Source organism: Coregonus lavaretus (assembly GCF_964263955.1).
Source record: "Coregonus lavaretus genome assembly, chromosome: 26".
NCBI lineage: Eukaryota > Metazoa > Chordata > Actinopteri > Salmoniformes > Salmonidae > Coregonus > Coregonus lavaretus.
The window spans coordinates 27,807,073-27,868,020 of NC_140013.1; the positions used below are offsets into that span (position 1 = coordinate 27,807,073).

General features: G+C 45.6%; 1 protein-coding gene across 1 annotated transcript; it reads right to left on the reverse strand.

Annotated features, from left to right (window-relative positions):
- Positions 1–24,727: 24,727 nt before the first annotated feature.
- On the reverse strand, positions 24,728–51,122 carry LOC311102279 (protein c-ets-1-B). Its single transcript, XM_084143570.1, has 8 exons — positions 50,699–51,122; positions 35,462–35,581; positions 34,606–34,806; positions 33,983–34,060; positions 33,398–33,643; positions 31,769–32,029; positions 26,402–26,520; positions 24,728–26,113 (listed from the first exon to the last, which is right to left on the reverse strand). Exons 1-8 carry the CDS (start codon positions 50,763–50,765, stop codon positions 25,898–25,900), a joined length of 1,308 nt encoding a protein of 435 aa, XP_083999696.1. The 5' UTR covers positions 50,766–51,122; the 3' UTR covers positions 24,728–25,897.
- Between the last annotated feature and the right edge of the window lie 9,826 nt (positions 51,123–60,948).

Below are 60,948 nucleotides of genomic sequence, written 5' to 3' on the forward strand. Positions count from 1 at the left end.
GCTGTCTGACAATGGATCAAAATGAGACCCCAGACAATGGACCCCCAAGTCACTGACAACATTCCCGGCCTTGTCCAGATCCAGATGCTGGGCTGGCCGGACGGAGTGAGAAAACGTGTGTGGTTTGATTACTTGGACCTTGTGTTTGTTTGAGCCAAGGTTACGGCCCACCTGGATGTATATACGCCCAGTCAGACAGACGGGGGGTTAAACTTTCACTCTGCTGTTATCTCACACAGACATCTGTTGCTTTGAGTCTCCCAGATGTTTCCTTCCCGGCTGGGCTGCTGGTGTATGGTAGTGGTGGTACTGGAGCACTGGGCCGAAGTCTGCTCACTCTCCTGTACTCCTGGCCCAGAGTGGGAACTAGACCTGTAGGTCCAATCAAATGTGTTTATTTAAGGCCTTTCATGCTGATAGTAACTTGGCATCTTGACCAAACAATTCCAAAATATCATCATGCGTTGTAGGACGTTGTTATTTTTGTAGTCAATATGACCAGCATGTCGGCTCTTCCATGAGGACAAACAGGAGTGATGTCATTTTTCATTGTGAAGCGTTCTTATCCAGATACATTATGTAATTGTACTAGGAACCAGCGTGTCAAGTTGTCAAACACACCGCAAAGGTTTAGCTAAAATAAGATTAATCAAGAATTAGGATTGTTAATCTGGCAGGTACTGTGTATCAGTGTATACCTACGTGACAACCTCCACACCGCTCTCTCCTTTATGAAGGCCTTTGTTTTGTTTCATGGACATAACTTGGAGAAGCGCCAAAGTCACCTTTGCTCTAAGTACCCTTCCAGACTGGAAGGTAAGCGATCATTCAGCCATTATATTTAATATGCTCAGACAGAGATGACTATCTGCTCTTCAACCTGTGGTATTAACAGGAGTTTAGACACGTACACACTACCATTATTAGAATTAGTCATTATGTCATAAAATGTGTTTTTATTCAACTTACCTTGGGTACATTTATAGAAAAGTAGGTGTGGACATTCCTCCACCCATCCTCCCAGCCACTGATAATGCTACTGCAATAGAAATTATAGTTATTATTATTATTATTATTATTATTATTATTATTATTATTATTATTATTATTATTATTATTATTATTGTTATTATTGTTATTATCATTTATTTATTTATTTATTTATTTATTTATTATTATAGACATTTATGTATTTGAGGTTTAACATGTTTTTATGTGGCTTGATTGTAGTTTCATTTTTATAATCTAATGAATATGGAAATCATGTTTTCTAATGAATTCATCTAATGAACTAATTAATTAGTTCTGCTCTCATCCTTTTCTTTCACTGTGCACACCAACACTTTATCCAGCCTGGTGGGTAGCTGTCATTCAGGCTAAATTATATAGGTACAGTCTTTGGATAACTGGTCCAGGGCTTTGAACGTTGAAGTCATTTCCACAACTGTTAAGCAAATTGTCTCCTTCTGAAGTGAGTGTAGACTTTACAGTTACCACAGTCTGATAGTAGGAGACAGTGCTCTTACGACAGGGAGAGTCACTCTATCATCTGTGTCAGGCCTGGAGCCTGCCTGCCTCCCTCCTCTCTAGTCTCTCCCCAGTCTGGGGGGCTGGATGAGGGGGAGCTATCTATGATGGAGGGGGACAGATAACAGTGTCTGGAGCCCAGAGGGAGCCATGATTCCATACAGTACACAGTGGCTAGAACCACATGAATCCCCAGAGAGGTTCAGACACATGGGACTTGTCACAGTGAGTCTTTGGTGTGCCTCTCTGGCAATGTCTAACTATAGCCTACATACCCCAAATCCTGCCAGTATTGTTCGATGGTTGTACATTTATTTCAGGCTGTAACAACCTGGTTGTATATAGCTGTGTGGGTCATGTACCCGTATATAGATCTTGTTTATATACATCTCTACAGTTTGATAATCCCATCCATTAATGTACAAACAACCTCAACGTGTGGTTTGATCGCATTTCCATTGCTAATGGTTATTTGGCTAATGGTTTCTTTGTATGTTAAACACCATCCACTTGTTTGCTCGTAGTGGAAATGAACATGTGGCTGAGTGCACAGAGCAGCGTGAGGTGCCTGTCATGCTAGTCTGCAACCTGCGGGCACCATGCATGATGACATCATCAGATGGTTTCTGAGGGGTTCTATATCTATACAGATATCAGAGAGAGACATAGTGATACATCTTGCTGTTTTTTTTTTTTTTTTGCTTGCAGATTATGTAGAAACGTAGCCGACATCTCTCCTCTCCTCGCCCACACGTTAAAAAAAATAGAACTCACAGGCTCCCATAGTCTGGATTTTCATTGGTTCATTTTCATTTTTGGTGTAGACAGGTTTCTGAAGAATGACTGTTATGAATGTGACTCTGAGGTTGTTAACCTGTTCTGATGTTGGCAGACAGCCATGATAGATTTAGATGCGGTTGTTGACTCTAAAGTTTGATGTTCTATAGGGGTTTTGTGCCTGTATCACCCCAGGCTCAATATCATTTATAGCTTGAATTTCACTCACCACATCACATTTTTTCAGGTAGCTCAAATATGCATTGCTTGATTACACTTATTTGCATATGAGATCTGAAATAAATAATCAAATGATCAGCCAAATGTTCCTGCACTTTGATGGCAATGCGTCAAGTTTGGTAGATGACGGTTGACAAGACAATGGCTGACATACTGGCCCAGTGTGCATGCTTTCAGGCTTCTACAGTGTCACTAGTTCAGCCAGGGCATTTTCTGAACCGTTTTTTAATTGTACTGGCTTGGAGGAACTGAAGACTGTTTGAGGTGCTGCTAGATGTGAATCAGTGATGGATTCAGAGAGAGATATTTCCAGTGAGCATTAATTTCTAGTGAGGAACTGTACCTACTGGCTATGATAAACAGGGGCTTTCAGGCAATGGGATCTATTTAATATCCTCCTACGTTTCATTTGAGTTAGAAGGATAACAGGATATTTATAGTACTGCCAAGATGTGTGATTATTTCCAGACTGCTTGGCTGGGCTTTGGGGAGTGGCCAGGCCCAGCAGATGGTTCTTTTATCCACCTTCTTCTCTCTCTTCTTTTTTTTCTCTCTCTCCCTCTATGTACTTTTTCATGAAAATAATCAGGTGAGTCTTTTGGAGAAGGAGATGAAATCCATCCGATCCGCAGCACAGCACCCAACCCCAGTGCCATAAATTCTGGATGCTTCAAAGTAGCAGGAAGTGGAGGCCTAATAAGGTGTATCCTCCAGGCTTCCTGTTAGGCTAACCCTGGAACCCTGGGCCCAGGGTACTTTAGACCTGCCACTGGATCCTCACGTTTGACCCCCACACTTAAACTGGGCACATTATGTGGTCATGATTTAATTCCCATGATCCTCTGCTCTCTGGGGACTGCAGCCTAGTGATGAAGGGGTTAACTTAGTCCGTCAGCAGGAGACCCCGCCCACCCCAGGGGAGGAGATCAGGTGCCCATCTGGATCCAATCCCACCTGGACCCATGCAGATAAAAATAGAGGCTGCAGGGTGATGGGCCATAGCTAAGACACACCAGCCGCACATCAAAGCCCTTGAGACTAGGTACAGAGCTGGGGCGATGGACGAGGGCTGGGGTTGGTTGGGGCGGCAGTAGGCTGCCGTGTGCATCAACGCTCATCTCAGCTGGGCTGGAGTGTCTGCATGGTCTCATCTCCAAATTGAGCTTGGCTTTGAACCATGGTGATCAGCCTCTCCTTGCCCGTTTCAAAGATAAGATGCGTAGATTAGACATGTTGAAAGGATATGTTTCCAATTTGACTCATGCCACCCTCCTTCTCCCCCACCTCTCCTCCTGTCTCCCCTATTTCCCTTCTCCTCCCTTCCTCCCTCTGTCTGCCTCCCTGTCTGCCTGGGCCACGTGTCTGACAGCTAATACATTCTTATGTGGAGAGGGGGAGCCAAACGGTGGATCGATAAATCATTTCTATATGCATCCGCAGGTAAATAAAAAAATATGTCCCTGGTTAAAAATACATGGATCCTCTGTCTGACGTGCCACAGATGCTCCAAATTAATGTCTTCCTGGCCTTCCTCGAAGTAGTTCTGTAATTTATAAACTGTTTTTACATACAGACGTGTTTTATCTCCACAATAGCACAGAGCTCTGCAGACCATTAAACCAATGCAATGTTCAACAACAGCAAAATGTCTCACACAACAAAGCTAGTGTGTGTGTGTGTGTGTGTGTGTGTGTGTGTGTGTGTGTGTGTGTGTGTGTGTGTGTGTGTGTGTGTGTGTGTGTGTGTGTGTGTGTGTGTGTGTGTGTGTGAGCACAGGTGTGGGTACTGTATGCACATCTGTTACAGCAGAGTTGCAACTATAGAAGCTATTCAGATTGACCCCAGTGGGCTAGTGAGTTGATAGTACACAGAAATAGTTTTAGTCAATGAAAAGATCCTGTATTGAATTTTTTTAAAGTAGGTGTTTCTTTCTGATAAACTGCTTCTATAAGCCTTGCTAGTAACTATACTTCATAAACGATCCAGCCCTGGTTGGGTAAATCCAACACTTGGTGTGGGTTGTAATGAATGTGTTTTTGTGTGAGTCCCTTTCAGGCATTCCTAATTACTTATTTAACCAGGTCTGAAATATTCAACAATCCAAGAGAGCTGTATTAAGTCAGTTCATTGAAATGCCCAAGTGGGTTTTGAATATTTTTCTTATGAGCAAGGCATGCTGTTTAGTACCCCACCTGCACACACTCTTTGACCTTCCAGATGTTCTCTCTAAGCAATGCAGTGTTGGGAGATATGGATCTCTGGCTCTGGTCTGGTAGCAAGCTGACAGTCATCAATTACAGTATAGTAATTACAACACACTCTTGTCTCATTGGAGCTCCTCAAGCCCCAGAGTTTACTTTCAAAGCAGCTGCCATTGTTGGAGAGAGTTTGTGCTATAAACTAATGTCTTTAGGGTGAGAACAGTTTGGGTTGAGACAATGTGTTTACACAACCAATGTACCATGCTGGTGTTAGTCAGGGTGAGTTTTCAAATTATATGAGATTTAGTTATGAGATGCAGATGGGTGTCTGTAAATTAATTTGTGTGTAAGACACTTTTGTTTACAGTTGCATTGTCACGTTTGTTGTGTAAAGGATCGGACCAAGGTGCAGCGTGATATGGTGTGGGAGGCCCCGACCCTGGAGAGAGGTTGACGTCTGATTCTGGCTCTGCAGTCCTCCCGCGATGCACCAAGTCCTGTCTGGACCCTGGTGTGGGAGCGTAGACGACCGGACCCAGACTGGACACCGGTGGAGCGGACTGCTCTGGCTCTGGACTGGAGCAGCTGACCGGGACTAGGCACCGGTGGAGCGGACTGCTCTGGCATTGGACTGGAGCAGCTAACCGGAGCTGGACTGGGCACCGGTGGAGCGGACTGCTCTGACCCTGGACTGGACCATACTGGGCTGGGGACACGCACCACTAGTCTGGTGCAAGGAGCAGACACGGGCCATACCGGGCTGGGGACAAGCACCACTGGTTTGGTGCGAGGAGTAGGTACGGGGCGCACCGGGCTGGCGACACGCACCACTGGTTTGGTGCGAGGAGCAGGCATGGGCTGTGCCGGACTGGAAACACGCACCACTGGTTTGGTGCGATGTGCAGGCACGGGCCGTGCCGGACTGGAGACATGCACCACTGGTTTGGTGCGAGGAGCAGGCACGGGCCATGCCGGACTGGAGACACGCACCACTGGTTTGGTGTGAGGAGCAGGCACGGGCCGTGCCGGACTGGAGACACGCACCACTGGAGACACGCACCAGTGTGTAAAGCCGGCGCATAGCTGGTGCCTGTATGGTCACACGCTCCTCAAAGCGAGTGCGGGAGTTGGCTCTGCTAAACCTGGCTCCGCCAGCCTCTGCTCTAAGGACTGAGTTCTCTGCTGCTGGAGGGTTATCTCCACTCTCAGCTACTCCAGTTGTCTGGCCAGCTCCTTTCTCCGTGCAACCACTGACTCCCTCTCTCTGAGGGCCTCCTGCAGCGTCTCCTTCTGAAGGGAGATCTCCTGCTCCTTCTTCGCTATCAGCCCCTGTAAGGTGGTTGTCTCTTCTGTCAGAGGGCTAATCTGCAGGTCTTTCCGGGCTTGCTGCTGCTTAGCCAACCTCCCCGTGTTCCCCCCCCAAAAAAATTATTAGGGTTGCCTCTCGGGCTTCCTTCGCGGTCTCGAACTCCGATTTCGCCGTTGATACTCTCCTGCCTGGGCTTCTTCCTTCACCCAGTGTCCTTTTCCAGCCAATATCTCCTCCCATGTCCAAAATGTCTTCCCCACCTGTGTCCAGGGTGTCTGCTCCTCCTGTTCACGCTGCTTGGTCCGTTGGTGGTGGGATCTTCTGTCACGTTCGTTGTGTAAAGGATCGGACCAAGGTGCAGCATGATATGCATACATAGTAGTTTATTATATAAACACCGACAAAATAACAAATCCAACAGTACGTGAAGTTCAAAAGGCTAAACATCCAACAAGCCAAACAGAAACAAGATCCCACAACTAAAGGTAGGCAAAATGGCTGCCTAAGTATGATCCCCAATCAGAGACAACGATAAACAGCTGCCTCTGATTGGGAACCACACCCGGCCAACATAGAACTAGATAAACTAGAATCTACACATAGATATTCACACCCTGACCAAACCAACTAGAGATCTCTATGTCAGGGCGTGACATGCATTAAGATTTCTTGAAGCTTCTTACGGTCCAAAAATACTTAAGATTAGCATTGGGTTGCAGGTCCCAGAGAGTGGTGTTATTTTAGTTCAAACCCAGTGATAGCACAGCGTTCTGTGTTGTGGTGAGCTGCAGAGATGTCTTCTGGGGTGTTGTCGCGCTGCGATGTGTGCCTGATAAAGGTGGTTTCCTGTCACTGCTCCACTTAGCTGGGAAAGATAGTGAAAAGTGCAATCACTGCTGAAAGGGAAGATCCAGTGTGTGTGTGTGTGTGTGTGTGTGTGTGTGTGTGTGTGTGTGTGTACCTGCATGTGCATGTGTGTATGTGTGCTTGTGTGTGTGTGTGTGTGTGTGTGTGTGTGTGTGTGTGTGCATGCGTGTGTGTGTGCGTGCTTGTGTGTGTGTGTGTGTGTGTGTGTGTGTGCGTGCGTGCGTGCGTGCATGCGTGTGTGTGTGTGTGTGTGTGTGTGTGTGTGTGTGTGTGTGTGTGTGTGTGTGTGTGTGTGTGTGTGTGTGTGTGTGTGTGTGTGTGTGTGTGTGTGTGTGTGTGTGTGTGCGTGCTTGTGTGTGTGTCTGATCAGCGGAGCACATCCTCTGGCCAGCCCAGGGAAGGAGTGTCGATTCTAACAGCCCCTGTTTACAGCTCCACAACACACTAATGGCTGCCAGATCAATTACCCAAAAACAGACCTTTTCTCTCTTGTCCCTCCCTCCCTCCCTTTCTCCCCCCTTATCTACTGTGCAGTGTGGGGGGGGAAGGGGGGAAGGGGTGTTCGTGCTAGAGTAGCACTCTTTTTGGGTGCACGTCTGTCCTTTGTCAGTGTTTTGTCAGTGCAGTGTCTTAGTTTGGAAAGTTGACGTATTTGTAGTTTGCAGAGTATAGAATTGCACGTATTAATCAGCATGAACATTTCGGGAGGAGTTTGTTCTTGTCCATGCAAGCCTCTGTAACAAGAGAAAACTTCTCTCACTAGTCTGTATGCTGCGGTCAGTGACTGTCCTGTTGTATGTCAGTCTCCGTTTCACCTAACACTACTCACACCCCTGCTGCATTGGTTGGCTTCCCTGCCTCTCTCCTCTGCACTGGGGCTGGAGGCTGGAGCACTGGCCAAGTCCCCAAGCACACATCTGCCTCTGGGCTGCTCCGAGCCTCCTTGCTGTGCTGCAGGGGGAGAATGTGAGAACGGTGGGCCCTGGCCTTTCCCAGCCAACAGCCACGGCCCAGGAGATTGCCATGGAGCGAGTCCGCCTTGCCTCGCCTTGCTCAACCCTGTGATGTGGGAATGGGAATCGTCTGGGAGGGAGGGAGGGAGGTTGTGGTCCCACAGAGTGGACTGAGTCACCCGGCCCGGACAGTTAAAGCTAGTTAGCTCCGTGTGTGTTTTCTTTTCTGTTGTTTCGCCTTGCCTCAGAGACCAAACAACAGTGGTCGGGACTGGAGTCTCCGCGGCCGAGTGGCTCCAGGGGTTATGACCTCTTTGTGACTTCATTTAAGAGCAGTGTGTAAACGTGTTTGCATTGTTGCAGAAAATGGTCACACCAGGGTTACTAATTAATGCTATTCCCCCTTGTGTTCCTCAGTTGTTTTTCTAGCTTATTAAACTTTCTGCCCTTTGTCCTTTTTCAACTTGTTGCTATAGTTTCTCTTTATTCAGCTATCACCGCTCTTGTTCTTACTACAAACAACTGTCAGAATTATTACTAGTATCAAAAACACTTACATTGTGTTATGACTCAGATCCAGCTAACTCAACAGACTGTTAGTGTGTGTTATGACTCAGATCCAGCTACCTCAACAGACTGTTAGTATGTGTTATATATTACACAACAACTATCATAACTGAAGAGACTACAGGGTGGTTTGGTGAGTAATCTCTAGTCTAGCCCCACCATGTTACACTGATAAAGAGCAGGAGTGTCTTCTCTGGTTCAGACCTGAGAACCAGACCCCCCTTTCTCCCCTCTTCCCCTCCCAACACCTCTCTGCTACACACCACACCCCCACAGAGAACACTGGGGGCAACCTAAGGGCCAAACTTAGACCCGCAACCTTCATCTGGGCTTAGTGAGGGGTTTCAACATCCCTGTTCAGTCTATAGTATGTATCCATGCTATGATAATCAGGAGGACTCCCTCCGTTGACTACACCTCCTTTGTCATAAAGTTGTCATTCCTAGAAGCATACCAGTTCTGACTGGAAAATAACAGCTTTTTGGCAGTCACACACAATCACACACACATACAGTGGCTTGCAAAATTATTCACCCCCCTTGGCATTTTTCCTATTTTGTTGCCTTACAACCTGGAATTAAAATTGATTTTTGGGGGGTTTGTATCATTTGATTTACACAACATGCCTACCACTTTGAAGATGCAAAATATTTTTCGGGGTGAAAAAAGACAAGAAATAACACAAAAAAACTGAAAACTTGAGCGTGCATAACTATTCACCCCCCCAAAGTCAATACTTTGTAGAGCCACCTTTTGCAAGTGTCTTGGGGAATGTCTCTATAAGCTTGGCACATCTAGCCACTGGGATTTTTGCCCACTCTTCAAGGCAAAACTGTTCCAGCTCCTTCAAGTTGGATGGGTTCCGCTGGTGTACAGCAATCTTTAAGTCATACCACAGATTCTCAATTGGATTGAGGTCTGGGCTTTGACTAGGCCATTCCAAGACATTTAAATGTTTCCCCTTACACCACTCGAGTGTTGCTTTAGCAGTATGCTTAGGGTCATTGTCCTGCTGGAAGGTGAACCTCCGTCCCAGTCTCAAATCTCTGGAAGGCTGAAACAGGTTTCCCTCAAGAATTTCCCTGTATTTAGCGCCATCCATCATTCCTTCAATTCTGACCAGTTTCCCAGTCCCTGCCGATGAAAAACATCCCCACAGCATGATGCTGCCACCACCATGCTTCACTGTGGGGATGGTGTTCTCGCGGTGATGAGAGGTGTTGGGTTTGCGCCAGACATAGCGTTTTCCTTGATGGCCAAAAAGCTAAATTTTAGTCTCATCTGAACAGAGTACCTTCTTCCATACAGTGAGGGAAAAAAGTATTTGATCCCCTGCTGATGTTGTACGTTTGCCCACTGACAAAGAAATGATCAGTCTATAATTTTAATGGTAGGTTTATTTGAACAGTGAGAGACAGAATAACAACAAAAACATCCAGAAAAACGCATGTCAAAAATGTTATAAATTAATTTGCATTTTAATGAGGGAAATAAGTATTTGACCCCCTCTCAATAAGAAAGATTTCTGGCTCCCAGGTGTCTTTTATACAGGTAATGAGCTGAGATTAGGAGCACACTCTTAAAGGGAGTGCTCCTAATCTCAGCTTGTTACCTGTATAAAAGACACCTGTCCACAGAAGCAATCAATCAATCAGATTCCAAACTCTCCACCATGGCCAAGACCAAAGAGCTCTCCAAGGATGTCAGGGACAAGATTGTAGACCTACAAAGCTGGAATGGGCTACAAGAACATCGCCAAGCAGCTTGGTGAGAAGGTGACAACAGTTGGTGCGATTATTCGCAAATGGAAGAAACACAAAAGAACTGTCAATCTCCCTCGGCCTGGGGCTCCATGCAAGATCTCACCTCGTGGAGTTGCAATGATCATGAGAACAGTGAGGAATCAGTCCAGAACTACATGGGAGGATCTTGTCAATGATCTCAAGGCAGCTGGGACCATAGTCACCAAGAAAACAATTGATAACACACCACGCCGTGAAGGACTGAAATCCTGCAGTGCCCGCAAGGTCCCCCTGCTCAAGAAAGCACATATACATGCCCGTCTGAAGTTTGCCAATGAACATCTGAATGATTCAGAGGAGAACTGGGTGAAAGTGTTGTAGTCAGATGAGACCAAAATGGAGCTCTTTGGCATCAACTCGACTCTCCTTGTTTGGAGGAGGAGGAATGCTGCCTATGACCCCAAGAACACCATCCCCACCGTCAAACATGGAGGTGGAAACATTATTCTTTGGGGGTGTTTTTCTGCTAAGGGGACAGTACAACTTCACCGCATCAAAGGGACGATGGACGTCAAATCTTGGGTGAGAACCTCCTTCCCTCAGCCAAGGCATTGAAAATGGGTCGTGGATGGGTATTCCAGCATGACAATGACCCAAAACACATGGCCAAGGCAACAAAGGAGTGGCTCAAGAAGAAGCACATTAAGGTCCTGGAGTGGCCTAGCCAGTCTCCAGACCTTAATCCCATAGAAAATCTGTGGAGGGAGCTGTAGGTTCGAGTTGCCAAACGTCAGCCTTGAAACCTTAATGATTTGGAGAAGATCTGCAAAGAAGAGTGGGACAAAATCCCTCCTGAGATGTGTGCAAACCTGGTGGCCAACTACAAGAAACGTCTGACCTCTGTGATTGCCAACAAGGGTTTTGCCACCAAGTACTAAGTCATGTTTTGCAGAGGGGTCAAATAGTTATTTCCCTCATTAAAATGCAAATCAATTTCTAACATTTTTGACATGCGTTTTTCTGGATTTTTTTGTTGTTATTCTGTCTCTCACTGTTCAAATAAACCTACCATTAAAATTATAGACTGATAATTTCTTTGTCAGTGGGCAAATGTACAAAATCAGCAGGGGATCAAATACTTTTTTCCCTCACTGTATGTTTGGGGAGTTTCCCACATGCCTTTTGGTGAACACCAAATGTGTTTGCTTGTTTTTTATCTTTAAGCAATGGCTTTTTGCTGGCCACTCTGCCGTAAAGCCCAGCTCTGTGGAGTGTACGGCTTAAAGTGGTCATATGGACAGATACTCCAATCTCCGCTGTGGAGCTTTGTAGCTCATTCAGGGTTATCTTTGGTCTCTTTGTTGCCTCTCTGATTAATGCCCTCCTTGCCTGGTCCGTGAGTTTTGGTGGGCGGCCCTCTCTTGGCAGGTTTGTTGTGGTGCCATATTCTTTCAATTTTTTAATAATGGATTCAATGGTGCTCCGTGGGATGTTCAAAGTTTCTGATATTTTTTTATAACCCAACCCAACTCTGTACTTCTCCACAACTTTGTCCCTGACCTGTTTGGTGAGCTCCTTGGTCTTCATGGTGCCGCTTGCTTGGTGGTGCCCCTTGCTTGGTGGTGTTGCAGACTCTGGGGCTTTTCAGAACAGGTGTATATATACTGAGATCATGTGACAGATGATGTGACACTTAGATTGCACAAAGGTGGACTTTATTTAACTAATTATGTGACTTCTGAAGAATATTGGTTGCACCAGATCTTATTTAGGGGCTTCATAGCAAAGGGGGTGAATACATATGCACGCACCACTTTTCCGTTATTTATTTTTTAGAATTATTTGAAACAAGTTAATTTTTTCATTTCACTTCACCAATTTGGACTATTTTGTGTATGTCCATTACATGAAATCCAAATAAAAATCCATTTAAATTACAGGTTGTAATGCAATAAAATAGGAAAAAACGGCAAGGGGGATTAATACTTTTGCAAGGCACTGTACACACACACAGACACACACAGACACACACACAGACACACAGGCATAATACACACACCCACACACATATACACAGACACACATGCACTCACACAAAGTTATGGGAAGTTCTGTTCTTCCAACACTAACTCGATGTCCATATGTTACTGGGATCCTTGTATCGGAAAGTCGGTGACCTGAGGAGAGTTTGTTTGCTACGCAGCGTGTGAAAAACTGTTTTCCTCCCTCCCCCTCACGTTCCCTCACTATTGATGGTATGTGTTAAATTGTATCTTCTCTCTTGTCTTTTAAAGTTTAATTGACTCAGTGGGGTGGTACCCAGCTGGCACAGACAGACGCCTGACTGTTGTTTATAGTAAGCCTTAGTCACTTGGAGGGCCCTGTTTATATTGCTGCCTGAGTCTGGGCAATGCATGCTTGGGAAGCAGGCCCAGGGAACTTTTCCTCACTCTTTTTTTGGCTTTCTCTCACTGGCTTTTGTGAGATACACGCAATGTAGGCCTAAGTGCCTTGGGGGTGTATGGGGGGGAGGGATCTGGCAGCAGCTGCTAGGTCGTAGGAGGGAGTTTGGACAGTGTCATCTTGGACAGTGTCTTGTGACGTCACACTCTATCACACAGTGAGAGAAGGCTGATGTGTCTACTTAGTCATACAGAAAAATTGTGTGGAAAAATACTACTGGCAACATGGCTCAGTTGATTGCATGATTTCAGCTTCCATGGAGAGAAGCAGTGGTACTTACCAAGCTAAATTATAGGTATTGTACACTGTGGGTGTGTGGAATGTTGCCATCCACTGAAAATAACCAGGGGAGAAGATTAATTTGTTGTGTGGTCGTGAACAAGCAAAGATATGCCACTGACTAACTTTAGAGCGACTCCAGGAATGACTTCAAGAAACTTCTGTTTCCAAATATAGATAGTGTTAACCTTTGAACTACAGTGAAAAGAGAACATGTTTCCATGTTCTTGCCAAATCGAAACCTTATCTAGCCATAATCACCTGTCTAGCAACTCCTTCAGATGTTTCCATATTACAACAGTAAGGTTGTGACATTTTAAACACAGAAAACGAATAAATGAAAACGTAAGGGTGACTATGATTTTTGATCTTTAGGAGCTCTTGACAGTTTCCTTGAAGAACATTGCATTTCCATTAGCAACTGCAGCACCAAAGAGCATTGATATGCAACTCAACCTGTGACCAACTTCTGCCAGTAGAGGGCTCATAGACGTTCGTCTAGATGCCCACTCATGGGTAGAAAACCACTCAGAGGACCCCCCAAGTCCCATTGGCCTTCTCCCCTTGCGCCCTGGCTGCTCTGACCACTGGCAAAGCCACCAGCCAGCAGAGCGATCAATTCAGGAATGTTTTCTTGTGTAGGTTTTCGCCCGCCTAGTTTATGGCTCAAGGCAGACGGGAGGTATTTGAATGTGTTATTGCAAGAAAATGAGTTAATTCATGTTGTGTGAGTTAATTCATGTTGTGTATGTCTATGTTCACACAAACTCTAAACGCTCTTGTCCTTTCCCACAAACCTTTAACCTCTGAGATGCCAAAGTTGTCACAGATTACTTTACTCAGTGTGGCCATTGGAAGAGAGAGGGAGGGTTGAATTCCTCACGAGGACAGTATCTGCTGTAACTCTCTAGTGTTTTCAATCAAAGTAAGACTTTGTGAACATTCTGCGTTTTTCTTCTAAACTGCTTATAGTTTAAAGTGTCACCCAGTTTGGTTGGACTGAAGTCTTTTAGCTTCAGTTGACAAACCATTTGTATGGCAGCTGTAGAGGTGTATTATAAGTTGACAACATAATTAATCAGCCTTAAAAATATAGAAAAATACTTAGGGCTCTGTTCAATCCCTATCGCTGAAGCATTAGAGATTTCGCGATAGAAATGTAAAGGTAATTTCCGATTGAGCCAACTGAATATAGCCCTTTCTGTGAAGCGAGACAAGAAGCAGGTCACCAATTCCCCATGAGTCACAAAGGAGTGTGGGATAGCAGGTGCTGAATATCACTTTCATTTATTTTTCCCCTCTTCTGCTTAGTTAGTACAGGCTGCAGTCACACACATTCAGCCATGTTTATTCTGTGTCCATGTTTTTATTTTTATTTATGGCAGCGCTTGCACTCTGGCGTCCTGGTCAGCCACCACTGAGAGGCTGGTGGAGGGTGAGAGTAGGCTGGTGGAGTGGTGAGAGGTGGAGGGGTGAGAAACCACTGTAACCACTGACCATAGACCAAAAAACGACCTGGCAGTCTACTGTCTCCTCAGCTCTGCTCTCTGCCAAGCGAAGGAGACCCCAATTCCCACAGTCAGAGGTAACCTAAGGGACACTCAACTCTTCTACTTTCAGAAGTGCCTGTGCAGCAAATACAAACAAGAAGACGGTCAATTAAAATACTTTATGTCGTAATGTTTTACTTACATTCAGTCCAGGTCGGATCAATGCGATTGACCAGAAAATGTCTTAGGCAAAGGCTACAACCTAAGAACCCTGTAGGCAGTTTGACCCTAGCTCCCTAGACAGAGATAGTAGATTTAATGCCAGGCCAGGCCCGGGATTACCCAGGAAGAGCAGTCAGCACTACTGGGCACTAAATCACAACAGCTTCAGCAGGAGCTTCAGCAGGAGCAGGCCAGAGAGCCAATGATGTTAAGGGTCAAAGGTCAATTGGAAGGAAGCTCAAGCACAGTCTTTATCTACGTCTGAGGTTACTCTCTGTTACTCACTAGAAAACCATGACATGTGTTTGTGCCTTAGAGCTAACATATCAGTGGCTGTTCAGCAAATGATGGTAGTGTGTGGTCCACTCCTGGCATCACAGCTACAGTGTTCGTTGTCCTTGATTTATTGATGTTGTACAGCACATGTTACAAGTTGTACAGCACATGTTAGTGGGAGTTGGAAAAATCCTTAACCTTTCTCTGACTAAAATTTCTCTCCAGGAAACTTGTTTTCCATGTTTAGCCTTGAAGCCTCAGAGTGGTTATCTGGCAGAAATAATAGATTAAGACAGCCTCCTGCCGAACGCTGCTGAGAACTCCAGTAAGAGCTCCTTAGCTTATGTGTTTTTGTTCGCCTACAGTGATTCGCCATGCTTATTTCTGAATATGTATGGAAAGTACCTGCTATTATAAGCAGGGTTTTCACTGTTTATTGATTCGATTTGCATGGTTGAAAGTCACGCAAGAAGAGCTACAACTAACCACACATGAGGCTGAAGTAATTGAATTAACGGGGAAAGGCCAAGCTACATAAGAAGAAAGAGAAAAGAGAGAGAGAAGAAGCCAAGGGGCTTTGGTGAAGAGGGTTGACCCTGTTTTCTCAGGGAGAGGGTGGGAGTGGGGTGCTGAGAGCAGCAGTTCCAGGATCGAGCTGTGTGTGTGTGTGTGTGTGTGTGTGTGTGTTCACTTCACTTCATACCTTCATTTAAGACATTCACATTTGATCCACTCTCTCTTTACCCACCCACAACTCTCACACCCACAAAGGAAAACATCTCAACTCTCAAGCCAGTTATATTTCTAACCAAGGGAATTAGAGAATAATATTGTTTTGATTTATTGTAATAATGACTTTATAACATTTAATGAAATCAACTTAATTTGCTGACAGACTCAATGTCCCTCAGACAAAGTTAGACCATTAACCCTTCCCTTATTTGTTGAAGTTTGTTTAAAAGGATTCAAATCAAAATCATGGAAAAAATCCTACTCCTCATGAATGTAATGCAAGGAGTCGTTACAAGTGAGGAGGGAATAGAGAGGGAGAGGGAATGGAGGTTAGCGGAGAGAGAGAGGACTGTGGGCCTTTGAGGGGTGGGCAGCAGTGGCAGGAGTTGAGGGGGTGGCCTGCATGGGACTGGTGTGTGTGTGAATAAACCAGACGGGGGGAGGGAGAGAAGGGGGCCTGCTCTCTGACTGTGATTGGAAGCAGATGTTGGAGAGAGCCAAGGCAGAGAAGAAAACATTTCTGAAAATTCTCAGGCCTTCCCTTTCTGGGCCCTGGCTCCAGAGGCCAATCACAGCACGGCACACGCTGGTCTGAGGGGCATTCAAAGCCGTCTGATTGGCCAAGGGCTCTAACGTGGGCGCTCTGAGCAGATGTCCTGGGAAAGTTGCTGAATCCCAGCCGACCCGCAGTAAAAGAGAAGTGAAAACATTAGGTCCTGCAACTGGACAGTGACCAAAACCTGTTCTAATCCAGCTGCACACACACACACACACACACACACACACACACACACACACACACACACACACACACACACACACACACACACACACACACACACACACACACACACACACACACACACACACACACACACAAACACAAACACACATGCATGCTCACACACACACACAATCCACTTGTACAAACAGAGGAACACATGCATGGAATCACATTCCTATTTCCAACTGAAACGCTTCTAGACCTATAAATACGCAGACGACACACAATTAATTTTCTCCTTTCCCCCTTCTGATAACCAGGTGGCGAATCGCATCTCTGCATGTCTGGCAGACATATCAGTGTGGATGCCGGATCACCACCTCAAGCTGAACCTCGGCAAGACGGAGCTGTACTTCCTCCCGGGGAAGGACTGCCCGCTCCATGATCTCGCCATCACGGTTGACAACTCCATTGTGTCCTCCTCCCAGAGTGCAAAGAACCTTGGCGTGACCCTGGACAACACCCTGTCGTTCTCCGCTAACATCAAAGCAGTAACCCGATCCTGCAGGTTCATGCTCTACAACATTCGCAGAGTACGACCCTACTTACACAGAAAGCGGCACAGGTCCTAATCCAGGCACTTGTCATCTCCCGTCTGGATTACTGCAACGCGCTGTTGGCTAGGCTCCCTGCCTGTGCCATTAAACCCCTACAACTTATCCAGAACGCTGCAGCCCGTCTGGTGTTCGACCTTCCCAAGTTCTCTCATGTCACCCCGCTCCTCCGCACACTCCACTGGCTTCCAGTTGAGGCTCGCATCTACTACAAGACCATGGTGCTTGCCTACGGAGCTGTGAGGGGAACGGCACCTCCTTACCTTCAGGCTCTGATCAGATCCTACACCAAAACGAGGGCACTACGTTCATCCACCTCTGGCCTGCTAGCTCCCCTACCTCTACGGAAGCACAGTTCCCGCTCAGCCCAGTCAAAACTGTTCGCTGCTCTGGCACCCCAATGGTGGAACAAGCTCCCTCACAACGCCAGGACAGCGGAGTCACTGACCACCTTCCGGAGACACTTGAAACCCTACCTCTTTAAGGAATACCTGGAATAGTATAAAGCAATCCTTCTACCCCCCCCCCCCCATAAAAAGAAAAACAAAAGGTGGTTGTCCCACTGGCTATCATATGTTGAATGCACCAATGCACTCTGGATAAGAGCATCTGCTAAATTATGTAAATGTAAATGTAAAATATCAAATTCAGTGTCCCTATTTAAGTTAAGTAATAAATTGGCCTCTTAAGAACCAAAATTGAAAATTACTTTTATTCAGGAAAATAAATGATGGCGTATTACCTTTCCCTTTTTTGTTTTGATCTGGAGAATACATTTTGTAATGAATGCAGGAGAGTGGCTCCACACCTTCACGACCACCCCTTCACCCCACCAACCCTCCTCACTCTCCCCTTAACCGGGCAAGACCACTCCACTCACTCCTCAGACACACATCTCCTCATTCACCTCCTCACAAAGAAGCCTCCCCCCTCATTGTGGCCCTGTATCTGACAGGTGCTGTAGTAATCAGCAATACTAATGGAAAGTCCACATTACCATGTGAAGCCAGTCCATTTCCGCCCAGAATGCCAGGTCCCTGGTACCCAGGCCCTCATGAATGCAGGGCGGGTGGCCGACCAGCCCCAAGACTGGCTCTCATTTCAGCAGGGCTACCAGGAGGACCAGGGGTGCCTCTGAGAGTCAATAGCATATTAACTGGGGATGCGACAACAGCAATAAAAATGCAAATTGCAGCCCAAGCTGAGGATGCCCCAGCCGTGACCTTCATAAACCTGTATAATACAGTCCTCCACCTGCAATGACATATGGGTCAACCCATCTCTTACACCACAATACACACAGATGAATGAGAAACAAAAGGAAAAAGCAGGAGATTGACTACCTCCTTTACCCTGAGTGTGAAGTCAGAGTAAATCAAATGTCTTCTTTTGTATGTCAATCAAGTTTGTTAATTACATGTACGTTCCATAAATGTCAAACATCTTAAAAGTGTCACTGCTTTATGGGTGCTTACTCAGTCTCTGACCACTGTGGTGATTGTGTAAATCCTCCATCTCTGGATGATGTTTGGTCACACCAGGAACCATGAGAAGGGTCAGACCGTTGGAAAAGATACTGTCTCTTGTAACGGGCACGGGCCAATGTGTTTATGTGTGCCCCAGATACCACTCCTACCCTGGGTTCATATTGACCCAACCAAGCAGACTCTACCATGAAGAACAATAAGACCAGAATATAACCAACTGTTGTGTTACCGCCAATGGCAGGGCCGAGGGGGATGTTGGTCGTATTTCATGCCTTCTCTGCATAATGGAAGCAGTGAGCTGTATCTGTCTGTGTCACACTCTCCCTCTCTCCCTACAGAGGAGCTGTGATTAAGTACTGAGAGAGGCAGAGATCAGGGAGGCATCATTGGTCCTACCAGCACCCTAGACAAATTGCTTAACCAACTATGCAATAGGCCTACACAACATACTTACTAAGTAGGGCTAGGAGTTTTCCTATTAACGTCAGGTGGTTAGGGGAATCTCATGGCCACACAGCCAGTCACACCTCCTATCCCCGTCCTACTCTATTCTTCCTCTGCATCTCAGTCTTTTCAGGTTAACAGAACATGTCATCTTGAACTTTGTTGAACAACACAATTCACCAACCCCTGTAGCACAGCTATCTATCTGAACCTTAGTGTGCTCCTCCTCCTCCTCCTCCTCCTCCTTTCTCACTCCTGTTAAGAAGACTAGGCGTAGGAGACAGATGAAGCTTTGCAAGCGAGCCCTTCAGATAAATATTTGAGATGAAGTCTGACAAATGCTTCTCTCTCCGTTTCTGGAGCAGAGTAAGCTGTGAGCGACATGGGGTCTCAGACAGGTCTCCTGACATCTCGGTGCCACCGCCAGGCGTTACGGTTATATTTTCTATTCTGCTGTTCTGTTCTGTTCTCTCTCTCTTTTCTCTTTACAGCAGTGATTTTAGCAGTCTGTGAGTTGAGTGAGTTACAAAAAATAACCATGTGAAATCCCCAGCTCGTCTGAGTGTCTTTCTCTTTGGATGTGAAACCAGCAGGTGTGAATGGTATCATTATGTATTGGGTTGTGTTCCAGGTTCTTTGGCACGAGGTGCTCACAGAGCTTCCAGTGAAGTGTTTATGTTGCCTGGTTATAGTGTCTGGTCTGGATCACAGGCCCAGGGTTGTGGAATGCTGAATGTTAGAAGAACCACCTGCATAACCTAAGCCACCGTCTACTAATTACATACTCATCCAGTCCAGGAGAAAATTAGCCAGAGATACAGTAAGTATGTGCCTGTATGCGCATATGCGTTTATGCGTGTATGTGTGTATGCGTACGTGTGTCAGCATCTGCATCATGTCTGCGAAAAGTTTTAGTCAAGTTGCATCCAAGTCCCAGTAAAAATAATACTATTTATTGTTAAGGAGTCTGAGACTATAGTTTTAATACTTCCTACAAATCTTCTATTAATGTCTCATTCAACGTTCTTCTAAGTTCTATCCTGAGCTTCTTCACTACAGCTTATTTGAACCAAGAGCATATTGCACGCTATTCAACATCTCTGCAAGGATCTTCCTACATGGTCTTTGATGTAAATATGGTACGGATTTCAAGGACTAGCCTCCGTCCTGATTTGACATATCAAACCAAGCCATTATACAGTTTCATCCCAGTAAAGGAATATAAAATATTTCATCTTTATGCCAATAACTGATAAAGCTTAGTTTGGTACAGACCATTCTGTGACTGTGGGATGAAGACACTAGTCTGTATTGGGACTGGTCCTTGGCCTTTTGTCCAGTGTGCTGTTCTAGAGGAGCCAGACAGCTGTGCTGTGTTGGCCAGGGCAGTGGCTGGGGAGCGGGCACGGCATGTATGTTTTTTATCTAAACTGGAATTTCTAGGACCCTAGGGTTACAAACACATGAATGGGCCCAGTGTGCCTGTTTCTGCTTTGACGTCACCCATCACCGTGGAAGTGACACGCTCGTTAACCAGGTACACACCAGCGACATCCCAGCATGCCTTTCAGAGGGGACCTGGATCTGCCACCAGGCCCAAACTGGGTTCTGAGACTGAGAGACCAATACATACTGTTGATCTGTACATTGTAGATGTATTTGGGCTGCGTTTACACAGGCAGCCCAATTCTGATATTTTTGCCACTAATTGGTCTTTTGACCAAAGATCAGCTCTGATTTTATTGTTCAAAAGTTCAGTTAGTGGGGAAAAATATCAGAATTGGGCTGCCTGTGTAAACACAGTCTTAGTGTTATCATGATTGAGTGAGATACTGACTTGCTCAGGCAGGTTTTGGATGTGAGTTATTCATATGCAATGTGTGAGGTGAATAGGCCTAGATGTGTTCATCCAGTACATGCCCAGGTGGTTATTAACATGAGTACATAGAAATCTTTTGAGGATATTGTGTATCTACTTCTATTGTGTTTACAAAAAGCTAGATTCACTGAATAACCTTTCTTTTGGCATGTAGTCAAGGCCAGGAAGCCAAGTAAGACTGCAATCTGTGAATCTGCTTTCTTTAAGAGATGTTTAACTTATTCCAATGTACTGTAAGTAACGGTATAGATGTAATGTTTCAAAAGCCTTTTTTGCTCTGGTAATATTAGAAGAAATAACCACACAATACACACAAAGTATGAAATATTTGTTCACATATTTTTTTTTTTTTAAACATAACATTTTTGAAGTACATTAAGAAATAGAAGCAACAGTTTATAAAACTTTCCAGCAGAAATCAATGATGGGCCAGCATCAGCCTTTTTCTTTAACAGACAGGTCTATTCACTATATCAAAAGAAAATCGCTACATTTTTTCCTGTGCTACCTTTATTTCCCATGAAAGCACCAGCTGTCTGCGTCATTTTCTTTTATAAAATATAAATTATTGAAAAATATTCAAATGTTTATGAACTAAATACATAAAAAATTATCTCATTAACAAAAATACTTGAAACACTATAAAATATACAACAACAAAAAACACCATCATAACAAAACAGGTTTCCTAATGGATCAGTCTGAAATACGCTAATATCGCAAGGTATCTGTGTATTTATGTATTTAGTCAATTTAGAAAGATCTGTGCAATACTTACAGTGAGGGAAAAAAATATTTGATCCGCTGCTGATTTTTTGTATGTTTGCCCACTGACAAAGAAATGATCAGTCTATAATTTTAATGGTAGGTTTATTTGAACAGTGAGAGACAGAATAACAACAATAAAATCCAGAAAAATGCATGTCAAAAATGTTATAAATTGATTTACATTTTAATGAGGGAAATAAGTATCTGACCCCTCTGCAAAACATGACTTAGTACTTGGTGGCAAAACCCTTGTTGGCAATCACAGAGGTCAGACGTTTCTTGTAGTTGGCCACCAGGTTTGCACACATCTCAGGAGGGATTTTGTCCCACTCCTCTTTGCAGATCTTCTCCAAGTCATTAAGGTTTCGAGGCTGACGTTTGGCAACTCGAACCTTCAGCTCCCTCTACAGATTTTCTATGGGATTAAGGTCTGGAGACTGGCTAGGCCACTCCAGGACCTTAATGTGCTCTTCTTGAGCAACTCCTTTGTTGCCTTGGCCATGTGTTTTGGGTCATTGTCATGCTGGAATACCCATCCACGACCCATTTTCAATGCCTTGGCTGAGGGAAGGAGGTTCTCACCCAAGATTTGACGGTACATGGCCCTGTCCATCGTCCCTTTGATGCAGTGAAGTTGTCAGGTCCCCTTAGCAGAAAAAAACCCTCAAAGTATAATGTTTCCACCTCCATGTTTGACGGTGGGGATGGTGTTCTTGGGGTCATAGGCAGCATTCCTCCTCCTCCAAACACGGTGAGTTGAGTTGATGCCAAAGAGCTCGATTTTGATCTCATCTGACCACAACACTTTCACCCAGTTCTCCTCTGAATCATTCAGATGTTCATTGGCAAACTTCAGACGAGCATGTATATGTGCTTTCTTGAGCAGGGGGACCTTGCGGGCGCTGCAGGATTTCAGTCCTTTACGGCGTAGTGTGTTACCAATTGTTTTCTTGGTGACTATGGTCCCAGCTGCCTTGAGATCATTGACAAGATCCTCCCGTGTAGTTCTGGGCTGATTCCTCACTGCTCTCATGATCATTGCAACTCCACGAGGTGAGATCTTGCATGGAGCCCCAGGCCGAGGGAGATTGATAGTTATTTTGTGTTTCTTCCATTTGCGAATAATCGTACCAACTGTTGTCACCTTCTCACCAAGCTGCTTGGCGATGGTCTTGTAGCCCATTCCAGCCTTGTGTAGGTCTACAATCTTGTCCCTGACATCCTTGGAGAGCTCTTTGGTCTTGGCCATGGTGGAGAGTTTGGAATCTGATTGATTGATTGCTTCTGTGGACAGATGTCTTTTATACAGGTAACAAACTGAGATTAGGAGCACTCCCTTTAAGAGTGTGCTCCTAATCTCAGCTCGTTACCTGTATAAAAGACACCGGGGAGCCAGAAATCTTTCTGATTGAGAGGGGTCAAATACTTATTTCCCTCATTAAAATGCAAATCAATTTATAACATTTTTGACATGCGTTTTTCTGGATTGTTTTGTTGTTATTCTGTCTTTCACTGTTCAAATAAACCTACCATTTAAATTATAGACTGATCATTTCTTTGTCAGTGGGTAAACGTACAAAATCAGCAGGGGATCAAATACTTTTTTCCCTCACTGTATATGACATTTACTGAAACAAACTTGACTTTGAAGTCCAAACAGACACAGTATATGTTCCATTTAAACAGACAAAGATATTATATTCTGATCTACTCAAAACTGTGACTGGCTTGGAGCTGGAAGGCATCGTCAACAACAAGTTAAGCATATATTTAAATATCTAAACAGTTGCCCTAACATAAAACATTATTTGGAGTGAAAAAATCTGAACAGTAATAATCAAACAGTGATGTGATTCCTGGAAATGTAGCATGCATAAAGGATGGAACCACAGAGATTGGGTGGATCTTCTCTACACAAGATTATGTGTGTGTGGTGTGTGTGGTGTGTGTGTGGGTGGTGTGTGTGTGTGTGTGTGTGTGTGTGTGTGTGTGTGTGTGTGTGTGTGTGTGTGTGTGTGTGTGTGTGTGTGTGTGTGTGTGTGTGTGTGTGTGTGTGTGTGTGCTGACACTGGAAGAACCAACCCCCCTGTGGTCAGTTGCCCAACTAAAAAGTAATTAATATGGACAGAAATCACTTTCCTATAATCTCAAGAGGGAACTACAGTTAGTCCAGCCAAATCTCTTCGCTGAGTCCTGACACTGAGTGCTTTCCAACAAATCAAAAGATCAAAGCAGAAACAACACTTTGAATGTGAGGGAATAACAGTCCCTGTCCTCCAAGATGGTGGACATACCCAAAGCACTATCTATCGCCCAGACCTCACATGGGTTTGGTTATTATTCCTGCTTTGTCTCTTGCTTATTTGTTTAATCTGGGTCTTAATAAAGCGTTATGAAATACAATCTGTACAAATAGACATTTCAAAACCTATTTTCATCAGAATGGGTAACATTCTGCCACTGTAAACAATAACATTTGTATTTTAAGATGATATTTCTTGACTTTGGCTTTTCCCATAAGGCCTGCGTATAGTCATGTTCCCACTGACGACATTACTCAAAACCCAACCAGCACAACTACTGTGGCTCTTGAGCAAGCTGCACAAGTACATACAGTATTCAGGGCATATAATTTCATTGATCCATTCCATATACTGAATTGGGTGTCCCTTTGTCTTAGAAATATGTAGAAAAGCATGTACAAAACATGGTAAGAAAATAGCATACAATGCCACGTCTCTCCCAGTAGTCCTTTAGCCCAACTCTTTATGGTAGTCCTGTTTCCTATAGATCTTTACCTCCTCAGACAGTGGTGAAAGGGAGCATCTATACAAACACTTCAGTTAACAAAGCCTCCAAGCTGTGCAACAGCACAAGCATTCATCTCATCCTCATGCCATAATGATAATTATCTTTCAGCCAATACTGATTAACTTCACAACTCCACAATTCCCTCCCAAAACCACCCAGTCCTCCTCACATCCCTCTCTTCTTCAAACAGTCATCCAAAGTCTACACTCCTTGCTTCGAAACCTTGTCTTTTCACCTTACTACCATCATGCACCTTGATATACCTTACCTACCTATGGCAGATTCCCTTCATTCACTGAACACCACGTAACACACACAAATACAGTACACTCCACATTCCTAAGCTTTTTCTTTTGACTACAAAAACCATCCCTCATGTACATGCCTCGCAATTCAATCTGTTGACAATAGGTCCCTCCCTCTCTGTTCTCTTCTAAAGCAATGCTAAAATGGGGGCTTGGAAAACCACTCAATGTACAGATTGTGCATGGAGACGTATTACTCTTTCATGTCCAAATACTTTCAAAACTCACCACAGAAAGGGTGTCTAAGGACATTTATTACTGGTGGTAGGACAGTAATGTATGCAAAATGCAAAGTCCTGGTGGCAGACTGTATATTTCTATAGCGATGTGGCAAATGTGCAAAGGTGAAAGCGTCAGTTTTAAAGCAACGGTTACTTTCAGGCGTCTATCAACCGCTCTTGGTATGAGTAAGTAACTCTCCATCCAACCTATGAAAATGAGTAAAAAGGCCAGTGTCTAGTGTCGTCTGATAGTCAAATCAGCATGTTTCAGTTATTGGGCTTTCACAGAGAGGAGACAGGACTAACTTAACCTTAAATGGTGCAACGTTTTGGTTTCATAATACCTTCATCAACATAAAACATTTAAAAAACGGGGGAACCCTGGTCGGACTGAGACTAAACAGTACACCAGGAGTTCAATCTCAACGATAATACTGGCACAAACATTATGCTTCTGAAACAATAGTAAAAAACAACAACACTTTTTTGGTCCAAGCTGAGAACTCTACCCATGCCTATTGTGTGGAGTGAGGCAGAGAAACAGTGAACTATTTCCACTACTTTCCTTTTTTTATTTGGCAACAGATTTCATTGCAGGAACTCTCCATCCATGCAATGTTCTTCCCTACAATGAATCTTTCACTGTCTCTTGGCCCCCTTCCTCAATGTCAGTTTCTTGTGCTACTTAGGCTAAATGGCCACTCTATTCTAACTGATAGCTTTCCATGTGCCTTGAGCTACTAAGTAATCCCTGTATATACATATAGCTATCACACACACACTATCTCAAATGCAACATATTATGAATTTGCACGTTTGGCATGTGCTTCCTTTTTGAACGTCATCTGACAACAGCTCAAAATGATACAGACCACAGTTTAGGTTTGGTCCCAAAATGGACGCCCCCCTATTACCGGACGGCATCAATCTCTGAGCCCCAGTCCCCTCGGCTCCTTTACTCTCCACTTCTTCTTCTTCTGTTCTCTCATCCCTCTGTTTTCACTCGTCTGCATCAGGCTTAACGTCCAGCATGGCGTGGAGCTCCTCAGGGGTGTATCCCAGCAGGCTTTTTAAGTCACAGACAAAGCGGTAGACGTAGCGCTTCCCTGATGTCTTGTGGATGATGTTCTTGTCGTAGTAGTAGCGCAAGCCTCGGCTCAGCTTTTCGTAGTTCATCTTGGGCTTATTTTTCCTCTTCCCCCACCTCCGAGCCACCTGAGTCACAGAGGGAAAAGGCACCTTGTTACACCATGTATCAACCATGAGACAGAGCTCTGCACTAACCTCACATTACAATGTTTTCGTGTATATGTCTTCTCTTGACATGGATGAATATTTAATGTAGCTAAATGTACCTGATACCGCTAAGGTTCCTCTGAGTCTAAGTGAGACAAATAACACTGTTGTTGGCGTCACATTAAAAAAACATCAAGCTCATCTGTCTAACTGTTTAGGGCCCCCATGCCATGTGAGGTCAGTGGTGATGGGGTCATGACCTCTCACCTCGTCAGGGTCGGACAGCTTGAACTCCCAGCCATCTCCCGTCCAGCTGATGAAGGACTGACAGGACTTGTCCGTCAGAAGCTCCAGCAGAAACTGCCACAGCTGGATGGGGCCGCTGCCTGCAGAGCAGAACCAGGAGAAGGGAGAGAGAGGAGAACAAGGTTAGAACACTGAGAGAGAGGAGCCTTGTTTTCAGTACAATACAGATCAGTATTACGGAACATGTCATCATCAGCCGCATGTAAACACAGCATATCTGTGACTGACTGTTCTTCTCATGTTTCTCATTAACTACTTGTCTTGGGGTCATTCATCTCCAGCTATAAAAATACAAATATTCCACTCTGAATCAGACGTGTAAAAGGCACGATAATGGAGAGAAAACAGTGTTTTCACAGACAAGGTTCCCATTCATCATGAATCCCTTTGTCTACCCTTTGCCCTCTGCAGTACGTGGAGCTGGAGTTCACAGCGTGTTGTTGTCTGTCTGTATGAATATCATGGCGATGAAATCACAGTGGTTTAAATAAGAGGGGGTCTTCATGAGGCCTTGGCTGTGTGTGTTTGTGTGTGTGTGTGTATGTGTGTGTGTGTGTGTGTAGTGTAGACTCCCAGAGATCAGCCATTATAAACATTACATTTCATCTAATTGGTAAACAAATGTCGCTTGATTTTCTGTCATGTTCAGGTATGCACTGATAATGCAATATACTGTAAAAGCAATTGAATGCATTTACATACAATTTCATTGACATATTTTTTACATATATTTGTAGACTAAACAAATGGACCCAATGTGACGACCTGAACTGCAGGGGTTATTACAATCGTGTTGATAAGAAAAAGAGTAGCAGGTGAGAAAAACGATGTTTGGTTTGTGCTGCACTCTATTATCTTCCGTACTCTTTGATCTTGTGGTTTTCTGTACAGACAGAAACATCCACCCGGTTCTAAATCACACCTGCCTATGCAGCGCTCGCTTAGCAAAGCTGCAGCAGAGCGGAGCTGTTACCTCTCAGACCTGCCTCATAAAAGCACCCTTATACGACACAAACCAAAGCTTTCAGAGAAATGGGAGTGTGGGTTGAACACTTGAAAGCAAAATAAGTTGTTTTCAATCCAAGGCTTCTACTCGCTTCATTCAGTTATGAACATGAATGCAAAGATGCAATACCCACATTTCAGCAAATAATAACCAGCTATATTCAACTGACTACTGTACAGTAGCACTCCTCCAGATGAAGTCACATTCCAAAAAGCCTGCTACTGTAACCATGGGCCCACATAAGGGTGATACAACAGTGCCCCTTTCCAGCCCCCTCAAGCTCTCTCACACGAGAATGTTGGTGACCCTAAAATGTTTTCTCAAAAATATGTTAAAAGCCCCCATGCACAATGGGCCTCATTGAAAAAGCATATACTGTGGAGAAAGGGTGGGGGGCTGGCATTCATAGTACTGTTTAGGATCTGCCCTTAGGCTTTACAGATGAGACTGTAGCCTATGCAGGGTGGAGAGAGAGAGAGAGAGAGAGAGAGAGGGGGGGGGGGGGGGGGGGGGGCTGTAGTTGACCCCAAGGTGCTGTGACTGACTGCCTGCTGCTTCCCCAGAGGTGACAGAAGTGTGATTGGAGATGAGAAACCTCAGAGAGAGCTGACGACTGACTAAGCCTCACTTATCCACACCTTCTTTATCTCACCAACTCATCACTGAGAACCATGTGTGTGCCTGTCAGTGCACAGGTACTGGGACAGGAAGCCAAAACACACGTTTTCATCAAAAGCTATTTGAGATATTACATAAATGTCTTACTATTTTTTGGGAGATTCTCTCTGTTTTTCACATAGTGATAAGATGCATTAGTTGTTTGGGGGCATTATGGGGGTGATCTTTCTCTTGGCTGCAGGACAGCATACAGGGTAATAACAGTTAATAACAATGGTTGTTGCCAGCTAGACACTTTATTTCTGAAGCATATTGAAATATTTTTCCCACTTATGTTTATTTTCTTCTCTTTAGTTCTGCATGACTCTAAAAGCTCTAAGAAAGTATTCTGACTCCAATGAAAACATGGGAACATGCATTAGGCTTTGAACATGAGTCTATGGTAGCTTTATAACTAATGCTACATCATTAAACACCTACAGTAGGGAAGTGAATTACTTTCCAGAAATGCATGAATGATGACATGCAGCAAATAGCCTACAGATGTAGGAACTTCATTTGAGCCAGTTTGCTACAGCAGGAAAATAATCCTGCAGCAACAGGAAACGTGATTTATCATGTGGATTATAATTCATGGACATTTTTGTAGGGGTTGATACATTTTTCGTAAGGGAAAATCAAGTCTGAAATGTCAATGTGGAAATTATAAACTTCAAAAGCCTTTTTAAACCAAAAGTTTGCCTGCAACAGGGTGGATCAAATTAAGATTCTACATCTGTACCACTAGCTGGCATTATATTACGAATGCATATTCTAGCCATGTAAAAGTCTTCAATTAGGGCATGCCAATTGTTTATATCTGTCTTTCATTTTACCTTAAATGTCTAATGTACAGTACCAGTCAAAAGTTTGGACACACCTATTCATTCCAGGGTTTTTCTTTAGTTTTACTATTTTCTACATTGTAGAGTAATAGTGAAGACATCAAATCTATTAAATAACACATATGGAATAATGTAGTAACCAAACAAGTGTTAAACAAATCAAAATATATTTTATAGTTGAGATTCTTCAAAGTAACCACCCTTTGCATTGATGACAGCTTTGCACACTCTTGGCATTCTCTCAACCAGCATCATGAGGTAGTCACCTGGAATGCATTTCAAGTAACAGGTGTGCCTTGTTAAAAGTGAATTTGTGGAAATCTTTCCTTCTTAATGCATTTGAGCCCATCGGTTGGGTTGTGACAAGATAGGGGTGTTTTTAAAAATTGTTTTTGTCATTTAGCAGACGCTCTTATCCAGAGCGACTTACATGAGCAATTAGGGTAAAGTGCCTTGCTCAAGGGCACATCGACAGATTTTTCACCTAGTCGGCTCGGGGATTAGAACCAGTGACCTTTCAGTTACTGGCACAACGCTCTTAACCACTAAGCTACCTGCCGCCCCTGGTATACAGAAGATAGCCCTATTTGGTGAAAGACCAAGTCCATATAATGGCAAAAACAGCTCAAATAAGCAAAGAGAAATGACAGTCCATCAATACTTTAAGACATGAAGGTCAGTCAATCCGGAACATTTCTTCAAGTGCAGTCGCAAAAACCATCAAGCGCTATGATGAAACTGGCTCTCATGAGGACCGCCACAGGAAAGGAAGACCCAGAATTACCTCTGCTGCAGAGGATAAGTACATTAGCGTTAACTGCACCTCAGATTTCAGCCCAAATAAATGCTTCACAGAGTTCAAGTAACAGACACATCTCATCATCAACTGTTCAGAGGAGACTGCGTGAATCAGGCCTTCATGGTCGAATTGCTGCAAAGAAACCACTACTAAAGGACACCAATAATAAGAAGAGACTTCCTTGGGTCAAGAAACACGAGCAATAGACATTAGACCGGTGGAAATCTGTCCTTTGGTCTAATGAGTCCAAATTTGAGATTTTTGGTTCCAACCGCCGTGTCTTTGTGAGATGCAGAGTAGGTGAACGGATGATCTCCACATGTGTGGTTCCCACCGTGAAGCATGGAGGAGGAGGTGTGATGGTGTGGGGATGCTTTGCTGGTGACACCGTCAATGATTTATTTATAATTCAAGGCACACTTAACCAGCATGGCTACAACAGCATTCTGCAGCAATACGCCATCCCATCTGGTTTGCGCTTAGTGGGACTATCATTTGTTTTTCAACAGGACAATGACCCAAAACACACCTCCAAGCTGTGTAAGGGCTATTTGACCAAGAAGGAGAGTGATGGAGTGCTGCATCAGATGACCTGGCCTCCACAATTACCCGAATGCAACCGAATTGAGATGGTTTGAGATCAGTTGGACCGCAGAGCGAAGGAAAAGCAGCCAACAAGTGCTCATCATATGTGGGAACTACTTCAAGACTGTTGGAAAAGCATTCCTCATGAAGCCGGTTGAGAGAATGCCAAGAGTGTGCAAAGCTGTCATCAAGGCAAAGTGTGGCTACTTTGAAGAATCTCAAATCTCAAATATATTTAGATTTGTTTAACACTTTTTTGGTTACTACATGATTCCATATGTGTTATTTCACAGTTTTGATGTCTTCACTATTATTCTACAATGTACAAAACCTGGAATTAGTAGGTGTGTCCAAACTTTTGACTGGTACTGTCAATCTAATGTACATTTCTGTAGGTATGCAATTATGATCAAAAGATGAATGCATGAATGAAGTAGTTGACATAATTGATTAGTACAGAAAACTTCAGAACATCAGAAATTACCATGAGATGCCAATAGAAGGCAATGAGTAATGCAATCTGAATGTAATCCATTTTAGAATAAGGCTGTAACGTAACAAATTGTGGAAAAAGTCAAGGGGTCTGAATACTTTCCGAATGCACTGTATATACTTGTGCTCTACTTTGAAACATGGAGAATTCAACTCCCTTACGGAAAAAACACATGAATTTCACATGCGATCACATGTGAAGTGTTCCATAAACACATTTCTGTAATGGCTATAGGTCCCAAAATGTCAAACGGTGTATAGGGATTTAAGTAGCAAAAATGTTAACTTTTTCACAACGTTTTTACAAAACAAACTGAAAACCTTGACATAAAAATAATATGAAAATAGAATATGCCAGACCTTTGATCTTTTAAAAAACTTCTAAGATGTGTTTCTTTGTGTTTGAATAGAGGATAGAATAGCTTTTTTCATCAGGTACTGTAGATAGAAAGGGGCCTTAAAGATGAACAGATACATCTACTCTAGTGTCAAGCGCACAGAGCAGGTATCGTTTTGTGTTTGCACCCAGGTTGCCAAGACGACCTGGAAAATAGGTTGAGATGCGGCCACAGATAAAACGGTGCAGATGAGAAAGACAGAGTCAAGACGAGGCGAGATGGAGAGATGAAAGTGAAGCAACATGTCTTTGTTTCCTGTAAATGCATGACTCTGGTGCTGCAGTGCCGTAGGCTGTTATAGAGTGTATATAAACGCTCTCAGCCAGAAGCTGTGCTGCCAGTTACAGAGACCCAGTTACACTGAGGCACACCTACAGTATGTACATCTGCTGCAACTGCCTGGCAAATATGTAACAAAGGGCTCAGTTGGGTGGCGTAAAAATGCCTCTAAGAAATAAGAGGGATTATCGTTTGGCCATACCTATTGTAGTTGATCGCACATTTTTCAAACTGTAACCTGTATTTTATTCATTAATTTTGACTAACCTGTGTATCCTGCGAGCGCTGCGGCGGGGATGACAGGTTTGTCTTTGCTGAGGTCTGAGCGCTCCCTGACGTAGTCCTTGAAGGTTCCCTTGGGCTTGTGTCCGTGCAGGGCGCTGGGGTAGTCCTCGGAGTCGAAGCTGTCGTAGGATGGGACGCGCTGCAGACTGCTGAAGGAGGACTGGCTGCTCCAGGACTGGGTCAGACGGTCACAGCTTTCAAAGCTCTCGATGCTCTCAAACGAGTCCTGGCCTCCCAGTTTACCTGAGAGACAGAGAGGGGGAGAGCAGAAGCTGTTAGTTTTATTGCTCATAGTGTGAGAGGGAATGAAAATAGAATTGTCTGAAAGTAAATAGTTTTGAGCAGTGACATTACGATTTGACAGAGGACAGTATTTATGGCAGTAATACACATTAGACATTGGCAGTAAATTACACTCTCACTGAGCTTCTTTGTTCTGTATAACAATGTATGGTCCTGGACCCTTCATTTCACACTCAGTTTAGCATGTGCAATTGCCATTTGGTTTCGTCTAATTGGAAGAAGATCAATACAAATTGCCTTGCTATTTCTGGCCTCGGCAAAGATACGAGGAGCATTTCAACTGAGAGCTATTAAAGAATGAAAGATAATCCAGTGCCTCAACTGATACTGAAATCTTCAATTGCACAAATTGAAGCCACATGTGGTTTTCAGTGGTGCCACAAATACTTTCCCACATTGAGAAAGCACAATGCACTGCCAAAAACCCTGAGATGTATTATGTTCGAGGCCTGAACATACCTTGCAGGCAAATGCCCAGTCAGTCCACTGGATGGACCTGTGTACTGTAAACTCCCTGATACCCCCTATTAATTTGTTCAACTGGGGGATTTGAGAAGAAAATCCCAACTTTATTGGTATCAATGTAAACTACGCTGTTAATTATTCTCCAAACTATCAGCGGGAAACCAAACAGTGGTGCATGTGGCAAGTAAACAGAGCGGTTCATGAGAAAGAAAACCCACGCTCTCTGACACTCTCTGTCCTTGCTGAGAACCACCTCAAGGTTGAGATGTGAAAAACAGAGATGAGAAAGTTGAGAGAGAACAAATGTGGTTGTTCTTGAAGGTTACCTTACTTGGGCTATAGGGACAGACAGCTCTAACACACCATGTGGCTTTGTTCTCATCTCACTCTGACATAAACAATTGACTTATTTTCTCCTCAAGGCGGGTTTGCTTTAACCACAAGCCAGCTATAGGGCCTCCTTTCTTCTATCGTGGTACATGTACTGATGTGGCAGGGAAAGATTGGAGGGTGTCAGTGAAATCACACACACACAGTGATCTTCACAAACGCAGCACAATTAGCTAGACCTCAAGACTCACACAAGGAGTTACAGTCTACACCGTGGAATTACTTATCATAGTTTCATACTGTATGGACTGAATCAGAGTCTCAGTCTTGTGCACAACTGAGACATGGACTATAGGCCTACTCACGTAATGGCCCCAAGTTACCCAAGTTAACTTGTTCCTCTTTGAGATAGGGCACCTAAAATACAGCAGCTGTAACAGCCACACTCCCCCACACTACACTAAATCTTGATTTCCAACCAATTCCTTTACTATCTTGTTTGTGACCCCTCACCTCTGCTGATGCGGCCCACACACATGTTGTCGGGGGAGACCACCTCCTGCTTGACTGAGAAGTAGTCCCCCTGCAGTGGGTTGAGGGGCATGTCCCTGAGGATGACGTTTGGGTATTCGCTCTCGTACTTGAGTGACAGCAGGTCCTCGGAGCTGATTGGGTGAAGGGTCTGGTAGGACTCTGTGATGAAGCCCGGCTCTGAGTATTCAGAGGGAGGAACGCACTGGGCATGCTCAATGCCATAGCCTGGAGAAACACAGGAGGAGGAGGAGAGAGAGAGGCGGGGGAGAGAGAGAGGGGGGGGGGGGGGAGAGAGAGAGAGGGGGGGGGAGAAGGAGGGAGAGAGAGAGAGAGAGAGAGAGAGATAGAGAGAGAGAGAGAGAGAGAGAGAGAGAGAGAGAGAGAGAGAGAGAGCTCAGTTGTGTAACTGCAACAACAACAAAATACTGGACCTGCTGTGCTGAGCCATCTCCTCATTCTTTATGTTTAGACATTGATTGATGTAACATATTACATATTAACAAGCCATTAGTACATTAGAGCCAGACTATGTACATAGGATGTTGTCTCCTTGGTGATACTTACTGACAAAGTAGTCTGAGGTACAGTGGGATTCCTGGAAGGTGGAGGTCAGGCCGTTGACAGGGAAATGCTTTGTGTCTTCTTCATGAAAAATAGATACCAACAGTCACTGACCCTGTCATTGATTTAATGTATCCTATAACGGTCGTAAATACACTGCATCCAGTATGGTTGGGCCTGGCTGATTAAATATTAATTACCAGGAGGAAAGGGAGGTCTTCCTCTTCGTCTCAGATTACCATGCAAATAATAACATTTGAAACCGTTTGGCACCATTAGACTACAGCGGCAATGCTGTGCTTCAATACACACTACAGCTAATGTGATAGGTTCAGTAGGCATTTCTGAGGCTTGTGATTGATACCAGGGTTGGGCTCAATTTTGAATTGAAGGTTGTCAATTCAGGAAGTAAACAAAAATTGCAATTCAATAATCTAAGAAAGTGCATTTATTTTAAATTACTAAAGTAGAAGCTATTTATATCAAAGGTTTTGAAATGTCTGAATTTTAAATTCAAATCACTTCCTGAATTGACTGCCTTAATTAGAATTGAGCCCAACCCTGATTGATATGTTGTACAGAGCATTATGGGTACTGTAGTACATCATGCTAGAGCCTGGGCCTACCTTTCTGAAGCATCTCTAGATGTTCCCAGAGGATGTCGCCCACAAAGTCAGGTGCTAAATCCAGGAAGCGTTCCTTCCCCAGGGCACACAGACTGGCCCCGTTCATACAGAACTTGTGGAAGTCCACACTCTTCAGGCTGAACTCGTTCACCGTCCACGTCAGCCACTCTCCCACGTGGCTCTCTGTCCACTGCCTGGGGTCTGAGAGGGACATGGGGGGAGAGGGAGGGACATGTCACTGAAGGGCTACCTGAGGTCACAGTCATATACATGGTAACAAGATACCTCCACTCCACTCTGATTTAATCTACACTCCCCTGAACTAGAATGGAGATGAGGTATTATTATCAGGCCACAGAGCGGTTTCTGTAGCACATTCATTTTCATTAGCAGTTTCAGTGGGTCATGATTTTAGACCTGCTGCTGCTATTAGAGGTAAGAGGTGAGGTGGTGCAGATAAGTGGTGATAGTAACAATAGACTGACAGTGAAACCCCAGCTATTTGCGGACTGGCTGGGAGGGGTGGACTGGGGAAACACAACATAGACATGATGCATCCTATAATACCAAAATGATGAGCTCTGTGGTATGCCTCAATCGAAGAACCATTATTTATAATTTCTGTCTGTCTCTACCCCGGCTTTCTCTGATTCCTACAGTCTGTCTGAATACCAATACACTCAATCTGTCTTTTTGTATATAATGTCACCACTTAGCTATCTTTAGTCATACTGAGAGGAAGGATGTAGGTTTAAAAATATGCATGTAAAGTGAGAGCTAGGAAGAGAAACAGAGGGGGGAGAAAGAGAGAGAAAGACACAGAAAGAGAAAGTAAGCCCTTGTTTATGTGCCTTACCTTTGGGAATGCCCAGTCGTTGCTGTTCCTTTGTGAAGCCGCTGAACGTGGCCTTCAGAGCCTGAGACATCATCTCTTTGCTCCCTGGAGTGAGCAGGGGCACGTCTCCACACTCCAGATCTGTCAGTCACACAGGAGAGAGAGAGAGAGAGAGACTAGCAGTCAGACTCACAGCGAACAGAACACAGGGCCACACACACACACACACACACACACACACACACACACACACACACACACACACACACACACACTGCCGCCGTGATGAAGCACTTGGCTGAACAATTGCATCCTGTCCAGACAGACAGTGTATCGACTTGGGAGAGAATCAATTATACTATATGGCAGCTGCCACAAATGCATTGGTCACATACGGGTGCACACAAACAACACATGCTCCAGCTTCCGCTGTCCGTGTTGTCCAAGAGCCTCAAAGTGTTTTGAGTTGTTTGTTTGGCAATATAATACATGAATGCCTCACATATGGACAAGGTAGAGGCCATTCTCACTGGTGACCCAGTCACACCCTGGGTGGGACTCACAGAGTGGGGCTGATACCTATCAGTGGCCACTGTGACCTCTTAACTATGTCCCCCCCCCCCCGACACACAGAGGGTCTACTGTCACCCCAACACCACGGTGGTCAAACGGCAAGGGTCAGAGGTCAGGGACGAGGTGATGATGTCACCCTGAGCCCTGCCAGGCTGGAGGGGGTGGGGGTAAGGGGTCGAGGGGGGTGTGTGGAGGGTGAGTGTCTCTAAGGTCCCGGACACACAGGCCCACTGTTCTCCCCACACAGCCAGTGGGCACCCAGCAGGAGACAGAGCACTCTTTGATGGCTTTAAACAGTGCCTGATGACTCGCACTGATCTAATTAGACTCTACCAGTCTACAGAGGGGTGGATGGAGGGAGGAGGAGAGGGAAAGCCCCCAGGGCAGGAGCACTAGACTAGAGTGCTAAAACCTTACTCGGATCAAGATGGCAACAGTCTCAAAAAACAAAGACATGGAAAGAGAGAGAAAGAGACAAACACAGACAGACAGACAGACAGACAGACAGACATACAGACAGACAGACAGACAGACAGACAGACAATGACTGTGACAGTCTACTGTGAATGAATATAGAAATCACCACATTTCATAACAAAGAAAGGCATAAATTATAACCAAGGCTGTATGTCACTCAATCTCTATCACCCCTCGCCGTGTGAACTCAACTATCAGATCACAAGCAGGCCTGGAGGGAGACTGGAGACGTTTTGTCACCCCTCTGCTCTCTCTCGACGCCTCAGATGTTCTGGCATCTCTGCCCTGGTTTGATCTGCCAGCCCAGCGAAGGGGAGGCCGTGGCGATGTACAGTTCATGCGTGTTTTCACTGCTCGTCAACGTTCCCGACTTCGTCTGGAATGCACAACAGCTGTCCCTCCTCTCTGGGCTGTGGAGCTGTAACCCAACGCTGCCTGCCTGGAACCAAAGGCTCTCTCTCTCTCTCTGCCTAACCACTAGAAGCTGACAGGCCAAATTATACAGAGTGCCCAAATGAAGGTCGAACCATAACACTGTGCCGGTGTGTGATTCGATTAGGCCTCCATGCTCCCTCTCTCTCCATTTGGAAGTCCTGATTATACTACATATTAGAGTAACCACTCTATTGGCTTGGTTACACATTTCTACAGTATCGTGCTATTTTAGTATCATATTGCAAAAGACTGAAGAGGCTATTGTCAGACAAGGCCCTCGACATCACAGAGCAAAACAGGCTCAGATTCTGAAAGCATTCTGAAATGAAAATAAAACGAGACCTGACTGTATAGCGTACACCATGTTCCTGACTGCACGGTCGTCTTGACCTTCTCCACCGAGGCGGCTGGTTGTTGAGTAATTATGTAGTGTTAGATAGCTCTAGTGGAGAGTGGGCTCTGGCTGAGATGAGATGGGGCTTGCTCAGACTGAGAGAATGTTGCACTTTATTTTAGATGGATCGAGAGGAGTTTGTCTGCCCTCTCGTCAGCCCCACGCTCGCCTACGCAGGCCTAAAGCTATCTAAGAACCAGGGCCCCCATCAAAGACACACACAGGTGGGGGTTCATATCGTCCAGATGCCCACCAGCTGAAACAGGCGGTTTTATGACTTAACCAATGTGAGTGTGTTTGAACTGCATAACATTGATGTTTTAACTTCAACATTATATTTTCTGGTGCATGAAGCTCCTATAGACTGAACTGAATTTTATTCTGTTTTACACATTACAAATGATTACATTTCATACAGTATACTGTGAATGGTACTCACTCCCTCTCTAAACGGCCCACGCAGTTCTCTGTAAGATAGCTAATGTACTGTACATCTAATAACTGGGGAGGCTGGCTTGGGTCTAGAGTCTCTGCTAAATTATGAGGCCCTGATATGGTTTCAATGCCTGGGAGTCCCATTAGGGCAGGCTGGGCAGGGTCAGTATCACTGAGCGTTAAGCATCCACCAGCCGCCTCTTACACACAGAGTGGTAGTCTATCATAGGATAAGACCCATCCATTTAGTGGACTGACAGTGTGATTGGGTTAATAAGGAGTGTGATTATGACAGAAGAAGGGTAAGGTTGGTGATCTATGACACCCACAACTTAGATTACAGTGGAGAGGGAGGACAGTGCCTGCATGTGGCTTGTGGTAAATAGTCTTATTGCCTGCCAATTAGGAAAACATATGGATCATTACATTTTTTATTAGAAGTGGTACGTAAAATGGGACTATATAATCATTGACAGACAGTGGGAGAGAGATGTGCTGTAGATTTACTGTAAAATATATTGATTGTCACTGGTTGGTGTGCGGAGTGCCACAATGATATTAGACCCCAGAGACACCCACTGAATAGATGCTGTGCATGCCGGAAAACCATCCCCCTTCCCCCACTCCTAACCTTCCCTGCAGACAAAGGTTCCAGTCCACACCTCTGGCCCCAGGTATGTTAGCAGCAGAGAACAGGAGGAGGAGGGAGACACACTTGAACAAAATTAGCAGCCTTCTTCGCCTGTGCGCCGGAGCGAGGACGTGAAATTGGGATTTTGCGGCCGGGGCCATGGCCCTAAGGAACTGTGGTGGGGCTGGGGCGGGGCAGGGCAAGTCGGGGTGGGGTAGGGTGGGTGAGGGGAGTGGAAGGAAGGGAGAGTGGAAGGATGAGTCATTGAGCTGTAATGTGAGTCGATCACAGGACTGACTGGGGGGAGATGAATGAATGAATGAATGAATGAATGAATTAATTAATTAATTAATTAATTAATGGGAGGCTCCCTCGGCTCTCACTCTCAGTGTCTGACATCAGAGTGGGAACGGTGCCATCTCCCTGCCTCTGGCTGAGACTGCTGTGTTCATTCATAAACCCCCTGCTACGATGATGCCTCTGCTTCAGATGATGCAACGACATACATGGAGCAGGAAACTTCCACCGACACAATGTGAGAAAGAGGCACTGTGCTATAATGTGGCTATAAATAGTCCTAGATTGAGTGTGTATGAATGTGTGTGTGTCCATTCAGGTCTGTCAGTGTGTGTGTGAGAGAAAGAGAGTGGGTGTGCGATCAAAGAGGGGAGGACGTCTATGGGGCTATTCAGTGGACTGTCAGATATTTCAGCAGTGAAATGCTTTTAAAGCCATAAAGGGCTGATTTATTAACATCCTTGGCTGACAAAATACACCTCTCTTTATATTTCTCTCTCTGCAGCGCTGTGTGTGTGTGGGTGGTAAGGCTGTATTTATGTATGTGAGAGGGTCCACTTCCTGAGGCTAAGGTGTCACTTCCCAGAGAGGGAGAGAGAGGTGAGTGGTGGGGTTGAGCGGGTCGGGCATTTCAGGGCGACCCCGGTCAACCCCTTTACGGAAAATATGCCTTCGAGGCTTTATGGTTTATTAGGCAGCGGTGGTGGGTACCACTCAGGGACCCCCTGTCCAGAGATTCCTATCAGTCCCAGTCTGGGAGCATGGGGTCATAAACCCTGCTGGGGGGGGCAGTCAAAGTCCTGAGAGGTCTGCTTGTTCTGCCACTATTTGGATTTTCATGTGAGGGCCAGAGACAGGAATAGAAGTTGCCGCTTGGCACTCGCTAGAGGAGGCTGCCGGGCCGGTAGAGTAGTGGTGCCACAGCAGGACCGACCATGGGCCAGGGCCAGATGAGGGCCAGCCCAGGCGCTGCTCTGAGGTAACAGGCTGGGGCTATCCCACCATCCATCTATCCATCCATTCCGCCATGTTGGAACACTGCTGCTATTCTTAGGGCTCTACCACTGACTGCTGGGCGCCCTCTCCCTTCACAAGCCTGTGGTTCTCAGCCTCAGCCTCAGCCTCCAGACCAAACCTGTAACTACTCCTACTGCTGACCAGACCTATAACTACTACTTCTGCTGACCAGACCTATAGCTACTCCTGCTGACCAGACCTATAGCTACTCCTGCTGACCAGACCTATAGCTACTACTGCTGACCAGACCTATAACTACTCCTACTGCTGACCAGACCTATAACTACTACTTCTGCTGACCAGACCTATAGCTACTCCTGCTGACCAGACCTATAGCTACTCCTGCTGACCAGTCCTATAACTACTACTACTGCTGACCAGACCTATAGCTACTACTGCTGACCAGACCTATAGTTACTACTGCTGACCAGACCTATAGCTACTACTGCTGACCAGACCTATAACTACTACTGCTGACCAGACCTATAGCTACTTCTGCTGACCAGACCTATAGCTACTTCTGCTGACCAGACCTATAGCTACTACTGCTGACCAGACCTATAGCTACTACTGCTGACCAGACCTATAGTTGCTACTGCTGACCAGACCTATAGCTACTACTGCTGACCAGACCTATAGCTACTTCTGCTGACCAGACCTATAGCTACTACTGCTGACCAGACCTATAGCTACTACTGCTGACCAGACCTATAGCTACTTCTGCTGACCAGACCTATAGCTACTTCTGCTGACCAGACCTATAGCTACTACTGCTGACCAGACCTATAGCTACTTCTGCTGACCAGACCTATAGCTACTACTGCTGACCAGACCTATAGCTACTACTGCTGACCAGACCTATAGCTACTACTGCTGACCAGACCTATAGCTACTACTGCTGACCAGACCTATAGCTACTTCTGCTGACCAGACCTATAGCTACTACTGCTGACCAGACCTATAGCTACTACTGCTGACCAGACCTATAGCTACTACTGCTGACCAGACCTATAGCTACTACTGCTGACCAGACCTATAGCTACTACTGCTGACCAGACCTATAGCTACTTCTGCTGACCAGACCTATAGCTACTTCTGCTGACCAGACCTATAGCTACTACTGCTGACCAGACCTATAGCTACTTCTGCTGACCAGACCTATAGCTACTACTGCTGACCAGACCTATAGCTACTACTGCTGACCAGACCTATAGCTACTACTGCTGACCAGACCTATAGCTACTACTTCTGCTGACCAGACCTATAGCTACTACTGCTGACCAGACCTATAACTACTACTTCTGCTGACCAGACCTATAGCTACTCTACAGTCTGTCTGTCTGTCTCTCTTCACAACACAAAACACACAGCTCTCCAGGAACACCATTCTGAGGCTAACAGAGACTTATGTCCCATAGCTGCTCTTCTCTCTTTCTCTCTCTTCTCTATCTTTGAAATCACATTAGCTTCTGATGTGTAGTAAGTGCATTAACTCGTCCATACTGTTTACCAGTCTCAGTTCTTGCGTGATGACATTAGCTGCCTTTTTCAATTGATCCCTGGCTATGCCGGGTGGAGTGTATTTCTCTTGAAAGCTGGTGGAAATTCCCTCCTTTCTGCAGAAGTGGAAAAATTTAGACAAAGCTCTTACTAATGGCTCATGCTCACCATCCATACCAGCCAACAATATGTCTTGCTGCTCATGATCATACACTCAATACTTCAATCATAGAGAAAGAGCAGATGGTTGTATGCGTCTTCAAAATAGACGTGATGACTGGTTTGCAAAATGTCTCAATCTGCAAAACTACATACACAATGCAATGCCCCAACACTCTATGAAAAACACCTACAGCACATTTCAGTATTTCACAACACTCAAATCTACTCAAGGCAAGGAACATGGGAAAAAAGCAGGAGAAGTCTGTTCTATGTTCTTTGTGAGTTAACCAGGACTCTGGCTAGCTGTTAGAGTACCATGCTAGAGAGCAGAGCAGGTGGTGTGAGCTTAGCGGCATGTAGCAGCTTTCCCCGGCCCAAACCCTGCTGTAAACACACAGGGGATGCTCTGAGGGAACTGTTTAGGCGTTAAAGCAAACACACTACATATCTGACAAACAGTTTATGCGCTCGCTTGCATTCTTCTAACAAACCCACAATGCCTGGCCCCTTTTCAGCTTAAACTGCAACATTCAACATGCAACGTTTCCTGACACCATTCTGAAATACGGCGGGAAGCGATACCGACTGAAAGTAGGGGGAATCCGTCATATTAATGGAATATTCATTCATTCAACAGTTCTCTTTGTGACACTCTATGCACACAAACCCTATAAGCCATGGATACAATTCTACATCATACATGCGCTCTGCTCATTCTAAAGCATGGGCGACAGATGGATAGTGGATAAATAAATTCCCTCCAGACCACATTGTTTTCATGTTGCGTGCCATACATTCCTCTGGTGTTTTACAATCACTAATGTGCTTCTCACAGCTTTCTTCTGTGCCTTTTTTGTGACCGAAAATGACTGTGGCTCCCTTAGAAAATGGTTGAATGAATTACTCTCTATTTTGGATGGAACAGTGTTGTTTTAGAGTTTAAATTAGCGTTAGGCAAACAATCTTATATGTGTAAAACATATCAAACATCTGGTTACTTTTTTTAGCTCTTTATCTCAATATAGGTGGTTTTTGATGCAATGCAACCCTTCAGAGAGATATAGCTGTGTGTGTGCTGATCAAATGATGTGTAACAGATATCAGCAACTCATGGAAAATATGCACACAAGTGTGCAAACCCTTACACTCACACACACACTCATCCAAATGCAGGTATAGCACATATTGGCAAAACATTTTACTCACACTGTCAAATAATTATTGGACTTAACATTGTGTTCCTCTTGACATGTGAGTAAACATGACACAAGAAATTAGGCTATCTAAAAGACCGAAAATGACTGTGGCTCCCTTAGAAAATGGTTGAATGAATTACTCTCTATTTTGGATGGAACAGTGTTGTTTTAGAGTTTAAATTAGCGTTAGGCAAACAATCTTATATGTGTAAAACATATCAAACATCTGGTTACTTTTTTTAGCTCTTTATCTCAATATAGGTGGTTTTTGATGCAATGCAACCCTTCAGAGAGATATAGCTGTGTGTGTGCTGATCAAATGATGTGTAACAGATATCAGCAACTCATGGAAAATATGCACACAAGTGTGCAAACCCTTACACTCACACACACACTCATCCAAATGCAGGTATAGCACATATTGGCAAAACATTTTACTCACACTGTCAAATAATTATTGGACTTAACATTGTGTTCCTCTTGACATGTGAGTAAACATGACACAAGAAATTAGGCTATCTAAAAGAATGTCATCATTTACTCACTATTTGTCATTTCTTCCTCAGAGGTTCCCATAAAAACACACTGGAGTCTGAGGTCTGAGGGCTGAGGCAGGAGCACACAGAGAGACCTCTTAATGTGGTTTTATGAGAAACTGCCAGTGGACTGCGTCCCAGCAGCTCTGTAGTGGTGGAAGTGAACGGTGTCAAAGACAAGTTCTCATTAGGACGGGCCCTTGGACCTCCTCCAGACGCCCACAGTAATTGTCGTTAGCAACACTCAGTCTGGAGATTGCCAGGCCACTCACTCCATCCCAAATATGCAGATACAGTGGGGGAAAAAAAGTATTTAGTCAGCCACCAATTGTGCAAGTTCTCCCACTTAAAAAGATGAGAGAGGCCTGTAATTTTCATCATAGGTACACGTCAACTATGACAGGCAAAATTAGGAAAAAAAATCCAGAAAATCACATTGTAGGATTTTTTATGAATTTATTAGCAAATTATGGTGGAAAATAAGTATTTGGTCAATAACAAAAGTTTCTCAATACTTTGTTATATACCCTTTGTTGGCAATGACACAGGTCAAACGTTTTCTGTAGGTCGTCACAAGGTTTTCACACACTGTTGCTGGTATTTTGGCCCATTCCTCCATGCAGATCTCCTCTAGAGCAGTGATGTTTTGGGGCTGTCGCTGGGCAACACGGACTTTCAACTCCCTCCAAAGATGTTCTATGGGGTTGAGATCTGGAGACTGGCTAGGCCACTCCAGGACCTTGAAATGCTTCTTACGAAGCCAGTCCTTCGTTGCCCGGGCGGTGTGTTTGGGATCATTGTCATGCTGAAAGACCCAGCCACGTTTCATCTTCAATGCCCTTGCTGATGGAAAGAGGTTTTCACTCAAAATCTCACGATACATGGCCCCATTCATTCTTTCCTTTACACGGATCAGTCGTCCTGGTCCCTTTGCAGAAAAACAGCCCCAAAGCATGATGTTTCCACCCCCATGCTTCACAGTAGGTATGGTGTTCTTTGGATGCAACTCAGCATTCTTTGTCCTCCAAACACGACGAGTTGAGTTTTTACCAAAAAGTTATATTTTGGTTTCATCTGACCATATGACATTCTCCCAATCCTCTTCAGGATCATCCAAATGAACTCTAGCAAACTTCAGACGGGCCTGGACATGTACTGGCTTAAGCAGGGGGACACGTCTGGCACTGCAGGATTTGAGTCCCTGGCGGCGTAGTGTGTTACTGATGGTTGGTTTTGTTGGTCCCAGCTCTCTGCAGGTCATTCACTAGGTCCCCCCGTGTGGTTCTGGGATTTTTGCTCACTGTTCTTGTGATCATTTTGACCCCACGGGGTGAGATCTTGCGTGGAGCCCCAGATCGAGGGAGATTATCAGTGGTCTTGTATGTCTTCCATTTCCTAATAATTGCTCCCACAGTTGATTTCTTCAAACCAAGCTGCTTACCTATTGCAGATTCAGTCTTCCCAGCCTGGTGCAGGTCTACAATTTTGTTTCTGGTGTCCTTTGACAGCTCTTTGGTCTTGGCCATAGTGGAGTTTGGAGTGTGACTGTTTGAGGTTGTGGACAGGTGTCTTTTATACTGATAACAAGTTCAAACAGGTGCCATTAATACAGGTAACGAGTGGAGGACAGAGGAGCCTCTTAAAGAAGAAGTTACAGGTCTGTGAGAGCCAGAAATCTTGCTTGTTTGTAGGTGACCAAATACTTATTTTCCACCATAATTTGCAAATAAATTCATTAAAAATCCTACAATGTGATTTTCTTGATTTTTTTTTCTCAATTTGTCTGTCATAGTTGGAGAACTTGCACAATTGATGGCTGACTAAATACTTTTTTTCCCCACTGTATGAAGAAATAGCGAGAAGGAGCCAGGCCAAGCTAAGGCATCCAGCTGTTCCAAACACCCAACTCCCAAACAACCCCAGCCTGAGCCCCAACCCCAGCCCATGCCCCAACCTCCCCTCCTTGGGGTGCCAGAGCAGAGCACATGTGCCTCCGATTTGACTGTGCCTGCGTCACTGAGGGCAGACTCGACATGAGAGCGCCACAGAGTCTCACCTACATCATAGAGCTCTCCTCCCCCGCCACAGCTTTCCTTATTGTTCTCTGCTAAGGAGAGCAGACCTGTTTGTCAATACCCCTCTGATGTAGTAGGGTTGACATACATTAAAGCACAGTCTGTGGCTCATGGGACGTTCACTACTAGCCTGATTGCAAAAGCAGCCCGCACGCTGATTCCAAAAACAGGTGGTCTGCAGAAAACAGAAAATGCATACAAAAGGGAAGGAGGAAAATCTGGGCCACTGGCCATAATCAAAAGACCGGGCCGGCCTCAGAGGACACCAGATTGATTTCTATACCAGGCAAAGTATCCTTTACTCTGGGCAAACAACCTCCCGATGAGGAACTGTAAAACAGCAATATGGGGACATAAATACATGTAGTGCAACACACAAGGAATGGTGGGACGCGTGGGAGGTGGTTGGCCACACCTCCAGACACAGCCATGGTTTGGTGAGGCAGCATGGAGCCCACCAGTCAGCTCTCCCAGTCAGCCAAGTAATGTGGAGCAATGGGGAGAGGAAGGGCGGCAGGAGAAAACCGGTGGCACGCGGTGGTGCGGCGGATGCTGTGACTCAGTGATTAGTAGAGACTGACAGATGACTGGGATGAGACAGGCCGACGCCACATCAAGGCCTGAGGTGACGTTAGACTGAGAGATGTGACCCACAGAGGGGATGGAAAAGAGTGGGAGAGGGGCAGAGTAGGAGAGGAGGAATGAGAGGGGGGAGGCTATAAAAATCCTCCAAGCTTGTTACTTCTTCTTTCCCAAATCAGGGACATGCTGTTTCTTTGTTTAGGTTGGCGTCTCGAGAACGCTTATTGGTGAATCTACTCTGATGTTTCTGACAAGGTCTAAAGAAATCATCTTTCAAGAAGTTCACATACCGTTATAGGACTTCAAAAAGATTTTGAGTACAACCAAATTGATTTTTCAACATGATTCCACACATGCCTTCAGCACATCTTATGGTATGTGCCACACCTTCAAATGACTTTCCTGCACTATCTCCCCACATATGCTTACTATTTAGCACACTGATGTATCACAAGGTAGCACGCCTACTTTTATATGACTAAGCTCTGAAAGGCTAAATTAACGCGTGTAGTCACAAGAGAGACATCTCGATATTGCCCACGCACGATAAAGTTTCACAGATTAACAGGGCAAGACTACAGTCAGAGAGATGAATGAACGAAGGAGGAGGAGGAGGGAGGAGATACCCATTTAATGATATTATACGGTGACATCACAGCCCATTCACAGCAGAGACACTGGGTCATTGTGGCCAGTAGTAAAGTACTCCTCTTCATAGATAACCATTCTACCAACAGCCCAGCCTTTGAAACGTCTGCCCCACATGAGATGAGACTGAGGCCCATTCAGGAGACTGGGCATTCAGTGCCCACTGGGCACAACGGCAGCCTGGCATCATGGAGACATTGTTTAGCTAAACACTGTCTAATTACTATGGGCAAAGCACCAAATACCAGGCACCGAAAAGTGCTTTTGATCTAACATCCTGGTTGGCCATTACTTGACTCGGCAAAGTGAAACGGACCTGAGCATACGTCTTTGTTCTGTTGGGTCCAGCAGCACCAACCCACATCAGAGGAGGCTGAATCGCCCCACTGCTGTTTGCACAGCTGCCAAGAGCCAGGCGGGCTCAAACACAGGCACATTTTGCATTTTACACAGCACTACTGAAGGAGTGCTGACACTGTCAAACCAGCCCTCAGCTGACACACGCTCATTTAAGCCACCCTGCCCAGAAGGAAAACACTCCTCACCATGCCAACAGGCACTAAACGGGGAGGGACGGTCGAGCCTCAGCCTCTGGCTCCTGGCCTGTTGTGGGCCCTGGCTGGCTGTGTGTGACATGGGTGTGGTGGCATAGGGTGCCCTGAGTGCAGCCGCCCGGCCCGGTGGTGCAGCGTGCCAGTTAAGACAAACAGCCTCGTCTTAACCAGATAAAAGGTAGACTCCCACCCAGCAGGCCTGCCTGTCACACACATTCCTCTCAGTCAATGAACCCTGACCTGCAGACCTGACGAACAGAGAGAGTGGGATCCTAGACCATGCAGGGAGGACTCAGTCAGTACAGGACAGCACATGTCCTTATACACGATACAGGATGGTAGGAGTAGTGTATGTACAGTACTGTAAAGAAGCCATAAGCTACATTCTTTTGAAATCAGAAAAAGGGGCCCTGTTATTTTACAATCTGACACCCTCCATCTTGAGAAGAAATCGGACTTATCTTAGCCTTGGCAGCTCCACTCCTTAGCTTTATAGTTTTGTTATGGCTAGTTGATAAACTGAGTAATCAGCTACTGTGCCGTGCTCTACGTTGGACTGGGCTTATAGTACATATCTAATTCAATATAGCAGCACTTTATTGCCAAGTATTCACTTACTTGTAGAAAACTTTCACTTGTATTTCCCAATATATCATTGACACTACTTTTTTCGAATTCCAAAGAATCTGACTTCTGTGTGGGAATGAAGGATCTACTATGTCAGTACTTATACTGTAAAACTCAAGAACTTGCTTTGTGGAATATAAACAGCTTTTTGGGATCACCCCTAACCTCCACAGTCTGTAGGCACTTAAAATGAATTACCTCAGTGGGATAGAGTGAAAAAAGCTTCAGTAAACTGACACTCACTGCACCTTCAAAAAGATTGAAAAATAAACAAGACAATGAGATGTACCCCAACCACTTAATCCTATCGTCTTGCTGTGTGTGTGTGTGTGTGTGTGTGTGTGTGTGTGTGTGTGTGTGTGTGTGTGTGTGTGTGTGTGTGTGTGTGTGTGTGTGTGTGTGTGTGTGTGTGTGTGTGTGTTGCACCCTCTACAACCACTGTGATTATTATTTGACCCTGCTGGTCATCTATGAGCGTTTTAACATCTTGAAGAACAATCTGCCTTAATGGCCATGTACTCTTATAATCTCCACCCAGCACAGCCCCAAAAAAAAAAAAACACCCCTCAGAGCCTTGTCCTTTCTAGGTTTCTTCCTAGGTTCCTGCCTTTCTAGGGAGTTTTTCCTAGCCACCGTGCTTCTACATCTGCATTGCTTGCTGTTTGGGGTTTTAGGCTGGGTTTCTGAATAGCACTTTGTGACATCTGCTGATTTGATTCAATTTGAGTGTGTGTGTGTGCGTGTGTGTGTGTGTGTGTGTGTGTGTGTGTGTGTGTGTGTGTGTGTGTGTGTGTGTGTGTGTGTGTGTGTGTGTGTGTGTGTGTGTGTGTACATAGAGAGAGAAAGAGAGAGAAAAAAGTTATACTTGTATCTTACTGTGAATGTTACTAACCAAATCCTCTGCCTAGGTATCATCACTCTATAGCTCACTTAACCCTTTCCACCATTCACAAAGATCCTGTCATGTTCTGTCATGCCTACTCAGTATAACTCAGCCACAGTGGAGCATCGCAATTTCCTCTTTGGATCAGAAGGAGAAGGAAGGGTTCAGTTAATCAATGGGCCACTGGTCTACTGTCCTATTTGCAGTGAGAGAATTTAGCTACATGGAAACTGGGAAGGAGTAGATGTAATGTGTATGTCTGATGTAGAGAGCCTTGGCAGCTACAGCCTAACCCGAGCACACACGGTCGGCAGAGGAAGCTAGCGTTGCGAAATGGCTTTGCAAGATAGCGGTATGTTTTGGCAACCCCACTGCAGCTGTCAGCAACTCTTTGATATGAGTGTGTTACCATGCCTGTGTGTGCATGTGTGTGCGTGTGTGTGTGTGTGTGTGTGTGTGTGTGTGTGTGTGTGTGTGTGTGTGTGTGTGTGTGTGTGTGTGTGTGTGCGTGCGTGCGTGTTTGTGTGTGTGTGTGTGTGTGTGTGTGTGTGTGTGTGTGTGTGTGTGCGTGTGTGTGTGTGTGTGCGTGTGTGTGTGTGTGTGCTCTCCTTCTGCAGGTGTAATCTGAGTTAAGGTGGTGAACACATCTCCGGTGCTTCACTTCAAGGAGTCATTACACTTTCTTCCTTTTCTTCTGCATATTGGGTTACGGAGTAGTGTATGTATCATGTTTCCATGACGTCTCAAGCCTTTTGCCACCTTAACAGCTGGCACACTTCTGAAGCCACAAACGTATAGAGTCTGAATATTAGCCTAATGTTAGCTGCTAAAGCCCAGTCAGCCATATCAATGAAGGAAAAAAGCGTGAAATCAGCCTGACTCTCTGAATGTAAAAGAACAGAGTCACTTTGAAGGGACTAACCACATAGTTCTAAATACAGACACAAACACTGTGTTGAGTCGGCTTGTTCTCCATGCCCCAGCCTAGTGCAGCCTGGCCTTACGGGCAACAGGCAGGATATCCAGCCCTCAGGCCTGCACACTCATCACCCCCGTCTGACTCTGGTTCTCTCTGGAGACGCCGGCTAAACCACTCAGCACGAGGAAGAGAGGAGAGGAGAGGAGAGGAGAGGGGGAAAGGAGAGGGGGAGTACTGATGACTGGGCACCAGTGGCGGTCTCCCATGCAGACAGAGCAGCATGCCTGATATGACACACCCTCCCTGGACTGGGGCTGGGGCTACTCTGGGTGGCCAGGGAGGGAGAATGGGAGAGGCCGTTAGATGGGCTGTGAGTGGGAGACGAGATGAGACTATGATAGTAGGTGCCCGGCAAGGCATGATCTACTCAGCATGAAAGAGAAGGCTGACTCTCTAGAGAGGGAACACATTTAAAAAGGAAAACAATTACTACTGTACAGCTCCATAAATAATGTGTTCAAATTAACAAACGCTTTATGAATGAGGAAACGTTTTGACTGTCAAATTAAAATCATTTTTTAATCACACAGGAACTTTTCAAACACTCTTATGCACAATGTCACACTGATTGCTTTAGTCTTATGTTCTTTGACATAGTTGAACTAAATGTTGATATAGGTGGAATAGTTAAATCATGCCTCCTCATAAATTAACTCTTCATCCTCTGAAATATGATTGTCAGTCTAATGCAGGGTTCAGCAGCAGCAGCTGTAGTCTACAGTCTAGCCATGTGATACAGAGCATTAGACCGGTATATACAGAATAGTCCCAGTCACCATTTCTACTGAACATGAGATGGACGACTAAGAAATACAATTATGTAAACGGAGGATACCATTCCTTTTGCAACATACAATTAGTAGGTTATGACGCACACATAATGTACTGTAGCCTAAATTGCATAAGAGTAATGTATCTCCCCTTGTTCGTTATTTTATCCAACATAACTGTCTGGATCCACAATCATTTATCGAAAAATGTTGTCTTGCTCGTTTACACAATAAACAAATGAATGTTTTGCATGCACAATTGTGAAGACGCGATAGGACCCGGACATCATGGCTTTATCATAGGGAAATACTTATCACCTCCACTGATACATGCTGCACTACATAGGACGGCATTTTGCCATACAAAAGTTGACCCAAGTTTGAAATGCAAGCCGCTATGCGCCGGGCAATATGAAACATACGGAGGGAGCATAGGCTACTGTAATTACAATGTTATATGTCAAAATAAAAAAGTTGCTTTACTCACCGTCCATTCTTTCAGACTTTATGATGGTTAATGTCGGTTTCATATCGACAGCTGCAGTCATGACCATCAGATCAATTTGTTCGATAACGGGATGATCAGTTCCGAGACAATTTCTGAAAAATTGCTTTCTTCCTTTGCCGTCCAATAAAGTTTTGATTTACTCAAAAACAATATTGCGTTTTTCCTGTCCTCCCGCTTTAATTTATCTCCACCAAAATGTATCCAGTAGGCTACAAACTTCTCTTTCAATCGCTCTTTCTCTCTCCGCTACTCTCTCTCTCTCTCTCTCTCTCTCTCTCTCTCTCTCGCTCGCTCTCTCTCTCTCTCTCTCGCTCGCTCTCTCTATCTCTCTCTCTTTCTCTCTCACTCACTCACTCCCTCTATCTATCTCTATCTATCTCCGTCAGGGCGTTTCTGTCGCTCTGACTGAGCAGCACCGAAGAGGTTGTGTTGTTCCCTCCGTGAAGCCTAAATGTACCACTGACATCTGAAGGGGCGGCGTTTCGACCGCCAGTGGTCAAGTTCCTTTTGCATGGCCCTGTTCCCCGGGTGAGCAGAGTTCTCAATTTAGACCATTCCTTTGGTCGGTCCTTAACTTAAATTTCCACCCAGCCGGTGCATCGGGCCATGCAAACGAACTCCACCAGTGATTCACAATTAAATTACATTCTTGCCCGCTGTGTTTCTGTGAGAAACAATCATCCCCATGTTCCCGCAAATTAGTTCAATTCGGAAGCTGATTGTAGGCTATTTTGGACAGCTGATTAGTTAGGCTACTTCTTGTATTTAGATATTCGTTTTGTTTAGAGTTTTTACACACACAACAATAGGCCCACAGAAGTTCATCCATGTTCTATGACACTAACGTCAAAGACTCCCCCATAAGGCAACTTTTCTGAAATATTATAGGAAGGTCTTCAATTAAAATGTTGAACAAATGACATAATTATGCAGATAGAGACCTAATACAGTGAGTCAATAACCCTATACAATTCCCATTGTGAATGAAACTTTCTCACTGACACCCTAAAGCACAAGTTAAAAGAAACATGTGGGGGGATTGTTTAGTGTCTAATAGACAAGTATACAGACCAGTATACCAAGCATCCCAGGCTAAGGGGACCGTCTGTGTCCAATTCCAAGGGTCCAAGCGTCCTCATAACTTGTAACCAGCCCTCATAAACACCTCAGAGTATTTCCTGTTCACGTTGTACTGATCAATAAAAACGAAGTGTGTCTTTTTACAGAACTGCCTCTCAGGCTTTTGAAAAGGGATGACGTCTTGGGAGAATGCACAGGATTTTATGCTACTGAAACTTGAAACACATCCAAAATCACTGTGGCAGTGGTGATCCGTCATTGGGGCAGCTGTTTAGCCCCCCAACAATATATATACAGTACCAGTCAGAAGTTTGGACACACCAACTCATTCAAGGGTTTTTCTTTAATTTTTACTATTTTCTACATTGTAGAATAACAGTGAAGACCTCTAAACTATGAAATAACACATATGGAATCATGTAGTAACCCAAAAAGTGTTAAACAAATCAAAATATATTTTATATTTGAGATTCTTCAAATAGCCACCCTTTGCCATTATGACAGCTTTGCAAACTATTGGCATTCTCTCAACCAGCTTCACCTGAAATGCTTTTCCAACAGTCTTGAAGGAGTTCCCACATATGCTGAGCACTTGTTGGCTGTTTTTCCTTCACTCTGCGGTCCGACTCATCCCAAACCAACTCAATTGGGTTGAGGTCGGGCGATTGTGGAGACCAGGTCATCTGATGCAGCACACCATCACTCTCCTTCTTGGTCAAATAGCCCTTACACAGCCTGGAAGTGTGTTGGGTCATTGTCCTGTTGAAAAACAAATGATAGTCCCACTAAGCCCAAACCAGATGGGATGGTGTAGCGCTGCAGAATGTTGTGGTAGCCATACTGGTTAAGTGTGCCTTGAATTCAAAATGAATCACAGACAGTGTCACCAGCAATGCACCCCCACACCATAACAGCTCCTCCTCCACGCTTTACGGTGGGATCTATACATGCAGAGATCATCCATTCACCCACACTGCGTCTCACAAAGACATGGCAGTTGGAACCAAAAATCTCGAATTTGGACTCCAGACCAAAGGACACATTTCCACCGGTCTAATGTCCATTGCTCGTGTTTGTGTTTCTTGACCCAAGCAGGTCTCTTCTTCTTATTGGTGTCCTTTGGTAGTGGTTTCTTTGCAGCAATTTGACCATGAAGGCTTGATTCACACAGTCCCCTCTGAAGAGTTGATGTTGAGATGTGTCGGTGACTTGAACTCTGTGAAGCATTTATTTGGGCTGCAATTTCTGAGGCTGGTAACTTAATGCAGCAGAGGTAACGATTAGTTACCGGAGTGTAACTCCAGTTCTATGAGTGGAGCGGAGCCCCATAGGGGAGCTCTGCTCCTATTGGTTTACCCACTGCCCTAAGGCAGCATCAGCCTGAGACAAAATTATGCACACACCTGCAGCCAATAGGAGTACAGGTGTCCCTATAAGAGGGGATGCTTCCCCTCAATCAGCCTCCCGAGATATTTATCTTCAGCGAGACTAGAGAGGGTCGGCAGGGCCTTAAGTCCTATGGGGCTCCGCTCCACTCATAGAACTGGAGTTACACTCCGGTAACTAATCGTTCTATATCGTGGAGCTCCGCCCCATAGGGGAGTTCTGCTCCTATTGGTTTAAGGCGGAGCGTAGTGCTCCAAAATGTACTCCCTGCCGAGCCCAACACTTCCCATCAAAATGAAAAGGTCAGGCCTAGCAATGGCTGCAACCAATTCCCGCAGTACTGTAACCACTGTCACCCTACAAGTGTCACAATATACTGCGTCATCGGTTAAAAACCCGCCCCACCTAGTCCAATGGCAACACCAATGACTAGTGGGCAGATCACCAGAATACAGGCCATACTAATCTGTACTAGCAGATAGATGGTACCTCAATACCCTGTTACAATACTACCGACCACTAATGGAATGACACAAAGTGTCACTCTACATTGTGTACACGGCAGGCCGCCTCACTCAATCAATGGAACCCCAGAGATTAGTGGGCAGATCCCAGAACATGATTCATACTAATCTGAACAAGCAGATAGATGACGTCACATTCCGTCAAATTGTCATGACCGGTCTAATAGTATCGTAACAAAGTTACTACTATTATCCCCCATCATTCCGCCTCACTCCAGTGAATTACTGGTGGGCAGATCAATACATGCCCTCTACTGTACTGAACCTGTCAGTCAGGAGTCATGCAAAAAATATGTCCTTCTATCAGAAGCGGACCTAATAGAGACCCTGTCTCCACAGTCCTGCATTCCTCTCCTCCTAGCTCAAAGTCTCCCTTCAGCCACGCTGAGTACAGACTGAGCCAAAGAGTTAGAAGACATATCCAAGAGATAGAAACTGATAAATGGAGACGGTGTTGACCATGACGCCGCTCTACATATATCCTCTACCCCTGTTCCTCTGAAAAGGGCAGTAGAAGCTGCTACACCACGATTGGAGTGAGCTCTGATACCCTGAGGCAATTGTCGCCCCGCTGCCTCATAAGCTGTCTCAATGCCCTCACAGAGCCAATGAGACAGACGCTGTTTTGAAAGTTGTCTACCTAGTGCAGCAGCACCATGACACACAAACAGCTGAGGCGATGACCTAATCGCTGCTGTGCGCTCGACGTAACACGCCAAGGCGTGCACTGGTCACAGGCGATGGAGCCTTTCCTCACTCCTCTCCCTATGAGGAGAGGGAGAAAAAGCCCACAGCTCCACAGTCTGTGATCTATATGAACTCATAATAACCTTCGGCACAAATGCCGGGTTAGGACGTAACACCGCTCTGCTCAGATCGCCATTAATGGCCAGGCAGTCGGGTCTCGTCGAAAGAGCACACAAATCACTAACACGCTTAGCCGTAGTCAAAGCGAGCAACAGTGCTGTCTTCAAAGACAGCATCTTGAGGGGTATTTGATTCAATGGCTCGAACGGCGACTTACATAGCGCTTCGAGTACCAAAGCCAAATCCCACTGAGGAAGCGTGGCTCTAGGTGTTGGCCTAAGCCGCCGCGTTCCTAATAGGAAACGTTTCACTAGAGGGTGGCTAAAGACATTGTCTCTGCCAAACCCCTCGTGACAAGCTGAAATCGCCGCTGCAAACACCTTAATGGTGGCGGGCGATCTCTGCTTGTCAAACATAAGCTGTAGGAAAGAGAGAATAATCTCAACCTGACAGCTCATGGGGTCTACACCTTGTGTGACACACCATTGTGAAAACACGTTCCATCTACTGGCATACATCTTAGAAGTGGAACTGGCACGTGAACCCTGTATGGTCCTGATCACCGCATCAGATAACCCACGGCGCTCTAGCCTGTCCCTCTCAGCAGCCAGTCCTTCAGTGGTTGGCCAATTATGGGCAACTGCCCTATCGTGCCCCCCGCCTGAAACAACGCGTCCCGTCGATGTGGAATTGGCCAAGGTGGCGCAATCAACATCTGACTCATCTCCGCAAACCAAGGAGCCCCTGGGCGATCGGGGGCTACCAGTATCACTGACAGCCCTCCTGACCTCACCCTGGCTAACAGTGGGAGAATGCAGGACAGCGGAGGGAATGCATACAGAAGAACTCTCGGCCATCGGTGGTGCGCAAAGGCGTCTCTTCCTAGTGGCGGTTCTTCCTGTTCCCTCAGAGAGAACCATAGGGGACATTGCGCGTTCACACGTGACGCGAATAGATCCCCCTCGGCTCTCCCGAACTGTTCCCAAATTTGGAGAACAATGTCCGGATGCAGACACCACTCGTCGTCTCGAGGACCCCCTCTTGACATGAGGTCTGCTCCTACGTTCAAGTAGCCCGGAATGTGTGCTGCTCTCAATGAGCGAAGGTGCTCGTGAGCCCACAGCCACAATTCCTCTGCCGCGCGATGGAGAGCAGGAGACCTGACTCCTCCCTGTCGATTTATGTGGGCTACTGTGGTCCGGTTGTCTGACCAGACCAGCACATCTCGACCCCGAAGGGTAGACGCGAAGTGGGTGAAAATAAGTCGAACCGTTTCCAACTCCAAGAGGTTGATGTGGCGACTCGAAAGAGGCCACACACCTCCTATCGCTTGGGTCTGACATGTCCCTCCCCATCCAGTCAGAGACGCATCTGTGAACACTGTGATGTAAGAGGACACTTTGCCTATAGGGACTCCGTGCGTGAGAACGCGCGGGTTTCTCCAATAGTTCAGATCTGCACTGAGCGAGAGGGGAACCACCACCAACCGATGACGTTGACGCAATGGGTCTAGTCTTAGTTGGGCGAACCATCGCTGCATCCTGCGCATGTGCAGGAGTCCCAGCGGAACCACAGAGTGGGCTGACGACATGAGACCCAAGAGTGACATGATCGACAGCGCCGTCACCATGTGATTCGGACGACACTTCCTTAGGGCTAGCAACAAGGTTACCCTTCGGGGATCCGAAATTCGAGCCCTCATCATTACAGTGTCTAGCTGTATCCCCAGGTAGACAATCTGATGACTGGGCCAGGTCGCGCTCTTTTTCCAATTCTCAGCGAACCCCAGACGTGTGAAATGAATCACTGTCTGTGTTGTGTAAGTGATCACCAGCTCTGCTGACGGGGCGAGAACCAGTAGGTCGTCTAGGTAGGCTAGTAGCCGTATTCCCTGACGACGCAACGGTTCCAATGCCGCCTCCACACACTTGGAAAACGTGCGAGGTGCCAGGGCATACCCAATGGCGTATTCGTACGCCACCCCTTGAAAGGCGAATCGCAGAAACTTCCTGTGACGCGGCTGTACCGGCACATGAAAGTACGCATCCTTTAGGACTATGCTCGTACAAAAGTCTCCTTTCTGGACACATTCCAGCAGACTTTTTGTCGTTAGCATTCGAAAGGGCCGTTTGGTTATGCTCTCGTTGAGAATGCGTAAATCCAATATTGGCCTCATTCCCCCCTTCGTTTTGGGCACCAGGAAGTAGGGCGAATATAGCCCCTTGTTCCTTTGCTCCTGGGGAACCACTGTGACCACCTCCTTCGCCAAAAGTTCCGTAATCTTTGAAACCAGAGCGGCCACTTTTTCGGGCGTTTTCATCACCATCTCCACCACTCCCCTGAATGGGGGTGGGGTCCGATGGAATTGGAGAGCATAACCCTTCTGCAACGTCTGTTCTAGCCAGCGTGAGAAGGTGCAGCTTCGCTGCCACTGCCAGCAATACAGAGAAAGCGGCCGAGCGCAAAGCTGTGGTACATTCAGTAGGAAGGACCTGTATTCCTCTATGGCCCTTGCCGCCGCTGTTCCCCAACACTGAGGTGGTGGAACAGCCCAAGGCGGGCCTCCCATGAAAGGGAGAGGAAACATTAGTGCGTTCTGAACCAGAAGGAAGGGCAGAGACGTCAGTTAAACCCGTAACCGTCATATTCCTGCCCTCCGTGAACGCAGTGCGGGTCTGAATTGCACTGACCGAGGCCACAGCCTGCGACAGGGCACCATCCCCAGCAAGCGATTGCGTCATCGTAGATGACTGCAATTCGCTATTAGAGCCCCTCACTACAATACTCCTAGGAGTCTGTAATATGAGGTCTCTGTGAGGTAACACAAGGCGGCGCCTTGATACCTTCTTAACCTTCACCTTCTGTGTGTGTTCAACTCTGTACCTCTGGTGGGTTGAGTCACGCTCAGTGTGGTGAGTATTAGCGCGTTCTGTGAGAGGTGGGGGCGCCGATACGTTGGTTATTCCTGTAACCTTAGTAATCCGGCCCTCCGTGAACGCAGCATGGGTCTGAATCGCACTAACCGAGACCTTAGTCTGCGATAGTGCGCCATCCCCAAAGAGCGGCTGCGTCATCATGTCTCCTGACTGAGACTGCAGTCTGCTATGAGAGGCACTCACTACAGTACTCCTTGGAGTCTGTAATGTGAGGTCTCTTTGAGATAACCTAAGACGGTGCCTTGGTATCTTTTTCCCTTTCACCTCCTGTGTATGCTCAGCTCTGCACCTTTGGTGGGCTGAATTACACTCAGTGTGGTGAGCATTGGCGCGTTCTAAGAGAGGTGGGGGCGCCGATACGTTGGTTACTTTCGTGACCGTGGTAATCAGGCCCTCCGTGAACGCAGCATGGGTCTGAATCGCACTAACAGAGACCTTAGTCTGCGATAGTGCGCCATCCCCAAATAGCGGCTGTGTCATCATGTCAGTGTCTGACCGAGACTGCAGCCTGCTATGTGAGACACTCACTACAGCACTCCTAGGAGTCTGTAATGTGAGGTTTCTATGAGGTAACACAAGGCGGCGCCTTGATACCTTATTAACATTCACCTCCTGTGTGTGCTCAGCTCTGCACCCCTGGTGGGCTGAGCTACACTCAGTGTGGTGAGCATCAGCACATTCTGAGAGAAACGGGGCCGCGATATGTTGGTTAAACCCGTAACCGTAGTATTCCGGCCCTCCTTGAATGCAGCACGGGTCTGAACTGCACTGACAGAGGCCTTAGCCTGAGACAGTGCGCCATCCCCGAATAGCGGTTGCATCATCCTGTCACTATTTGACTGAGACTGCAGCCTGCTATGTGAGACACTCACTACAGCACTCCTAGGAGTCTGTAAAGTGAGGTCTTCATAAGGTAACATCTTAAAATTAATATCCTTTTTATACCTACCTTATGTGTGCGCTCAGCAACGCACCGTGGTGGGCTGAGCTGCACTCGAGTGGTAAGAGAGAGAGCGAGAGTGAGGAAGGGCGAACGCTCTCGGATGTATTATGGAAAGGGGGCTCTTTTTTTGACAAAGTCAGGTAGAGCCAACTCTTTATTACACACATCAACAAAAAACATTCTCCTCCATACACTCAACGGTAGGGTGGGGGGGGGGGGAACAGTGGGCTCAGTCACACCAGGCGTTGCGCCGTCTTCCCTTCTCTCCCCCTCACCATGTCATAAACGGCGTCTCTTCTGGCCGCCCTTCGGGTGATGCCAGGATGACGCTTGAATGACCTCTCTCGCCGGCGGAAATGGTCAGCACCTCTGGCGCTGCAGGGGGGGGGGGGCGCTCCCTTGCTGCTGGAGGCCGCCGTCTGACGCCAAGCTGTAGCGAGAGTAACGGCCGCCCTCCATCATGTCCACTTCCGGGTTGGAGGGAATGGGGGGCAGCTTAATCTCCCGCTGTTTAGCAGCCCACTCAATGAGACCTGAAAATTCAGAGCACAGAGAGGCTGTGGCGTCATCATCCAGGGATGTAAATGACCTCACACTTTCCTGAGGGAAAAGGGGTGTTAAACATCTGGGTCAGTGTAATGAATTGTTCCAATAGAATATTCATTTCTTCCCCAATAGCCCTGTCATCTCCTGAGTCAGCGCCTTCAGATGATGCCTCAGAAGCTGAGGCTAACACTGATAGCACATCCTCAAGAGGAATATCCTCCCTAAAAATGCCCAACGCTGCTTCCTCTCCTTCAAAAAAGGAGGGCGCAGCTGGCGCATAGTGGGGGATTAATGAGGCCGTCCCTGGCGTGCTGTGTCCCTCAACCCACGAAACATAAGTTGGGGGGGGGGTCGACAGCCACCAAGGGGAACAGCAACATTGAGCTCTGAAAATAGCTTTTGTTAAATACTTACCCTATGGATAAGCTTGGTGTGCTCATTGTAGGACAACGTCGATGATCTGGAAAATCGACGCCGTTTTCTTCGTCCTGAGTCTTCTCTTCGTCTCTTCTTGGCTTCTTCAGTCTAGTCCAGTCGCTGAAGATAAAGGGAGGCTGATTGAGGGGAGGCATCCCCTCTTATAGGGACACCTGCACTCCTATTGGCTGCAGGTGTGTGCATAATTTTGTCTCAGGCTGATGCTGCCTTAGGGCAGTGGGTAAACCAATAGGAGCAGAGCTCCCCTATGGGGCGGAGCTCCACGATATAGAACTCTGGGTCTTCCATTCCTGTCCAAACTTTTGACTGGTAGTGTATATAATTTTATTTTTATTGTGTCTGTTTTGCATGTTATTTTGGCATTAACAAGTGTCACATATCAGTTTGCAAACAATGTAAAAAATAAAAAGTAGAATCATTTGAGTTAATAAAGCCCCATACGAACATGGCCTCTTTTTTGCTTTCTTGAGTAAGGCACTCCAAAATGCAGGTGTTTCAGCCTAGCTCAGTGCTTTCTGTGGTGATGGGGCAGCCAGCAGAAAATACGGAGCGTAGGGGTTGGTAATATTCTCCAGTTGCGCCGTGATTTGCTCAGTGTTCTGTCACTCATTGGGACACTACGTCACCGCAAAATCTACGGGAGAGCTCGAAAATTCAAGCCCCTTGGGTGCTGCCATAGAGTTACATTAGAAGTGCCCATCCAAGAAGGCTCAAGGCCATTGGCCAAAGATAAAATTACGTCAAATCACGTTATATCTACCGTAGCTTTGATTGGACTGATCATGTCAACATCATACTTTCAAAATCTTAGCTAGCAAGCTGGCAGTCATCATCATGAATCAAGTTGACAATCTACTGGCAAATCCTTTTCAATACTTGTCATATGAAGAGAAATGATGAAGAGAAATTACAGATAAAATATATCAGTGCTCATCGGCAATTGGACATAAACATTACACAAAAAGTTGGAAATCGCAAATTCAACAATGAGTGGTTTGGAAGGAATCAATGTTATTATTATCATTATTATTATTATTATTATTATTATTATTATTATTATTATTATTATTATTATTATTATTATTAACTGCAAGCATTGCAAAGAAATCACTAGCCTGCTATTCAGTGGAGTGGGTGTGTGGTCCAAGTCTGGGTTTAAGGGTCTCTTTCCAAGCTTAAAATGATAAACATTCAACATTGGCCATGCTGTCAATCCAGCATGACTTCTGCCGCATTCAAAACAACTGGAAACTCGTAAATGGGAAATCTCAGACTTAAGTGAGTTCAAGACAACTGGGAACTCTGAAAAAAATGAGCTCCGACTGGGAAAATACGTTTTGAACGGTCATCCAACTCGGAATTCCAAGTCGGGAACTCGGGCCTCTTTCTAGAGCTCCGACCTGAAGATCACTGATGTCATGATTCGACCTTGTTATTTTCTGAGTTCCCAGTTGTCTTGAAAGCCCCATAAATCCAGAGAATCCCAGACTTTGATGACAAAGTTTGATGACAAAACTTGCCAACGAAGGACCGCCGCGCCACCTTCCTGTTCAAGTGAGCACAGCACAA

What these genes read in the sequence shown, in the direction of transcription:
- LOC311102279 (XM_084143570.1), bottom strand. Translation starts at nt 50,765, where the DNA reads ATGGTCATGACTGCAGCTGTCGATATGAAACCGACATTAACCATCATA. An exon ending in TGTGGGCCGCATCAGCAGAG is followed by an intron (nt 32,030 to 33,397) that starts GTGAGGGGTCAC and finishes TCTGTCTCTCAG; the next exon opens with GTAAACTGGGAGGCCAGGAC. An exon ending in AGCGCTCGCAGGATACACAG is followed by an intron (nt 26,521 to 31,768) that starts GTTAGTCAAAAT and finishes TCTGCTCTGCAG; the next exon opens with GCAGCGGCCCCATCCAGCTG.